General features: G+C 39.1%; 1 protein-coding gene and 1 pseudogene across 2 annotated transcripts; both read right to left on the bottom strand.

The window, feature by feature from the left end:
- Window positions 1–59,798: 59,798 nt before the first annotated feature.
- LOC129505463 (small integral membrane protein 8-like) lies at window positions 59,799–60,058 on the bottom strand (annotated as a pseudogene).
- Window positions 60,059–60,423: 365 nt separating this feature from the next.
- On the bottom strand, window positions 60,424–70,641 carry MED21 (mediator complex subunit 21). 2 transcript variants are annotated; one of them, XM_055318958.1, is made up of 4 exons: window positions 70,586–70,641; window positions 65,876–65,990; window positions 65,307–65,407; window positions 60,424–64,096 (listed from the first exon to the last, which is right to left on the bottom strand). In XM_055318958.1, the coding sequence occupies exons 1-4, from the start codon at window positions 70,625–70,627 to the stop codon at window positions 63,920–63,922; spliced, it is 435 nt and encodes a 144-aa protein (XP_055174933.1). In that variant the 5' UTR covers window positions 70,628–70,641; the 3' UTR covers window positions 60,424–63,919. The 2 variants fall into 2 exon arrangements, with proteins under 2 accessions (XP_055174933.1, XP_055174934.1); XM_055318959.1 differs by lacking the exon at window positions 60,424–64,096 and having other exon boundaries at window positions 65,312–65,423.
- Window positions 70,642–72,089: the final 1,448 nt, after the last annotated feature.

Raw genomic sequence — 72,089 nt, 5'->3', positions numbered from 1 at the left:
TAAAGCTATCCCTCTCTGGAGGCCACCACAGGCAGATATGTGAGCTAATGTAGACCCAAAGTTCTTAGTAGTCTCCAGATGAACCCCTACGAACTGCTTCAGAACTGTTGGCTGCTGAAACTGCCTTCATGGTGCTGCAGCTGTGATGGCTTGTGGGAGCTTCCCACACGTTCTTGACTTTAAAAGTAGCTTTTAAGGGAGCCTTTGAGAACTACCCACTTTGTGCTATAGGCTGAAATCATTGACAATAGCATCCTTACCTGTGCTGGCCCTTACAAAATCTGCATGCCTCAAATTCCCTGTATTAAAACCATCCACTCTTGGAGCACACAGATGGTGTCAGTTTTCCAACTGTTGCATAGGGTTGGCTCCTTTTTATTCGCCAAGAGCTTTTTAAACTTTAAAGATTAGGGGCAGCCCGGGTGGCTCAGCAGTTTAGCGCCAGGTAAAAGCTGCTTGCATCCCATCAATATTGGTTTTTTATTTGTTTTAACTTGACAAATGGTAATCTTGATTGTGAACTGGCAACAAGGATGGTTTGGAAGCTTATTTCAGCCTGGCCCATATCAGGCTGAGCAGGCATGAGGCTTGTGATACTGCACTGACTAGGGGGCTCAGGCACAGAGTATGTGAAGTTCCTGCAACAAACAGCCAGCAGGGAAGAAGAGTAAGCCATATGGCTTCTTCAGTCTGGGAAGGAAGAAAGTGGCCCAGTATAATCTGGAAGTCAGGTGAGAGATTGATCAATTATCTTTGCTCTTATATAACAGACTTACCACCTGTGAACAGAGAGTTTTGGGAGCAGGATCCAACTCCAGAAAAGATGGGCTGGAAGGTGCCAATGTGGGTACCAAATTCCTAGTCGCAAAGGAGCATTTAGGTACTAGTCAGGTTAACTTAGGAGGAGAAATTAAGGCAAAGCTGAGGAGCAAATATCAGGCTTGGGAAATGCTGCAATGAAGAAATCTGAGGGGTACAACTGTAGGTGACTAGTACTGGTGCCACCAGATTCTGGGCCCCAGAAGTATGACTTTATTTCAAGCCACTCTGGTGAGGCAACAGCTGCTGAGATAGGTCCTTATTAAGGGCCAGACTAATTCTAGAGTGGACATCCAATCATGAGGCTCTGGGAAAGGCAAAGACAGAAAACAAGGTGTGGGCACATAACTGTGTATCAGACTTTGTTCTAAATGTTCCTATTCCCTCCTAATGTTCTTTTGTCTTTGTTCATTTTCTTATAAGGCTCCTCTTGGCTGCAGTCCCTTTCCCTTTCTCCAGGTGAAGAGATCCTGTCTTCTACCTTCTTTAAACCAGAAATATTTGGCGCTATGTAATAAATCCCATTTCATGTCATATTCTGGTTATTTGTTTACAGATTTCCTCCACTGTACCAGACTTTGGACCATGTGTTTTACAGCCTTATATCTCCCCACAATATACAACATCGTGCCAGTAGGTCCTTTTCATTAAATGCTCATAACCCTTTTCCTTTCCTTTTCTCTTTGTTCAGGTTTCAGCAACCTATAGTCTACATGCTAAATCCAGCCCTCTACCTGTTTTTGTAAATAAAGTTTTATTGGGACACAGCCTTGTTCATCATTTACTTATTGCCTATGGCAACTTTTGCCCTAACAGAGGAGTGTTGAGTAGTCGTGACAGAATTCTCACAGCCTGGAAAGCCAAGAATATTTATTACCTGGCCCTTCACCCAAAAAACCCCAAAGCTTGCTAATCCTTGCTCATTTTTAGTAAGAAAAGAGATTTTTGCCTTTTGAACTTGATCCATCAAGCCACTCACTACATTCCCTCTCATCTTATAAAATCCTCAAGCATTAGAATTATGAAGTATTTGAGAAATATTCATCATAAAATAGAATCTCAGTTAAGGAAGCATCAGGGGTTACTTAAGGGCCCTGTAATAAGCTCATGTACAATCGAAGAAGCATCTAGAAACCTGTCAGACATAATTATCATTGCAAAGCAATGAACTAACATTCTCAGATTTGTAGATAGTTTTCCCTGAGCTTGGGTAATATAAATCTGCCATTTGTGTCCCAACCCAGCTGGAATCATTCTCTCTTCCTTCAATGCTTCCAGAATACTTGATTCTCTTTGTTACAGTGTCTACTTCAATTGGCCTTGCCTTAATTTCTTTGCAGGAGTATACATACAGACTAAGGTTATAAACACTCTGTGGGAAGGAATTCTTTTCTCCAGCTCTGTGGCCTCCATAGAGTTTTCTCAAGATCAGTGGTGACTGAATGGGTATCATTAATGCAAACATGAAAAATAGGTTTACAATAACATTGATCTCATGAAACCATGAACAGAATTTCAGTAGAGATTCTTCATACTGTGCTTTACACATATGCATGTTCAATCCTGTTTATTCTACTCATACCCCTCTTTAGTTTTCTCACATGTGTGTACAGAAAGAAAATCATCTCAAGAATGTCTACCATACAATAGCACTCTGTTGTTTAAAAAAGGGAGAGAGAGAGACAAAACAATTCTCTTGAAAAAGTAAATGCCTTGTCTGGGGTCAAACAGTTTTCTCAGGAAATCAGCATTATTGTGAAACGGAAAACCCTCTGGACTTGATTTCCTTCACTATTCACTTCACTGTTAAACTTCAGCCTGGTAATGAATCCTATTTAACAATCCAAATGACAGATGATCCAATAGACCTCTTAGTTTTCATCTGTGTGAAGTAATATTTATAGTCCAGGCCCCATGGAGTCTAACTAGAAAAACAAACTAGGGTACTTTATTTGCCTTTGTGTAAGTAAAGCTCTTGGTTGTAAGGTGGACAGAAACACAACTTGAATTTGCCTAAGCAAAAGGGATGGAGAGCAAGAGGTACTGGTTCACCAAATCCTAGAAGGAGGTAAATAATCAAATAATGGGGAAAATTGGGAGGCAGATGAGCCTCTGGGACAGAGAATGGAAAGCTTCCAGAACTCTCTCCTTCTCTATTTTGGATCTCCACTTCTCTCTCTAGGCTACCGTCATTCTCTATGTAGATCATCTATCTCTATCAGGAGGAAAACTAGCTATACGCAATTTTTTTTCTTTTTAAAATCTTAGAGCTTTATTCTTAGAGATGAACAGTCCCTCTCAATTTTAATTGGAAAAAAAACAGGGAAAACCTTTGTGCCCAGGTTGGGTCAAACCTAACAAGATATATTATATATGGAAATGATATTCCTGACTTAACCATGAGGATAAGAGAAGAGGGAGGGAGGTTGAAGGAGAGAGAGTTCCTAGAAGAAGGGTATGAGGTTGACAATTCCATAGATGTCCTTTACCCTTTTTCATGGCATGGGCTGTCCTTTCATAAATCTCTAAGCTTCTGGAAAGACAAGAAAGAGGGCTAATAAAGAACAATACACTGGATACTTCATCTCAGAGAATAGACTTTCATCATAGCAGAACAGGTATCCCTCAGCTAAAGGCAAGGAGAGGTAAAATGTTCACATTCATTCAAAGTACAAAAGTATAGTCAGTGACAATAGGCTTCCTGTCAGAGGGCAGGGAGAGAAACTGATAAGCACCTAAAGCATGTAGTATCTGAAATGAACCCTGCCAGTAACTACTATAAGGGATTTAATCTATTTTCTTATTGCAAAAGGCTATAACTCCAAGCTACCTTACAGTTACACCAAGCCCTACCCCAGTACCACTGACAGCCCAAACAGAGGCTTTGTACAAATTTGAAAGGTGCACATTCCTTGAGGCAGACCCAGTACCCACTGACCTTTCTAGCAGCATGCCAGGCCTTCTGTGTTGAGTGCCGAATTTCAGCCTTCACCTACCTTCAGCCAGGCCTCCTTACACAGGGTCCGACACAGTGTCTGTGGCAACCCTAGCCTGCCAAAGGGAGGTAGGGTAGGCAGGCTACCCCTTCTCAGAGCAAGGACTTCCAGCATCCACAAAAGTGAGGCTTATGTGGTAGGTTGGGCTTGGTGACAGAAGACAGTAGCAGTAATGGCAACAGCTACTGAATTCAAAGCACTCTAGGGATGGATAGCCCACTGCTGGGTCCTGGAGCTGTAGGAAAATCTCTGGGAATAGAGAGACCAGCACTCACTGAGCATAAGCAGCTTCTGAGGGTGATGGAAAGAGTCAAGACGCAGCCATGATGAGGGGGCACGCATGCTTGTCTTGCCTAATTAAAAACAGCGTTGCTGGGATTTTTTTTTTAAATCAAGAATTTATGCTAAGCAGAATGCTTTGAGAGAGATTAAACTTTTTTGTCTCCTTTCTTTTTACCTCCAAAACTCTAAAAATAACTCCTCTTTGAAGAGGATGGTTGTAGAAGGATTTAAGAAAGCTATCCTTAGTCACCCTGAACCTGGGGGATCAGGGCACAGTTCTACTGCAAGTGGGCATCATGCCAGCACCTAAAGCAATGGCTAGAAAAGAGAAGCTATCATCCCAGTACCCAGTCCAGGGAATAAGATCTAGGCAGTCTGCCACTGTGCTGTTAGATGCCCATTTATTTTTGTGCTTCGAAGGAGCCGCCCATGAATGTTCCAGTCACTGTGTGAGTCAGAGTCCTGTTCCCCAAGAGCTGCTGCAACACTGCCTCCCTTCTACCCTCTCCCCCTCCTTCCTGGACTCAGACTGAGGTGGCGCTCACCAGTGCCCCTGGCTGTGCCTAACCTGAGGGTTGGGCTTGGTCTCATACTCTGACAATATGATGGAGCTGCAGCTTACAGAGAGTAGGGAAATGGGAAATAACTGGGTGCTAGTAAAATATTGACAAGAATTGACATTCAAATCACCAAAGAAAATAAGGAATCATTCAAAAATGTTGGGAAAATTGATCAGTAATTAGGGAGAAAGTATTAGATTGTTACCTCTCTACAACTTAATTATAGACAGGCCAAATATTTTTTTTGGCCAAATATTTAAATGTAAACATTTTTAAACATAAAAGTAATAGGAAATAGGAAAAAGTAAGACAAATGTTGAGAACAAACAACTGAAAACTTTTTGTGCGGCAAAAAAAAAATCACAGATAAGGTTGAGAGACAAAGAACAAACTAAGGAAAATAATAATAATAATGTGAGGCAAATGGCTACTATCCATAATATTAAAAGAATTTGTACAAATTAAGAAAAATTTAAACTATAGAAAAAATGGGCAAAAAGACATAAACAGGTAATTAAAATACCAATGGTCAGTAAGTATATGAAAAAAATGTTCAACTTCACTAATATAAAAAGAGGAAAATTAAAACAGTATTGAGATGACTTTTACCTATCAGCTTGGCAAAGATTTTTTTTTAATTTCTCAAACTCACACATTGACAAGGTTGGAAGAGACATGAACTCCTGCTTTTTCTGTGGACATGCAAAATGTACCTGTTTTCCAGAGGGTAATCTGACAAGAAATAATAAAACATAAGATATATATACTCTTTGGTGACAATTCTACTTGTAGACCTTTACTCCAAGGAAATAATTACACAAATATGAAAATATGTATTCACACTTTGTTTATAGTTTTGAGAAATAGGAAATAATCTAAGTGCCCCTCAGTAAGAGCTGGCTAGGTAATTATGGTACAGCATCCACAGAATACTATACAGCCCTTTAAAAGAATGATATAAATTTATATCAATACAGAAAGATGGCTTTGGTTATTGATTCTTTGAAGCCTCACCATTTACTTGAATCAATCACTTCCTGTCCTCACCAGCAGAGTTTCCACAATTCTAATTCTTCTCTTATTAATCACAGGTTTGGCACCTGGCATATAGTCTTCCAAACGACTATCGTCCAAGTTGACTTAAATGTCCATGTGGACAAATCATCCCATTTCCATTCTTAGGAATTCTCAAATTCCTCATCTACAATAAAATACAGTCAATTAATACTCTATAGTCATGTACTATCATGGTTGCAAATCTATGTCTAAATTTACTAAAACAGGTGTTTCCCACCCTTTGTAGTTTATTTAGATTATCTGCATTTTTTTCCATCCCTTGGCTATCAAACAATGTTAGAGTATCACAACCTGGCAGCTAGGCACCACTACAAATTAATATTCACTAATTTATCTGGGCCCTTATCTCAGATTTAGTTCCCACAAAGGCAGAGTTTGAGACAGAGATTGGAATACACATGGTTTATTTGGAGATAATCCTGAATAGAGGAATAAAACAAGGAGAGAGAAGAGGAAGTAAAGGGAGAGAAAAACAGGGTAGAGTGAGAGGAACCCACCCAGGGTATGTTGATGAGCAGATTGCCACTGTGGGTGACTGGAGCTCAGTTCCACTGGGACTTTGGAGAGACTATGTAGAACCCATCTTTGAGTCATCCCTCCCCATTCTGCTCTGTGGTTGGTTGAGGACTATTCTCAGGGGCATTAACAGTCCCTGTCTGCAGCAGAGAGGAAGAACTTTCTTAATCCAGTACCATTTTTAGGAATCTCTCACATCACACCACATGGCCAGTTACCCTTTCCACCTATCTGATGTCTGCTCTGCCTCACTCCATCAGCACTCCCCTGTGGTTCCTGGAAGAGCCTGGAAGACAGTCCTGACCTCAGCTTGTCTGCTGCTCAGCTAGTGGGTGGGGCATGTTTGTCTCAAGGTAAGTGGTCAGTCTCAGGACATGATTTCAAAATTCTGCTGAATTTTTTTAAGGTTTTATTTATTTATTCATGAGAAACACAAAAAGAGAGAGGCAGAGATACAGGCAGAGGGAGAGCAGTCTCCATGCAGGGAGCCCAATGTGGGACTTAATTCTGGAACTCTGGGATCACACCGTTAGCTGAAGGCAGATGCTTAACCACTGAGCCACCCAGGCGTCCCAAAATTCTGCTGAAATATAATTTCTCTTGACAGATAGGTAATATTTCTCTTTGCTCAGTAAGTATGATAGTCCACAAGAGTACTCTGAAGCTAGGAAGAGAGGCAAAGTATGGAAGAAAACAACTAAAGAAACTGCACAATTACATGTACACTCATAGCTACACACCCCCCCACACACAGAGAGAACCTCTGTGTGTGTGTGTGTGTGTGTGTGCATGCATGTGTGAGTGCGCCACCAAATTACTATTCCTATTTGAAGGAGAGATAAAAGAGTATTTACCCAACAATGATAAAACCTATTATAATAGGTTTTAATCAGAGCAAAAGTAAAATTTGCATTCCCTTAAATAGCATGGTTAAAGCCTCCGAAATGAAAACCCTCACTTGGAATCTTTGTGTCAGCAATGAGCAATTTGTGTTGTCTAGTCTGAAAGTCTCGAGGGGCAATTATTTGATTTCCAAGCTCTAAACTCATTTATCAGTTGTAGTTTATAAACTTGGTGCAGAAATTTGTGAGCTGATGTCATGCTTCCAGCAGAGTGGTTTGGAAATGGTCCATATGGGGGATTCATTTTCAGTAGCAGAAGTGAGAGGCATGGAATTAAGGAAATACCTGGGCTCCTCATCTGGAGAAATGTGGGGGTTTGGAAGAATAGCGTGCCTTATACATTGTGTGGAGCATACATTTGATCTCACATCAGAGTGTGTTTGATATTAAAGATCTATATCGCAGAAAGCATGCACAGAATGGACATGGTTAAAAGGACAGGGATCTTGTTTTGTTCCCTGGTATTCCCTCAGCACTCAGAATAATGCCTGGTGCATGGCAGGCTCTCAGAAAATTACAATAGTCAATATTTATTCTATGTGAAAGGGAGAAAGAATAAATCAATAAATCAATAGGTATTAAATTGCCAACGAAACCAGGGCACATTGGGTAACAATGTTATAACTCAGACTTAGCCACAAAGCCTTCGGATCACAGCAAAATGAGAGAGAGGGGAGGGAGAAACCAGGAGTCAGAAAGGTAAGGACAAAAGGGACAAGCAGACCAGCTTTGGAAGCTCTCCATGGTCTAGGCCAGCTTGCGTTGGGTTTGGGCAGGTTGGTCTAGTCTGGAGAATGCGGCATGGCAGGAGGAGTCCAAGTGACAGTTTAGACTCAAGTCAGGTGGACAGAGGGCAGTCCAGCCCAAGCCAAGCCCAGTCAGTGGCTGAATATTCATGAGAAAGATTTGGTCTTAGATGGGAGGGACCTGGCAAGAACTAAGAAGGGTGACAGGATCTAAATACAAGCAAAGAATTAGAGTGTAGGACAATGGACCTGAAACCAAAGCTCAGGCTTCCAGGACTAATAACATGGTAGATGGCTGGGGAAGGCTGTAATCTGGTGGGCTGCATTGATGCCCAAAGCATCCAGCTTTCTAGGCCATCACTGGCAGGCCTAATGCTAGGAGTTCACTAACCAATGGGCAAAGGCTCATATAGGTAAGCCTGAACCTACAAGTGAAGGGGATCAGACTAACTCCCTCACTATGTGCTCCATGACATCATTAATATTTTTTTGGTTATCACTCATCACACTTGCAATAGCTCAAGACTTTTGTAGATTGCCGGTACCAGGGATTCTTCTTCCGTTGATTGTCACTGTATCCCCAGCATCAATACTTCCCACATAGTAGGCACATACTATGAATAAAATAAAGAACCAGGGCCTCCCTGTGGAAGAGGCTTAGGAAAGCAGAGGGACTCTGGAGCGGGCCAGACTTCATCTCAGAAGTACCCCTCCCCCCACCTGCTCTTACTTCCTTGCATTAGTCAGGAAGAGTGCTGGAGTCATGGTCCACCTCACAGAGCAAAGCTCACCAAGCCAGCTCTGCACCACTACCACTTTTTCCCTAAGCAGCCCCTGGTTTTCTGTTGCAATTATACATATCACTATTTGAACACTGTATTTTCATGCCAGTGTTTTCTTCTACATTAAGGAAGAGTAGTTCTCTTACTAGTTGTATGAGGTTCAAGGAAAGGTGAGGAGTAGAGAGAGGAAAGAAAGAAAGGAAAAGAAGAAAAGTAGGACATCCTACTACCACTTGCACCAGCCCCGCTGCCTAGTTACTGTCTTCATCTTGCCCACTGCTGACCCCAGGCTCCCAGGTGCTGCAGCAAACCACCCCCTCCGAGAGCCAGCCTGGAGACAGAGGGAACCCTGCGCACCACACGCCCCCACAGCAGCCACCTTGTTCTACTTCCCACTTCCATCCCGTGAACGTTAAAGTTCAGCTTTGCCATGCTTGCTGACCTCTTAGGGCTTTTTTTCTTTGTAACATGATCATCCCAATCAGTGGCACAGTGCTGGAAGGTCTTACATTTGAGAGTACCTCTGAGGCCAAAGCTCATAGCTGAAAGAAGGACAGATGTTGGGAGAGAAAGACAGACTCACTGTGTCTATGTGTTTATTTTTAAACAAGTAAGAAAAATATTGTAAATATAATTCCAACAGGACAAAATGCTATCCGATAGGAAAGTGTAAATTCTCCTAAGGAATACCAGAGAATGTAAACTGTCTGCAGAAAGGCCAATATATGATATTACGGCCTCTAAAAGGACTTGGTGTCTGAAGAAAAATAAACTGGCCCATGAGGCAAACAGATGATGGGAACATATCTGGAATGTGTGATTATGTGTCCCATATTTGTACAGCAAATAAGAACAAAGGGTTTCCAGCATAATTCTAAGGGGGGGGGACAAAATAAATAAACCAAATGGTTTGAAACTAGCAGAAGTAATTTCCAGAAAGACAGGCATTAGAGAACATGAAAAAGTTCAGGAATATCAGCATTTCATTCAGGGGTGCCTGGCTGACTCAGTTGCTAGAGCATATAACTCCTGACCCTGGGGCTGTGAGTTTGAGCCCCACACTGGGTGCAGAGATTACCCCAAAATAAAAAAAATCAGTATCTCATTCAGACATAAAAAGGAAGGGATTTTCAAAACCACAATGAGATACCGCCTCACAGCTGTCAAAATGGCTAAAATTAATAACTCAGGAAACAATAGATGTTGGTGAGGATGTGGAGAAAGGGAACTCTCTTGCACTATTTGTAGGAATGTAAACTGGTGCAGCCCCTCTGGAAAACAGTATGGAGGTTCCTCACAAAGTTCACAATAGAGCTATCCTACAGCCCAGCAATTACACTACTAAGTATTTATCCAAAGGATACATAGTGATTCCAAGAGGCACATGCACCCCAATGTGTATAGTATCACTATCAACAACATCCAAATTATGGAAGGAGCCCAAATGTCTATCAACTGATGAATGGATAAAGAAGACATGGGATATACATACACAATGGAATATTACTCGGTGATCAAAAAGAATGAAATCAGGCAACCCCTGTGGTGTAGTGGCTTAGCGCCGCCTGCAGCCTGGGGAGTGATCCTGGAGGCTTGGGATCGAGTCCTGCGTCAGGCTCCCTGCATGGAGCCTGCTTCTCCCTCTGCCTGTCTCTCTCTCTCTCTCTCTCTCTCTCTCTCTCTCTCTGGATAAATAAATAAACATCTATTTTTAAAGATTTTATGTATTTATTCATGAGAGACACAGAGAGAGGCAAAGACATAGGCAGAGGGAGAAGCAGTCTCACCGGGTGAGCCCAATGAGGGACTCGATCCCAGGATCCCAGGATCACAACCTGAACCAAAGGCAGATGTTCAACCACTGAACCACCCAGGTGTTAGTACCATACAGTATCAACACAAAATACAGTTTACTGGGGGAACCATACACGTGTAGAAGCAGCCAAGAGCAGAGTTCATACAATGCCCTGAATAATCTTCTCCCAGCATAGCACTTAGGCTGAGACCAGCCAGATCTATTCACAAGAAGAACTGCTATACAATGTTCTGCATACTTATAGAGAAAGGTAACTGTGAAATGACAGAAGCTTCCAAATCAAGTTGTTAGGAAAGAGAGCCATCCCTCATCTCTAAAGGAAAGATAATAATAGTATCTATCTCATAAAGCTATTGGGAAGATTAAGATAATCAATACATATAAAGGATATAGAATGCTAACACAAAGGAAACATTTTTTAAAATTTTATTAAAAATTATGTATCAAAAGAAAAAAAGGATGAAAAACTGCATATGCAAAATAACCTTATGTATGTAAAAATGTATGCAAAGATGGTTATCAAAAATATTGTGTTTTCCTCAAAAAAAAAACCAAAATTTTAAAAAAGCACGCATCAAGTGCCAACTATAAATCAAATGCTGTTTTAGGTGCTAAAAACACAATGGTGAACTTGGAGCATCCTATTCTAGTGGGTTTGGCAGATAATAAATCAATAAACAACACAGTATAAAAAACAAAGGCATGAAATAACAAGTACTCTAAAGAAAGTAATGAAAGTGCTTTTTCACATACGGTGGCACAATATTTGACAAAGATCTGAATGGAATGAGGATACGACTGATGAAGTTATCCGGAGGAAAGGGTATTCTAGGCAAAAGAACAGCACATTCAAAGTTTCTGAGGTGGGAACATGCTTGGAGTGATTCCCAAGGCAGCAAGATGACCAGTGTGGCTCAAGAGGTGTAAAGGAGAAATGGTGGTAAACGAGATCAGGAAAGTAGGCAGATCATACAGAACTGTGCAGGGCATGACAAAGACTTTGGATTTTGTTTAAGAATAGTGTAAGCCTATTGAAGAAGGTTGAACCATGAAGTGGCATTATCTGACTTATGTCGTAGGATGATGAGTGTAAGGAAGAGGGCAGGGATATTTGTTCGATGGTGATGCTCCAGATGTGAGAGGACAGCACTTAGGACTGCTGGTGTCAATAGAGGTAGCAAGAAGAAGTCAGATTTGAAGGGAGAAGTTAAAAATGTTAAGTCTTGTTGTCAGAGTGGATACAGGGTGTGAGAGACAGAAGAATCACTAAAGCATTGGTTCTGAGCAGCTTGGAGGAAAGGTTGTCACCATTCATTGAGATGAGCATCATTCAGGAAGGAGTCAGTGAGATGAAGGGTATTCACATGTATGGTCTTGAACATGTTAACTTAAAAATAAAAACTAGACACCCAAATCTAGTAGGCAGCAGGAATGAGATTTTATAGAACTTCAATCAAAATTGCAGCAAATGTTCCAAAACAGGTTTGAGAGCCTATACAGTTTGGAGTAGCAGAACAGAAGAATGGGAGCCACTCTGCAGGAGGGAAGCACTGAAGTAAAAGCGGTGGCACCATGGTTCAGAATGTGTGGAATGTTCTGGAATGTGGTAGAGACTGGCACTAGCAAGTAACAGTGGCAGCGTTTGGGCAGGTAGAGGAAGGGAATTTCTCTACAGGTTCCAAATAGCTCTGACATCTCACTTGTTTTCTCCTTGTCTGTAGATTCTGAGGTCAAGAATGTTAGGCAAAGATAAATCACCTAGTATTACTAAGCCTCTTGTTTTTATCTGTAAAGTAAGGAGGATAGACTGATAATACTCTTAAGAACTAATAATTTTTGAACATTTTTCTGTATGTTAGGCACCACGCTAATCACTTTACAAACATTGTCTCATTTACCCTTCACAATAACTCTGGCAGGCAGTTGTCATTTTACAGATGATATAACTGAGATTGAGAGAGGTAAGGAAATTTCCTGAGGTCACATAGCATGTAAGTGGTTCAGGGACAGAGACCAGGATTAAAATCCAGACAATGTGATTCTAGATCCTGCTAAACTGTTCTACTTCCAGCTCTCATGCCCTATTGTGTAGGTTAAAATGCCACCTCATGTATGTGTTAACATATTACAAAGCACTCTTGAGAAGCACTGGTGTGAATTCAGGGCACCTGATAATAGTAGCAGCTGGCCAGCATCAAATGGTAGAGTAGGCTGGATGATGCCCCCCTGCCCTAGTGTCCATGACCTAATTCTCTGAACCTGTGACTGTTACATTATATGGCCAGAGAGATTTTTCCAGATGTGATTAAGTTGGGTGTCTTGAGATGGGAAGATTGTCTTGGATTATCCAAGCGGGCCCAAGGCAATCACAAGGGTTCTTCTAAGAGAAAAAGTAATGTGAAGATGGAAGTAGAGCAAGCTTAAGATCTGACAATGCTATGATGCTGGCTTTGAAAATGAAAAAAAATGGCCCATGAGCCAAGAAATCCAAGAAATACAGTGCTAGAAGCTAGAAAAAGCAAGGAAACAGATTCTCCCCTACAGCCTTCAGGAGGAAGCAGCCCCTGCAGACACCTTGGCTAAGCCCAATAAGGGCAATTTTGGAACTTCTCACCTCCAGAACTAAGAGAAGAAATCTGTCTCTTATTTTTTAAAAGATTTATTTATTTATTTTAGAAACAGGAGAGAGAGAGAGAGAGTCACAAGCAGACTCCACATTGATTGAGGAGCCCAAGGAGGGGCTTGATCTCACAACCCCAAGATCATGACCTGAGCTGAAACTAAGAGTTGGATGCTTGACCAACTGCACCACCCAGGCACCCCGTCTCATTTTTAAGCAGTCACATTTGTGGTAATTTGTTATAGCAGCAATAGGAAATAAATACAAGCAGGGTAGTGTGGCAAGCATGACCACTACTGAACAAGGATCTGAGGGACATCTAGAATTGGTGAGGTGGTGAAAGCCCTGGACATCCTCAGGGGTAGGATCATCTGTGAGAAAAGGCTAAGAAGTGGCCACAAGCTGAGGATGGCAATAATTTCTAACATAGTTCATAGAAGGCCATGCTTCCCAAAGGTCAGGACCTTACCCCTCACTATTAAAAGGCACGTAGAATCAAAGCAACTTCTCACCAGGCTTTCTTCAAGGGTGAGTACTGCCACATTTCCACCAGGGGAAACTGGATCCCAGGCATTTTGAGGATGAAGGAATGGCACCCAGCACAGTGCATTGTACATAATGATGCTCCAGCAAAGTTTGTCTCTCATTTCCTCCTAGATGGGGTGACTTGGAAACAAGAAACATCCACATGTCTACCCACATATAAATATACCTCAGAATTCTAGATTTCTTTTTTTTTATAAATTAATTTTTATTGGTGTTCAATTTACCAACATACAGAATAACACCCAGTGCTCATCCCGTCAAGTGTCCCCCTCAGTGCCCGTCACCCATTCACCCCCACCCCCCGTCCTCCTCCCCTTCCACCACCCCTAGTTCATTTCCCAGAGTTAGAAGTCTTTATGTTCTCCCTTTCTGATATTTCCCACACATTTCTTCTCCCTTCCCTTATATTCCCCTTCACTATTATTCATATTCCCCAAATGAGTGAGAACATTTCTAAATAAAATAAAGCCATAGGAAAAAAATTTCTACCCAAACGTAAAGAATTAAGGAAAGTAATCAGACAAAGGGAGAAGTTCTGATTCTAAGGAAAGTTATGCCATTTTTATAGATATCCAGACTCATGAGCAGTCTGCCCACAAAAGGAAAAAATGTCAGCATCAGCAATAACGTCACCACTGCACCTGATTTAACACCAGCTCTGGGACAAATGCAAACATCTGCCATAATAACTCAGTTTTAATAAACTATTTAGCTAGGTGAAATACCAGTACTCTACTTTTTTTTAAAGATTTATTTATTTCTGGGGATCCCTGGGTGGCTCAGCAGTTTGGCACCTGCCTTTGGCCCAGGGCGCGATCCTGGAGTCCCGGAATCGAGTCCCGCGTCGGGCTCCCGGCATGGAGCCTGCTTTTCCCTCTGCCTGTGTCTCTGCCTCTCTCTCTCTCTCTCTCTCTCTCTCTCTCTCTCTCTCATGAATAAATAAATATAAATAAATTAAATAAAATAAATCTTTAAAAGATTTATTTATTTCTTTTAGAGAGACAGAGAACACAAGCAGGAGGGACAGGGAGACGGAGAAAGAATCTCAAGCAGGCTCCTCACTGAGCAGAGCTGGATGCTGGGCTGGATCTCATGACTCTGAGATCACTATCTGAGCTGAAACCAAGAGTTGGTCACTCAACTGACTACACCACCAAGGCACCCCAGTACCCTACCTTTTTTATTTTTTTTATTGGAGTTCAATTTGCCAACATACAGCATATCACCCAGTGCTCAGCCCTACCATTTTTAAATGGGATAATCTAAATTTCCTAAAGTCATACCTTGTAAAGGCCACTTGCCCAAAACCAAAAAGACAAAAAGACAAAAAACAACAACAAAACAAACAAACAAACAAAACCAGCAAAAACCAACAAAACAAAACAAAAACTGGGATTATTGCTTGATCTCCTCCCAAGGAAAGCATTATTCACAGAACAACATTATATTACTTCAGATTTCTGAGGGTTTTTAGAGAGCTTCAAATACCCTGGGTTTGAGTGACATCGAGTCAGAATGTACTGGGTTTTGGCACAGAGTCAACAGAATTTACAAATCAAACGCCAGATACAATGTATCTTTATTATTAACTTTTTTTATTATTAAAAACAATGCATTGTCATCTTAGAAAATTTAGTAATGTGGAAAAATGAACGAGATGAAAATATAAATTACCCACAGTAGAATTAACTGGATATAGAACTATTTGCATCTTACTGCCTTTTTAGATGTATTTTATTTACAGACCATTTATACACACACACACACACACACACGTGTTTTTTTTAATTCAGATAATTCTGAAAAACTACAGCCTGAATTATTATTATATCACATTCTCCCAAGCTATTAAATATTCTTGAAAAATCTGAGTTTACTAGCTGTATCATATGGATTTACCATATGTATTAATGGTTTTATTATTGGATACGTAGGTTGTTTTTCTGATATCCAATAAAGAGTCTTATACTTAAATGTGAAAACCTATAATTATTTCACTAAATTCATAGAATTAGACTCACTGTGTTATAAGATAGTAATTTTAAAGGTTCTGATTCAAGGGTGCTTGGTTTGCTCAGTCAGTAGAGCATGTGACTTGATCTCAGGGGTGTGAGTTCAATCCCCATGTTGGGGGTAGAGTTTCCCTGAAAAATAAATAAATAAAGGTTCTAATACAGAAAGGTTATAACAGTTTACATTCCCACCAAACTTATACCCATTCTGAATATTATTTTAAAAACTAAGACTCAGGAACAAGCAGAAAGACTCCAATAGTTACAAACACATATCAGACCAAAAGTAGTTGAACTTTCTTGAATAGACAACTGGAATTTCTGCCATGGACTTTCTGGTAGAGTTTCACATGTATAAACAGTTCTTAAAAAGCAGTTTTTCTCCTCTTATTCCTTTTCTGATGTGTGTGTGTATGTATGTTTCCAATGAGCATCTATAACTTTTACAATCAGGAAAACAAATTATCAGTTAGGAACATGAGGATATGTCTTTAACTCAATAGTTCTGCAGATATGGGCACCCCTGGTGGCCCAGTGGTTTAGCGCCACCTTCAGCCTGGGGTGTAGTCCTGGAGACCCGGGATTGAGTCCCATGTCAGGCTCCCCGCATGGAGCCTGCTTCTCCCTCTGCCTGTGTCTCTGCCTCTCTCTCTCTGTCATGAATAAATAAATAAAATCTTTTTAAAAAATAGTTCTGCAGATAAAGTCTTGCTAAACTAGTATTCCTATCTATATCCATCACTCAAAATAAAATATAATAGAACACAATCAGAATATTTGCTTTTTTTACGTGTCCAATAGGTCAATGAAGGACTCTATTCTGTGTGTTTGTTTTCATTTATTTAGTTTGCACAAAATATTTTTTAAAGATTTTTATTTACTCGTTCATGAGAGACAGAGAGAGAGAGAGAGGCGGAGATATAGGCAGAGGGAGAAGCATGCTCCATGCAGGAAGCCTGATGTGGGACTCGATCCCAGGACTCCAGGATCATGCCCTGGGCTAAAGGCAGAGGCTCAACCACTGAGCCATCCAGGAGTCCCACAGTTTGCATAAAATATTCTTAATAGGAAAAACAAAACAATGCACCAGAATAGTCTAAGAGGCAGTCTTAGGTAGGGCTGCTTGAGCTTCCTTGCTCAAAATGGAACAGAAAACAATCTTTTTCTCTCAAAAATGTGTCGAAACCCCCAAAACCTTCCTTTGACCCTATACTTTCCCAATCTCTTCCACCATCTGTCTCCTCCTCTACCCACCCAGACTTTTGAAAGTAGTCTACACCTGCTGGAAACCCTCACTTCTGCACTTCCCATTCAGTTCATAGTTGCAAGCCTTGCTCCATCCCAGCCATTCCAGTAAAACAGTTTGTCAGAGCAATCAGTGACCTATTGAGACATCCAGTGATGACTTTTTGTCCTTATTTTAGTGAATTGTTCAGCTGAGGATAATGCTGTGGATTATTTCTTGCTTCCTGAAATCCTCAACCCTTGGCTTTAGTGACACCATACTTTCCTGAGGTTTCTTAAACCTTTCTAACTCTTTCTTGGCCACATTCCTAAGCAGCTCTTCCACTGCCCACTCCATAAGTCTTGATGTTCTCCCATTTTCTCACTAGCCCTCTTCTCTTTTGGCTTTATGTGTCCTCCCTCGTAGGTCTTATACACATTCCCAGTTGTAGCATCTATGTGAATGCTGCGTCTCCCAAACCTACACCTCCATCTAAGGCCTCAGACTCACAAATCTGTTCAAATATCCATCACAATCTATCACCGCAGACACTCCAAGTTAACGTGTCCCAGACTTCCCCCTCAACATGTTTCTCCTCCTCCATTCTCTGTTGGGGACACTACTTAAGGTTCTAAATTGAACACTGGAAATATTTCTTGATTCCCTCGCACGTCTTGATTCCCCCACACGTGAGTTATAAGTTGCAAAACATCAAGCCACCCGCAGTTGAATTCAAACACAATCGTAGGGAACCCTGGGTGGTGCAGCGGTTTAGCGCCTGCCTTTGGCCCAGGGCGCGATCCTGGAGACCCCGGATCGAATCCCACATTGGGCTCCCGGTGCATGGAGCCTGCTTCTCCCTCTGCCTGTGTCTCTGCCTCTCTCTCTCTGTGTGACTAGCATAAATAAATAAAAATTTAAAAAAAATTAAAAAAAAACAAACACAATCGTAGTCCAAGAAACATTAGTCTGACAAGACAAAATAAAAAAACAACTCAACTCCTTTAGGGTTCTTTTAAAGAACACCAATTCAGGGGAATCCATATCTAGCCAAACTTCTTATTTGCCCAGTCTATCTTCACGGACTCACATAACAGATGGTGCCTGATGCCTGACAGCTGCTGTCCGCTCTAACCACTCATTGTGCTCTCTCTAAAGTCCCCCACATTTCCCTGATACCATTTGTCCTTGGAAACTCATCCTCCCCTTCTCTCTCTCTTTCTCATTTTTTGTTATTGTGCATATTAACCTCAGTGTTCTGGCTGTCATGGCCTATTTCTGCTTTGTCCCCTATGCATGGAAGTCCTAGGTCTGATCCAGGAAGAAGGCTAGAAAGGGAAGATAATTTAATTTAAAATCTAGTATCCTTTCCTTTTGTGCATTTCACGTAACACTCTGCATATCATAACCATAAATATCCTAAATATCTCTTTAATCTGTCCTTTCCTCTCCAAGCAATGATCCTTTGTCCAGGTTCAGTTTCTCACTATCTCTCATCTGGGCCCCCCCACCAGGCCCCAGCTTTCCTTCCCGATTCCAGTATTGTTCTCTTCAAATCCATTATTTAGGGGGGCCTGGGTGGCTCAGTCAGTTGGGTGTCCAACTCTTGGTTTCAGCTTGGGTCATAATCTCAGGGTCATGAGATCGGCTCTGTACTCAGCACGGAGTCCACTTGGGGTTCTCTCTCCCTCTACCCCTTCCCACTCTCCCCAGCCCTACTCTCTCTCTCTCTCTCTCTCTCAAATAAATAAATCTTGATTTGTATTTCCCTAATGGCAAGTGATGTGGAGCATTTTCTCATGTGCTTGTTGGCCATGTCTATGTCTTCTTTGGTGAAATTTCTATTCATCTCTTTTGCCCATTTCATGATTGGATTGGATTGTTTCTTTGTAGTTGAGTTTAATAAGTTCTTTATAGATCTTGGATACTAGCCCTTTATCTGATATGTCATTTACAAATATCTTCTCCCATTCTGTAGGTTGTCTTTTAGTTTTGTTGACTGTTTCTTTTGCTGTGCAGAAGTTTTTTTTATCTTGATTAAGTCCCAATAGTTCATTTTTGCTTTTGTTTCCCTTGCCTTCATATATGTATCTTACAAGAAGTTGCTGTGGCCAAGTTCAAAAAGGGTGTTGCCTGTGTTCTCCTCTAGGATTTTGATGGATTATTGTCTCACATTTAGATCTTTCATCCATTTTGAGTTTATCTTTGTGTATGGTATAAGACAGTGGTGTAGTTTCATACTTCTGCATGTGGCTGCCCAATTTTCCCAGAACCATTTATTGAAAAGACTGTACTTTTTCCAGTGGATAATCTTTCCTGCTTTGTCAAATATTAGTTGACCATAGAGTTGAGGGCCCATTTCTGGATTCTCTATTCTGTTCCATTGATCTATGTGTCTGTTTTTGGGCCAGTACCACACTGTCTTGATAATCACAGCTTTGTAGTACAACTTGAAATCCAGCATTGTGATGCCCCTGACTCTGGTTTTCTTTTTCAATATTCTCCTGCTATTTGGGGTCTTTTCTGATTCCATACAAATCTCAAGATTATTTGTTCCAACTTTCTGAAGAAAGTCCATAGTATTTTGATAGGGATTGCACTGAATGACTCCTAACTCTGGGAAATGAACAACGGGTAGTCGAAGGGGAGGTGGGCAGGGGGATGGGGTGACTGGGTGATGGGCACTGAGGGGGGCACTTGACGGGATGAGCACAGGGTGTTATACTATATGTTGGCAAATCGAACTCCAATTTTAAAAATATACAAAAATAAATAAATAAATCTTTAAAACAAATCCATTCTCCACTAACTACCCAGTGCTCTAATTCAACAGTCTAACTTTGTGCCCCTCCATTCTAACACACACATACACACACACACACACACACACACACACACACACCATATGGCTACCACTGACATTCAGTACCAACTTGCCAGCCATGGGAATGAACTGACTTTAAAGTGGGTCTTCTATCCTCCAATAGCAGCTGAGCCACCCAGATGACAGAGATGAGCTGTGCCCACCAAGTTCTGACCAAATGACAAAGTTATAAACAAATAAATAAGAGCAATTGCTATAAGCCACAAAGTTTTAGGATGGTTTGTTATTTGGCATTAGATAACAAACAGCGTGGTTATATTAACTAAAACCAGAGTCTTTGTGACTTTTCCTCTTTTGTCAATCATATTGCTTTCTTTCACGTAACTTATACTTTGCTTTCCTGTTGTTCAATTTTTGATAATATGCCTGGGCTATTAAAATGATTCTCAACATTATCAAGTGCTATAGAAAAATACACATATTTGACATATGTTGTTTCCTGCTCTTCAGCAATACTATAATCATTTTTCATTAGAAGATATACTTTTTCAATGACTTGTCCAAAAACATATCAGCATGCCTTATGGTGCAATAAGCAGGAATTTATTAGAGAGAAATATAAAGGCATGTGAGAGCTTATGTACCTCTGACCAATGTACCTTATTCAGGACAGGTGGAGATTGGTTGTATTTTTGGGCAAATGGACTTTATGAGAAGCATCCACTTAATGCACCCAGCCATATCAACTAGGAGTGCCAACCATCCTACTTCTCTCTTTTTGAAGCATTCCAGCATACAGAACTCTAACATGCTGTAAGACCGAGTAGGATAAAAACTTCCCTTTATTCAGAATTGCTTTTAAAATTCTGACCTGCAAGGGCACCTCGGTGGCTCAGTTGGTTAAGCAGTTGCCTTTGGCTCAGGTCATAATCCCAGCATCCTGGGATAGAGACCCACATCTAGGCCCACATCCAGCCCTGCATCCAGCTCTCCGTTCAGCAAGGAGTCTGTTTCTCTGTCTCCTTCTGCCCCTCCCTCCCCAACTCTTGCTTGCACTCACACTCACGCTTTCTCTCTTTCATTCTCAGTCTCTCTCAAATAAATAAATAAAATCTTTTTTTAAAAATTTTGACCTGCAAAAAAAAAGAAGAAAAAATCATGGACAAAAGTTAGTAAATTCATCAGATCTGAAAGTTAATAATTCATTTTAATTTGATTTTAATTATCTTCATATATTTAGCACATGATTTGACAACTTTCCCATGTCTGCTCTTTTAGAGAACAATAAGCTTTGAACTAAATATCCTTTTGTCTTAAGGCCAAGACAAGATTCAATGTCTGTCGGTCTACTCTTCACTTTCAGGAGTAAGGAGATTCTTTATAATCAGCTCTGTCCATGTCTGTAGTAAGCAATCTTTTCTAGTCTTCCTTTCATAGCCTATTAACCTATTCATTCCCCACTCTGATTATTTCCTCCTTCTAGGAGAGATGCAGAGTCTCTTGAGTGAACATCTCCACTTTATGTATTTGGCAATGTTATTCATTCAGTAAGTCAGTACTTTTTCTGAATATTTACTATGTTTCAGGCATTGTTCTGGGAACTTTAGATTTAGCTGTGAACCAAAGAGATAAGGTCTGCTCTCATGGACCTTAAATTTTAGAGGTAGGGGGTGATTCAGTCAATAAAAAGTGATTGAACAAGATAATTTCAGGTATTGCAATGAAGAATATTTAACCCAGTTACCTGCTAAAGAGTGGCTGGGGAGCTACTTCAGATTTGATGCCAAGAGAAGCCCACAAGGTGAGCCTACAAAGGTAAGTCTTGTCAGTTATGTAATATGCTAAAAGTCTTCTTCAGTGGCAGTAGGAAAAGGAAATAATCTTAGGGGGATTCTTTTAATGTGAATTTTTTTTCTTTTTTTCCCATTTTTTCTGGTTGGAGTCAGCAGAGATGTCAGAGCTCTGGATTTCAGGAAGCAGGCACCGTGTGTTAGTTGCCTAAGGCTACCATAATAATTACTACAAACTGGGTGGCTTGAGACAACGAAACATATTCTGTCACAGTTCTGGAGGCCTAAAGTCCAAAATCAAGTTATTAGTAGGGCCGAGTTCCTTCTGAAGACCCTAGGGAAGCATATTTCTTTGCCTCTTCATAGCTTCTGGTGGTTTGGCAGCAATTCTCGGTGTTCTTTGGTTTGTGACAGTATAACTTTAATCTCTTCACATGGCTTTCTTTCCTGTGTCTCCTCTGTATCTCTGTGTCCAAATTTCTCTCTTTATATAAAGACACTAGTGTTTAGATTTAGGATCTACCCTAATCCAGCATGACCTCATCGTAACTTGATTATATCTGCAAAACCCCATTCCAGATAACGTCACATTCTCACAGGTTCTGGGTAAATATGAATTGGAGGGGGACATTATTCAATCCACAATAGACAGAGTCAACTAGAACTCTCATGAATGGGAGGAAATACACTTCAGCAACATGATGGGGCTCAAGAGGAAAGCAAAGTGTGGGGACCTCTTGAGAGGCATAGTTTGTGGAGTCGAGGAGCACTATTATTTGCCATACAATTTTTAGTTTGCTTCCAATGTTATCAATCCCTTATGCTATCCTTAAGAGTTAAGTTAAATTTGTTAGGCCTCCTAGGAAGTGCTTCAGGAAAGACAGAGAGCAGTTGGGTCCCTGATTTTAAAAAGTGTGTGAAGAGATCACAACAACCGAGAGAAGCAATTGCTACATAGCCAAGATTGATCAGCAGCCTCCATCTGAGATGACAATGGAAACCAGGACCAGCTGGGTGTCCCCAGAAATACTTGGAGACAGATTCTTTAATGATGCAGCCTTCATTCACTCATCCAACAACATTCACCCAACACCTGCTATATGCCAAGTATCTTGTTAGTATTAGTGATAAAATGCTGAGCAAAAAGAGACGAGACTGGCCTCTGCTCTTGAGAATTTCATTGGCATTAAGGAGAATGAGAGTTTGAAGAGTGTTCATTTGGATATAAAGGAAACTGTGACCCCATAATGCTGAGTTAAGGATGCATGACTTGCATTGATTACAAAGTGATTGATAGTGCAACAAATATTTGTTGACTGCCTCCCACATGTCAGGCTCTGTGCTAGGTACTGGCATTCAGAAGCAGCATTCCTCTTGCTCCCCTCCCAGAACTTCCCCTTCACTGTTCCATTGAATCATTAGACACAACAGACCTACAAGACATTAATGTCCCTACGACCTCCCCAAAATAATTTCTTTGATTGGTATGCTTCATTTGGAAATAGCTCCATAATAGTATCACATATAATATGCTTGATTACTCAATATTCCAACCTGAAAAACCCCAGATCAATGCCTCAATGTCCTCCTCCTTAACTCCTATTGAAAACCTTATACCACTGCATAGAAACACATAGCACAGTGTGTTGGACAACGCAGACATTCATTCATTTTCACATCTACTGAGCAACTGCCATGTACCAGGTAGTGGGATAGACACTAATTAAATGTTAGTTTCCTTTTCTTTCCTAAATAAGGATGGCACATTTGCTTGCTGGTTGTAGAAATGAGTTTCATAGAAAAAATATAAAATTCTGAAAAGTGATCTTATTATAATTTTGTCAAGGAAAGAATCACTATTGTTTAGAAAAGTTATGCCTCTTCAAGATCTTATAAGAACCCATCTCCAGCTTTCCTTTAATTTTGAATTTCCCTGCAAACATAGTCTTTTTGCCTTCTCTGATCTTCCATTGAAGACAGCCACTCACTATTAAGTTTAGTCAACACACATCATTTGCAATATTATCTCCAAATAAAAGCTAGATGAGTAATTTGCATCTATGTTGTAAAAGCTTCCAGAAATGAATGTCTAGGCCATCACTCATGAACACACCTGATAGGACTTGATCCAGTTTTTTTTTTAATAGTTACAGACACCATGATATTTTGGGTTTTTTATTTTTTTATTTTTTTTTAATTTTTGTATTTATTTATGATAGTCACAGAGAGAGAGAGAGAGAGGCAGCGACACAGGCAGAGGGAGAAGCAGGCTCCATGCACCGGGAGCCCGATGTGGGATTCGATCCCAGGTCTCCAGGATCACGCCCTGGGCCAAAGGCAGGTGCTAAACCGCTGCGCCACCCAGGGTTCCCTATTTTGGGGTTTTTTAAAAAAGATTTTATTCATTTATTCATGAGAGACACTGAGAGAGAGAGAGAGAGGCAGAGACACGGGCAGAGGGAGAAGCAGGCTCCGCGCAGGGAGCCCGATATGGAACTCGATCCTGGGACTCCAGGATCACGCCCTGGGCCTAAAGCAGGCACTAAACCACTGAGCCACCCAGGAATCCCCAACACCATGATATTTTGAAGAGAGCATAGTGTGGCAAGAGTCCAGGAGCATGGGGTCAGGTATGGCTTTGAATCTCTACTCTTTCGTTTGCTACCTGAGTGAATGAGTGAACCTAGGCAGTTAAGTTTTTTTTACAGCCTAAGTTTTTTTTTTTTTCACGGCTACATTTTGGGGCTACAGTGAGAATTAGAGACAATCTATGAAAATTGTCTGGCACTTAATTAATTGAAGCTCTTACTATTATTCTAGTCATGCCCAGTAATCCATTTAATCTCTCAGATCTATTTATGGTTGCTTCTGATATTTCCACTTTTACCTTTTTGTTTATCAGCTATGAATGGATTTGTAAATATAACCTAGCATCTTCCAAATGCAAAGAGGAAAAATACTAATTGAGATCACATTGCACAAAAGTGAATGTGCTAGAACTCAAGCTGTGAGATATTAAACAGACTAACTACCATGGGCTGCTGGTGAGGTCATAAGCCTAAAATAATTTGGCAGAGCTAAACTAGACTAGCACAAACAGACTTCTGAATTGGCACATAGCACAAAAGGTAGTTCTCCTTATGCCCAAATATAGATGTTGACTCACACAGTCTGGGTGAGACAGCTGAGGAACAAAGTGATATCATCCGAGGAGGCAGGATGACATCATTCTGCAAATGTTTTTCGTCTGTCTGGTTTTTGGCATTAGACGTTTTTGGCTCCTATTTCTCATGATTTCCATCAGTTGCTCTTAAATACTACCCTCCTTGAGGGAGGCAGCATCAGCTCCTGCCTATCTGTAAGTTTCCTGTATGTTATAAATATTTTTCCATATCTGACACAGTATCTGGTTTCCCCTCCGTTCATTCTATTGAAACTGGTCTCAAAAGGGCCACTAAAAATAGGCTAGTTGCCCAATCCACCAGATTTCTTCTTTGTTTCCTTCCCGCTGGAACTGTGTGCAACGAAGGACACTGCTGATCAACTCCTCTTCCTTGCCTTACTCTTTCTCGCTTCCTTAGGTTTACCTTGGGGTTTTCATTCTAAAGATCACTCCTTAGGAGCCAACTTCACTTGTCTCTCTTCCGTGTCTCCCCTGAGATGCTCTCCTGAGTGATCATTCTGGCCTCTTCTTTGCCCACAAGCAGCCCTGGCATGTTTATCTCCCTGCTTTCCCATTCTCAAGGACCACTTCTTCAATGACCTTCCCCAAACCAAACCTGTTCAGGTCACTGCCCCAACTAAGAATCTTTAATTTTTACCATTGCCTTCAGGATAAAGCCCACACACCCTAGGAAGACTGCCAACCTATTCATAACCTGGTCTTAGAAATCTTCTGAACTTTGTCTCCCCCCACGGACCTTCTCTGCTCTTGCTCAGGCTATTTCTTTATCTCTCTACTCCAACTCCAAAAAATCTTGCAGACCCTCTGAGATACAGTTCAAATGTCCCTTCCGTGAGGTTTTTCTTAACTCTTTCCTCCCTGCCAACCTGGTAGAATTAGTGGCTTCCTCACAGTCCCCATGACAGTTTTTGCATACTGCTAGTGTAGCATTTACCACTTATTACTGTCTGTTCCTCATTTATTTGTCTATTCCCTTACCTGGTGACTTCTGGAGAACAGTGATATCACCTTCTGTGTCTTAGTATTCACACCACCAGCTCAGTGCCTTGCAGATAATTACATCCTCAATAAACAGTTCTCAATTTCAACTGAACCTGTTTTCCAAAGATCAGACTTCTAATCAGGTCTAGTTACTCTGCTACTTTAAATGAGAGAAAGAGACACAGAAAGAGAGAGAGAGATAATATCTCTGCCATGAATTAAATGTATTTTAGGCCATATTTAGGCTTTCATGGCAAAATTCTCTTTCATTCTTTCTGCATAATTAAACTGTGGGCAAAAGAAAGGCATTCCATGTTTTGTTTTGTTTTTTTTATATACACGATCAACTTCCAGGTCAGCTAGATTCCAATGTATAATCACCAGAAAGAACAAGAATGCCTAATCTACCCTTGGTGAATAAAGGGCCTACTCAATTGAGTAAACTCTTCTAAGACACCAGGGTATCATTTAGTACATTTCTTCCTCCAAGGAGATTAAATAGGGCCTGGATGTGTGTTATAACAGATGCACATAAGCTCTAATTTTGTTTTGCAAAATAAATGGTTACTTAAAACTAAGCCTGGATCAACTCAAATATATCACATAGCCAACTCAGACAGAAATAAAACTCATTACAGTGATTGTGAAGAGAACCATTTTTCTTTCACCTGCTCTATTCAGTCAAGATCTTCTTCAACAATGATCTCTGTATAGGAATATCGAGTAGAGTTCTTCAGCTCAGTATATCATAAGAGCAATAGCAAAATCTCTCATGGCAAATGAATTTGCACTGTTTAAGTGCACATACAGGGACGCCTGGGGGGCTCAATGGTTTAGTGTTTGCCTTCGGCTCAGGTCATGACCCCAGGGTCCTGGGATCAAGTCCCACAGTGGGGTCCCAATAGGAGCTTGCTTCTCCCTCTGTCTCTCATGAATAAACAAACAAAATCTTTAAAAAAGAGGGATATGTACAATTTAGAATATGTGTCTCCATAAAAATGAATAATATATATTGAGCAATAGCATGTACATGTCATGCACCGCCTCTATATCTCATGTAGATTATCTCATTTCCTCAAAATAGCTCTCTGAGGTTGAAACTATTACCATCTCTATTTTATAGATGAGGAAACTGAAGGTCAAAAAGTCTGGTAACTTCCTTCTGTTGCAGGGCCACTGAGCAGTGATCTGGGGGTCAGAGACTGAGTCTGACTGCAGTGAACTCAAGGAGCCATACAGATACTTTTGATGGCAATTGCTTGCACCTGCTTACACAGGGAATGGTGACAACCCATAAACACTATGGATAAGGAAAGGTGGCCAGTTAGGTCTGAATCATTATGCATAGTCTAAAGAACTGAGCCTCCATCACTTCTATGTACAGAAGACTTTACATTCTTTTTGAAGTAAAAAAAGAGAGTGGGCAAGGTAGAGATGCTGGGAGAGTTAAATTATATAAATGCACAGTTTCCTGCTCAAACCTCAGCTTATAAGTATGTGCAAATAAGTGGAGGCCATGCTCAGACCCCTCAGGTTCTTTATAGTGGGTCTAAGTGCATGTTAGTGGAAACAATTCTGCCTTTGCCTGGATCTGTCCTCCACTTCCCAGAGGAGCTGTAGCATGGAGCCCAGGGGATGCTAGTACAGGATTGTCAAGCACTGCCAATCAATCACTTTATTTATATGGACATTCCTTTTGTAAACTGACACTTCCCTTTCACTTTTGTCTACTGGAAAAATGATCTAGGGTAGCCCCGGTGGCCCAGTGGTTTAGTGCCGCCTTCAGCCCGGGGTGTGATCCTGGAGACCCAGGATCAAGTCCCACGTCAGGCTCCCTGCATGGAGCCTGCTTCTCCCTCTGCCTGTGTCTCTGCCTCTGTGTGTGTGTGTGTGTCTCATGAATAAATAAATAAAACCTTTAAAAAAATTTTAAAAAGAAAAATGATCTAAAGGGTCTACTGGAAAAATTATCCGTTTCAGCCATTGAAGTAGAAGAGGCAAAATATTAATGTTTATTTAATCTATTCCATTTTCAGCAGAATTCTTGAAAACAGTGCTGTGCCCTTCAACTTCCAAGATAGGCTACCTGCAAATATTTCTTTTTAATCACCAGTTTTTATGTTCCTGGCATGATCAGATTGTTTCTGAAAAAGATGGCTTCCCACATTGTATCTCCAAGAATAAATGTTACCTTCTCTTGAACAAATCACTTTGAAGCTATCATTTAAAATGGAATTTAATAATTATTAAATGCAAAAATTAGTGCATTTTATTAGCTAAAGTTGAATTTTTAAAAATCTTAGATGAATTACTAACAATCAGTAACAATGATGAAATGACAAAACACAAAACATATACTATATATGCTGAGGGTATAGGAAAACAGAAATCCTCATTATTGCTGGTAGAAGTATCAAGTGGTAAAACTTCACAGAGAGCAATTTGGCAATATCTGTTGAAATTACAAATGCATTTACAGATGATTCATAGGTGATTCACTGCAGCATTGTTTTGTAACAGCAAAAGATTGTAGTCTATCCATCAATAAGGTACATACAACACAAACTTAAAAAAATTTGAGAAAGTCCCATCAGTATGGAATGGTATCTAAACTACATGTGTTAATGTATGTGTGAGGATATGCATGTGTATGTATTATGGTGTGCTGGTTGATTTTCAACCACCAGTTCCCTAAGTGTGGTTCTGTGAATGTTGATTGACAAGTAGATGAAAGTCAAATAATGAAGATGTATTCTGGAGCTTTACTGGTTTATCAATGAAGTGAGTGACTTCTTTGCCAAATCGGATAATAATTTTAAATACAGAAAGAATATTTCTTCAATTATTTGTTACGTTCACAAGGACAAATTTTTAGGTTTAATTTGTAACATTTTACCATCATTTTCTTAATTCCAGACAATCAATGAAAAAAAAATTAAGTCCTGATTTGTATCATTAGCTGATTTCTATCTGGGGGGAGTACTCCCCCAATGGCCAACTTCAGGCTAGCAATGTGACCTCCTGAATACACAGTGGGAAAGGATGAACATACCTACAGGAACAACATTATATAGTATTTCTTCCATATAGATACAGTAGGTGCAAATAATCTCATAACACACATATAACAGTGTAATATAATAAAATAACTAGGAAGTGATTTTTAGTATTTGTTACCTTTTTTGTTAATAACTAGGAAGTGATTTTTAGTATTTGTTACCTTTTTATTGCTACCAATAACTTAATTGGAAGTTTACTTATTTTTTAATATTGATTGTATTTGGTAATCTGCTCCCAAAATTCCTGAAAAATGTAACAACTGGCTCTTGTTTACTTATGAGATGGCACCATACCAGTTGTGCATATAAATGGATACAATTAGACTGTCCCACCAGGAAGCAAAAACACATTTGGATGAAACTCTGAAGAAAACTCAATGTAGGGACTTCTTAAAAGGTATGATCAAGGCTAAGAAAACACAAAGAGATGCTGAGAAATCTGTGAATGTACCAAAAGATGTTGAATTTTACACTTCAAGTGGGTGAAGTGCATGGTATGTAAATTATATCTCAATAAAACTGTTTTATAAAAAAGAGAGAGATTCTGAGGCTCCCAAGGACTAGAGGTAGCAGAAAGCCATTACCATCCCTATTTTTATGGGGCAAAAGAAGGGAATAGTTTTACCAGAGCACTGTGAGAGATAGGGACCCAGAGGGCTTCCAGCAAGAGCTCATTACAGAGGGACTCATTCACCACCACAATTGTAGTTTGAAAACAGGAAATTGGGGATGGACTAGGCCAGACTTTCCACTCTCCTGTTTTTCAGTCTCCTATTGGTGCCTCACATTGGCCAAACTGTTAAGTCAGAGGGCTAGGGAAGATGGCTGCTATATTCATAGAAGTCAACTCCTAGGGCCCAGAGCAGATCCATAAGGGTTAGATAATGGATCTGTGTGAAAAGACACATGCACACCTGCACATGCATGCATATATTTGCTAATAAAGTATGTGTATAGTATATTTCTGGAAGAAACACAAGGAAGTTATTAATATTGTTTGGCTTCAGGGAAGGAGAAATATAGAAAGACATAGACTTTTCACTCTGTAATATTTGTAGCTTTTGAATTTTGAGCCACATGAATATATTACCTATTTCAAAAAAGACATAAAATTTAAATTTAAAAACAAAAATAAACCAAAAAACAAGTAAATCTCTGGTCGTCTTAAGTCAGTTCACAAATCACTTGATACTTCTCTGCTTCTGAGCACATGACAGGATTGTAGTTCCCTATCCCTGCTGGAGGTGGGTGTGGCTACGGGCTTTATTTGAGAAATGCAATATAAGCAAATCTAATGTGTGTCACAGGAGCCTGTGTACGTATGGTCACCTTCTCTCTTTCCTGCCTCATAGGTCATGGAAGCATCTACCAAGATGGAACTGCCGTTAGCCAGATCCACAATTTATAAGGAGTAGACACCTTCCTTTGTGCCATCATTACACTAACATTGGACAGGAAGCATGAGTGAGAAATAACCTTTGTTGGTTTAAATTATAAGATTATGGGGTGTTTGTTGCCACAGCATAAACTAATCTATCCTTGTTGACACAAGAGGGAACCAGATGGCTCCTGGAATTATTTGTAAATCAAAAATATGTGATTTTTAAAAATAGTTATGTTTAGGTGCACTAGAGTGGTTCAGTTGGTTGGGGGTCTGCCTCCAGCTTAGGTCATGATCCCAGGGTCCTGGGATCAAGGCCTACATGGGCTTTCTGCTCCAGGGGTGAACCTACTGCTCCTTCTCCCTCTGCCTGCTGTTCCCCCTGCTTGTGCTCTCTTTCTCAGTCAAATGGATAAATAAAATCCTTTAAATAAATAAATAAATAAATAAATAAATAAATAAATAAATAAATAAAAATTTAAAAATAAATAAAAATAAAAATAGTTACATTTAGCCTCTTACATTTAAAACAATACACATATTTACACCCATGGAAATATCAGTTTTCAATGACAGTATGTATATTGATTTGTGAATATTAATACCAAGCTTACATTTGGTGGTTTATATATCAAAACCTCAAAAATGTTTACCATTAGGCTAAAAAAATATACTTTTATGAATTAATGCTAATGGAATAATAATAATGGCTAAATTTTATTGAGCAGCTATTATGCACCAGACACTATTCTAAGTACTTCACTTAAATTAATTTAGAATACTCATGGCAATCCTTTGATATATGACCTGTTATTACTACTACACTTTTACACAAGAAGACTGAGGCTTGGAGAAGTTGAAAAACTTGTTAAAAATTATATAACTAATAGGAAGAGTATCCAGAATTTAAACTATCAGCCTAACTCAAGAGACTGTGTTTTCAACCATTATGATATACTGCTACTTCTTACTTTTTTTTTAACTTCTTACTTTTTTAAAAATTTAATTTTCACCTTTATTTCTTCTTGATCTACACATTTCTTAATTTCCAAATGTATGTCTTTTTCTAGTAATCTTTTTTCCAACTTTATTGAGGAATAACTGACAAATACAGTTGTACATATTTAAAGCGTACAACATGATTTGACATATGTACACACATCATAGAATGATTGCCAAGATTGAGATAATTAACACTTTCCATCACTTCACACAGTTAATACGTGTTTTTTTTAATGGTGTGAATGCTTAAGATCTACGCTCAGCAACTTTCAAGTATAGATCATTGTCAACTTATAATAGGGTTAAATCCTGATAGACCCATTGTGAGTTGAAAATATCACAACTCAAAACTGCATTTAATACACCTAACCCACTGAACATCACAACTAGCTTCACCTACCTTAAATGTGCCCAGAACACTTAACATTAGCCTACAGTTGTGCTAATCATCTAAACACAAAGACTTTTATGATCAAGTGTTGAATATCCCATGTAATATATTGAATACTATACTGAAAGTGAAAAACAGAATGAATGTACAGATGTGCAATGGTTGTAAGTCTATTGGCTGCCACTGCCCAGCATCATGAAAGAGGATCATACTGCATACTCCCTGGGGAAAGGGTAAAGATCCAAACTTACAATCTGAACTATGGTTTCTACCAACTGTGTATTGCCTTTGCACCATCATAAAGTCAAAAAATTGAAAGTCTAACAATCGTATGTTGGGGACCATCTGTACAAAATACATGGTGACATGTAGTCACCATGCTGTACACTAGACCTTCAGAAGTTCATGGTCTTATTACTGAAAGTTTGTCCCCTTTGACCTACTCTTTCTATTTTCCCCTGTCCCCTACCCCTGGCAAACTGTTTCTATGAAATCAGGTTTTTTCTTTAGAGTCCACATACAAACAATACCATACCTATTGCTACTTCTTAAATAGCTTTAGGATATAAATTATTGCACTGCTTCAGAATAACAAAATGGAGAAACAACTCTAATGTCTAAATGGCAAGAGAATATTGAATCAATTGTGGTAGCACTGTATGATAGAATACCATGCCCATGCAGTCATTTTTTAAAGATCATGAAGAATATGAAAAGATATCTGTAATATAAAAAAATGAGAATAAAAAAATAAATAAATAAAAAACTAAAATGAGAATAAGTTTTAAAAACCTGGTTCCATTTTTTAAAAAAGTATATGCATAAGACAACAGCCTAGAGAGCTTGGTAGTAGATCTGGGTAGTAGATCTTATAGGAGTTTTTCCAAGTGCTTACATGTATTGTCTGATTTTCCAAAACAAGCCAATAAATCTAACATTAAAAGTGCCTCACTGTAGATCCTGAAACAAGAGCTTGCATGCAGTTACTCTAGTTAGTAAAGCCCCCCCCCACCGCCCCGGGAATAGGAGTGGGGATATGCAAGAGGGAACTGGTATAGAAGGAAACCCAATTCGAAGATGTGGGTGTGTCATAATGCTGCTCACCACTGTGGGAAACTAAGGTGTTTTCTCTAGAAACCTCTCTAAAGAGCCAGGTAGAATGGACCTCATCATTGTCTGCCTGAGGGACATAAGGCAGGAAGATTTATCCATGGCTCTCTTCCCCATTCGTCAAGGGCACCAAATTCCTCCTATTTCTGGTCTGCACCTTTGCCAGAAGGACTAAGAATGTTGCTGCAGGCATCCTGCAGGTCACAGCAAAGAAGCCTGGGGCAGAGAGCCAGTGCTAAGCCCAAACACTGAGGGAGGTACTGGAAGACAACTAAAGATTGGAAAAAAGGTGAATTGAGAGGATGAGCACTGGGGCAAAAAAGACAGGGACCTCACCAACCTTTGTATAAAATTTAAAGTTGAAAAAAAATTAAAAAAATAAAATTTAGAGATTGAAATACCAGCTTCAAGTCATGACTCTTCTAACTTTAGAATGTGGTAAAGGACGCTGGGTGGCTCAGTGGTTGAGCGTCTGCCTTCAGCTCAGGGCATGATCCCAGGGTCCTGGGGTGGAGTCCCACATCAGGCTCCCCACAAGGAGCCTGCTTCTTCCTCTGCCTATGTCTCTGCCTTTCTCTGTGCGTCTCTCATGAATAAATAAGTACAATGTTTAAAAAAATTAGAACGTGGTGAAATGGGGCACCTGGGTGGCTCAGTTGGTTAAGCATCTGCCTTCAGCTTAGGCCATGATCCTGGGGTCCTGGGATCAAGTCCTGCATTGGGCTCCCTGCTCAGCGAGAAACCTACTTCTCTCTCTCTTCTTTTGTGACTTTCTCCTGCTCCTGCTCTCTCTCTCTCTCTCTCTCTCTCTCAAATAAAGAAATACAATCTTTAAAAAAAAAGAATGTGGTAAAACCCAAGTTTTATTTTCTTTTTCTTTTAGAATAAGAGCTATTGTAGTAGGAAAGGCTAAGTAGAAGGCCCTGAAACTATCCATGTCCCCATCCAGTCAAGACAGTAAATAAAATATTGTATCACATCTCAGAGGGGCATGGCAGAGATTAAAGATTAAAGATTAAATCAAAGATTTAAAAAATGCAGGAGTGTTGTTCTCATTAAACACCATCCTGGCATCTACAAAAACCAGATTGTAAATGATTCTACACTACTTGAATTTGATAAAGGAGAAGTCCCATGCACAGCTCCTAGGCTGGATGTGGTGTCTTTGCTAGGGCAGATTAACACAGCCTCAGGCATGCATGCAGCATGGTGTTATTGATCTGGTGAGTGCATTTCTTTCTATATCAATCAAAAAGCAGGATGAAAAGCAGTATATACAATAGTATACATTCCCAGGCTTGCCCCAAGTCTCCTGTTTTCTGTCATAGGGGGCTGTACTTTACGTACATTCTATAAAAAATTACATTGGTCCACTCTTTTGAGGATACACATTAATAAGCAAGATGTATAATGTACTCTTGATGCCCTAATAAAACATATATAATCCAGAGGGTGAGAAATCAACCCTCTGAAGATCTAAAGCCCTGCCAGATGACTGCAGGACATGCAGAAATATTCCCTCCAAAGTAAAGGGCAGGTTACCGCATCATTCACTTCCCACGTGTAAGAAAGAAGCACACCACTTTTTAGGCCACTTTAGGTTTTGCTTGAAGAGTATTCCACACTGAGGGACACTTGATTCAAGCCACCTATAATGTGACTTGGAAGGTTTCTAGCTTTAGTAGAGTCCAGAACAAGACAGGGCTCTGCCGCAGGCCGTTTTCAGTAGAAGAAGCCTTGCTGTTTGGGTCTTATGAGCCAGCAGATCCCCTGGGAGCAGGGGTACCTGTGAAGAAGAGAGGTCATGTGAGCTCTTTGGCAACTCCCAATGGCAGAACTGCAGTAGAGATATCTAGGGTTCCCAAAGCAATGCTGTGTTATTTGCTCCAGAGAACTATATATCACAGAAAGTTCAGCTCCTGAAAGGCTACTGGGCCAGGCCTGATACAGCTCGATACCTCACTCAGGAAATCAAGTGACCATGTGGCCAGAAGTGTTCATCATGAGCTGGATGCTCTCAACAACCCAAGTTACAGGGTGAGGTGGGCCTAGTAACAATATATTGTAAGAGAGCTGGAGATTATGCTTGAGAAAGTACAGAAAGCACAAACAAGCTGCATGAGAGATAACCCAAGGCCTCAGGATCCCCCATGCTGTGCACTGTCTGACATCTCTGCCTCATAACAGTTTCCCTCTGACCACCTAGCAAAGTAAGAAAAATCCATGCTTGTTCACAAATGAATCAGCTTGGTGAAGTGGTATATGTTGACAGTGGTCTGCTGCCGATGACATTTCCATCCAGGGGTGGCCTTGAAAGACAGGGTAGAGGCAAATACTCCAAATGGGCAGAACATGTTTTTTTAAAAAAAGTGATTAAATTGTCTTTATACACATTCACATATTAATTCATAAATGTGCTACTTCTACCCACAAGATTTATATAGGGCTTAAAGTAACATTTGTATCATTTGTTTAAGTTACCTGGATTTAAATTGCATCACCAATAATGAAAACAAAGTATTTACATTACAGGTTGCCCCCACTATTCAAAAGTAATGCATTCCTATGAAACCTTTCATAAGCTGAAAAGGCAGAAAGCAAAGAAGCAATTATCACTAACATACCTGAAACATTTTTGAGCATTCTCAGACCCCTCTCAAAAAAAACCCTTATACTTTTCTGATATCTTAAGACACATCTTGCTAACCAAATGAATAGAGATAAAATTCATGCTCACAGACACAGTTCAAAGTTATGGCAGCTTGATACTGAGATGCGAAGTTCTCCTGAGAAGGAGCTTGGTGGTGTCACTCTGGCTGCCTTTCAAACAGCTGGCTGAAAAAAAAATGCTATTTTGCTTTTTGCCTTTTCTCATAAAAGCAAAACTCATCCTCAGCTTTCTTTCCATTAGCAAAATCAGGTACCAGTGCAGGTCTTTCAAAAAAGTGAAGTGACATAGTACAAACTTGCAAAAAGCGAGGGATACCTATATAAACAGTGTTAATAAGAGAGAATGGAAGGGGAAGGATTCTAAGACCATACAGAGAACATGCATAGGAATCTCTCTGAGAATTCTATCATTATTGTCTCAGCAGTGGGAGATTTGGTGAGCCTCAGCAAAAGAACAAGGCGGCGAATTGAAATAGCAGAGGGATAATGGGATTTCAGAACCAGACTAATGTAGCTTTGAGTCAAAGCTCCACCAGTTACTAACAAAGATGTTGGGTAAGTTATTTAATCTCTCTGAACCTCAGTTTTCTTCTTTGTGAAATGAGGTTGATAATACTTTAACTAGGTTTTTTTTTAAGATTTTATTTATTTATTTGACACAGAGAGAGACAGCAAGCAGGGGGAGGCAGGCAGAGGAAGAAGCAGACCCCCCACTGAGCAGGGAGCCGATGTGGGGCTCCATCCCAGGATCATGACCTGAGCTGAAGGCAGACACTTAACTGACTGAGCCACCCAGGTGCCCCAATGCTAACTAGTTTTTAACTACGTTTCTGCTGAGTGCAGTTGTGCAACCTGTGAACTGCACAAGTACCTAGGGAAGAAATTAAAAGGGTCTGACATCCCTCTTAGACTCAGGTCAGTGGAACATCCCATGCACAGGTATTTGTATTTCTAATTCGCACATCGCCCCTGTAGGCGACCCCATTCCTGCCTGTTGTCAGGATTTAAATGAGATAACATATGTAAAACATCTAGTAAGTAGTAATAAATGATAGCTGTTATTGTATTCTGTTGTCTCCAAGTCCGTCAGTTACCAAAAGCCTAAGCTAAAAATAGAATTCAGAAAATAAGCCCTGCATGATAAAGATGGTCACAAAAGGAAGGGCACAAAAACAGACACCAAGATCAATGGAACAGAACAGAGAACCCAGACATGGACCCTCAACTCTGTGGCCAACTAATCTTTGACAAAGTAGAAAAGAATATCCAATGGAAAAAAGTCTCCTCAACAAATGGTGTTGGGAAAATTGGACAGCCACATGCAGAAGAATGAAACTAGACTATTTTCTTACACTATACACAAAAATAGACTAGAAATGGATGAAAGACCTAAATGTGAGACAGGAATCCATCAAAATCCTAGAGGAGAACACAGCCAGCAATCTCATGACCTTGGCCACAGGAACGTCTTGTTAGATATGTCTCTGAAGGCAAGGGAAACCAAAGCAAGAATGAACTGTTGGGACTTCATCAAGATAAAAAACTTTTGCACAGGAAAGGAAACAGACAGAACCAAAAGACAATCAACAGAATTGGTGAAGATGTTTGCAAAAGCCTTATCAGATAAAGGACAAGTATCTAAGATCTATAAAGAACTTATCAACTTATCAGGGGCACCTGGGTGGCTCAGTTAAGCATCTGCCTTCAGCTCAGGACATGATCCTGGGGTCCTGGGATCCAGTGCATGTCAGGTTTCCTGCTCAGTGGGGAGTCTACTTCTCCCTATCCTTTCCACTTGTGCTCTCTCTTGCAATTTCTGTCACTGTATCTGTCTCAGTCTTTCTCTTCAAATGATTTTTAAAAATTCCATAAAAAGAAAAAGAACTTATCAAACTCAACAACCAAAGAACATATAGTCCAATCAAGAAATGGCCAGAAGACACTGACATTTCTCCAAGGAAGACATACAAATGGCTAGCAGACACTCATGCTCAATATCACTCAGCATTAGGGAAACCACAATGAGATACCACTCACACCTCTCAGAATGATAAAATTAACAAGTCAGGAAACGTTGGCAAGGATGTGGAGAAAGGAGAACCCTCTTGAACTATTGGTGGAAATGCAAACTGGTGCAGCCACTTTGGAGGACAGTATGGAGGTTCTTTAAAAAGTTAAAAATAGAGCTACCCTATGACCCAGCAATTGCACTACTAGGTATTTACCCCAAAGATACAAACGTAGTGATCTGAAGGGGCACCTGCACCCCAATATTTATAGCAGCAATGTCCTCAATAGCCAAACTATGGGAAGAACCCAGATGTCCATTGACAGACGGACAGAGAAGATGTGATATATATCTACAATGGAATACTAATCAGCGTTCAAAAAAATGAAATCTTGCCATTTGCAATGATGTGGATGGAACTAGAGGGTATTATACTAAGCGAAATAAATCAATCAGAGAAAGACAATTGTCATGTGATCTCACCCATATGTGGAATTTAAGAAACAAAACAGAATCATAGGGGAAGGAAGGGAAAAATAAAACAAGGCAAAATAAGAGAGTGAAACAAACCACAAGAGACTCATAATCATGAACAAACTGAGAGTAAATGGAGAGGGTGGGAGGGATGGGGTACCTGGGTGATGGGCATTAAGGAGGGCACATGGTGTGATGAGCACTGGGTATAAGACTGATGTATTACTGAACTCTACCTCTGAAACTAACAATACACAATATGTTAATTAATTGAATTTAAATTTTAACCCCCCCCCCGCCCCCGAAAAAAAAAGGAAGAGCATGTCTCTAACAGAACCTACTTCCTCCAATAGATTCTAAAAGCCTCAGGGGCTGGGACCTGCCTTACTCACTTTTGGATGTTCCTGGCACTTAATATCAGCTAACAAATATTTGAATGAATGATTGACTGAATGAATAAAGTGACAATTTCATCTTTTTTAAAAAAAAAAGTAAGAGCAACAAAGACATCTTTGAGAAGATTTGCTTGGAACCGTCCTAGAGTATTTTCCAATACATGGGTTTCAGTTTGCCAGTTCTCACCCTGTGTTTTCTCTCAGTTTTGAGGCCATGTACAGAATAATCTAGGTTGATAATGAAAATGTCAAACCAGGGATCCCTGGGTGGCTCAGCGGTTTAGCGCCTGCCTTCGGCCCAGGGCGCAATCCTGGAGTCCCGGGATCGAGTCCCACCTCAGGCTCCGGCATGGAGCCTGCTTCTCCCTCCTCCTGTGTCTCTGCCTCTCTCTCTCTCTCTCTCTCTCTCTCTCTCAATCTCTCTCTCTCTCTATGTCTATCATAAAATAAATAAAACTTAAAAAAAAAGACTAATAGTCTTGAAAAAAATTAAAAAAAAAAAGAAAGAAAATGTCAAACCATTGATAGGATATGGTAAGCCTGGCTAAAAGAGAAAGGGCAAGAGCAAAGTGGCTTACCACCCCAACTCCAGTGAAATGACAACAGGAGAAAAAAATATAAGGAAACTGGGTACAGAAAAGCCTCTTTCTGGGTGTACAGCATGAGTTCAGCATAAGAGAATAAGAAGAAACCCAAGCTACATTTAATATCAAAAGCAGTAGTCAATTTGAGAAAAAATAGAGGAATAGAGAAGATTTCAATTCAAAGAAATCTGCACACTTGATAGCATACAAGGAAAGGCTATATATGACTGTAAAAAGTTTATAAAGTTGCCTGGAACACTACAACAAAAATACATTCTTCTCAGGGGCACCTGAGTGGCTCAGTCGGTTAAGCATTTGCTTTTGGCTGAGGTCATGTTATCAGGGTCCTGGATCATCCCCACCCGGAGCTCCGCCTGGAGTTTCCTGCACAGTGCGAAGTCAGCTTCTCCCTCTGTTCCTCCTCCTTGCTTGTGCTCTAATAATAAATAAAATCTTTTAAAAAATACATTCTTTTCACCTCCAGTTAAATGATGGAAGATTGATTGCTAGCGTTGGGTGCACTAGCCTACATGGCACCTGTGTGCAAATTAGAAGACAATTCTACACCAGGCTGACACAGGTCCACACAGAGGCTTAGTGCTTGGCAAGGACAACACTCATCCTCTCACTCATCCTCTTAGCCAGGTATGTATCCCTGTGCACTGATCACAGTGGAGTCTGCTGGAACTCTACAAACCAAAATTCAGCTTTGCCAGGGGGCTCTTTGTTAAGTTCCAACAACAGGGAAGGGACTTGCTCCTTCCTGTGTGCTTCCTGTTTTGATTCTTGTTTTATGAACACTTTCTCACCATAGCAGCAGTTAGATCTAGTTTGTGGTTTTCCCAACGCTTGAAGAACTAGTTGCATTGTGCCCCCTTAAGGACACCAGGCACCAGATTCTTCCTCAGAGGTGGGTCCCAACTCAATGAGGCACTTCCTCCAAACTCAGAGACACCAGCACCACTGAGCAGTACCTGCCTCCTCACGCAGCTGAGTTTCTGCTCCCAGGACCCCTCCTCTAAGTTTCTGCATTTTATTAATTCCAGCCTCTTGACTTTGTTCCCTCAACTAGAGGTAATTAATAGTTTCTTGAAGTTGCTACCACTATGATACATTAGGCTTTTCTATTTACCTTTGTAGTTACTAAGTTGACAATTTTATACCTAGTTGATAGTTCTTTTCGTCAGGAAGATGAATTAGAGCAATAAAATGTCACAATCCACATATATGATGTTTTTCAGGTATTCCATGAATTGTCCTAAGAGTCAAAGTGCTCAAAAATGGGGAAAACTTTACATCAACTTCTCAAATTAGGGATTATTGCCAGAATTAAAGCTATAACACAATAAAGAACTAGTTTAGTTGACAGGCTCTCCTCAGGGACTCCTGCTTGGAGAGTGATAAAACCCACCCTACATCTTTTGGAAGGGAATATATTCCACTCTATGTTTACCCAACGAATATGAGAAACACTAATTTGAAAAGGTACATGCATTCTTTGGATTTTGAGACATTATTTATAATAGCCAAATTATGGAAACAGCCCAAATATCCATCAATAAATGAATGGATAAAGAAGAGGTGGGGTGTGTGTGTGTGTGTCTGTCATGAAATATTATTCAGCCATAAAGAATGAAATCTTGCCATTTACAACAGCATGATTGGATCTAGAGAGTATGATGCTAAGAAAAAGAAGTCTTCCAGAGAAAGATAAATACCATATGATTTCACTCATGTGGAATTTAAGAATGAAAACAAAGGGGGAAAAAGAGATAAACCAAAAAACACACTCTTAAATATAGATAATAACAACAACAAGGAAAAAATAACAACAACAAGAGAAAATAGAGAATAAACAGATGGTTACCAGAGGGGGTGGGAAGATGGGTGAAATAGGCAAAGGGGATTAAGAGTACACTAGTCTTGATGAGCACTGAGTAGTATATAAAATTGTTAAACCACTATATTGTACACCTGAAACTAATAGAACACTGTTAACTATATTGGAATTAAATTTTTAAAATAAAAAAATAAAAATAAATTTAAAAATTAAAAAATAAAGGGGATATATTAATCATAAATAGGTTATTCTGGAATAACAAACAACTCTCCAATTAACACTGGCTTACAACGATAAATCTTTACCTGTCTTGGAAGTTTTCTGGCAGCTGCAAAATTTACCAGATTCCACTGCAGCTCTGTTTTATGGTGCTCCTCCAAATGTCTTCTTCATTTGGGTTCAAAGGCCAAAAGTGTTGCCCCTACCCTTGTCTCTTGGTAGAGGGAAGAAGGTAAAAGTGGAACAATGCAATGGCTCATAAGGCTTCTGCTTGGAAAGGGCAAGAGTCACCCCACTTAAATTCTATAGGCCAGGCAAGTTATAGGATCAAACCCACTCTCAGGTGTGGCAATTTGGATAAAAGGTTAACAAGACATTTTCTCTACTGCTAAAGAATTTGACCTTTATTTATCTCATTAGCTTTGTTTCCCCTGAAATCCCAGGTTAGAGTTCCGTATTAGCAATATTCCTCTGCAACAATGCTTATAATAAAAATGGTCTCTGACTGGGAGGAACTATAAATGCCCTATAGTTACCCACTGGAGGCTATGTAGCTTTTAGCTTCCCTGAATGTGGTGAGTGTTTAACTGGGCATGTCCTTGAGGGGATTTAGAAGCTCTGTTTCTTAAGTTATTGCAAGAAATATTGACTCCTCTGGGGAACGAGACTCTAAGTCAGAGTGATTTCTGCACCTGCCCCAGATGGATCTTATCTTCCTGCATTTGAGTTATTCCTAGGCAGCTGTGTGATTTGATTTACCATGAAAGAGGGACAACTGATGCTGCCCTGCTGGCAAACTGTGGTTCCTGTCCTATTTTTTTCTGAGTGAATCTGATGCCAAAGTGGCTATGGTAGTTTTGTGCATCAATTCTGAGTTGAGCCTAAGAATACTCCATAGTGGGCTTCATAGACAGAAATGCATATTCACACGCAGTGAAGCTACAAGGATTTATATTCTTACTGAGACAGGAGCAAATAAGTAGGAACAATCATAAAATCTACATAGGGGATTATCCTATAGGACCCTGGTACCTTTCAGCAGATGATAAATTGAGAAATACTGATCAACAGAGGCAAACGGAAAGAATGGGTGTGTGGCTCAGATGCCTGAATCTGCTGTTTACTTCTTATAAATTAATGAGCACCAGAATCCTCATCTATGAATTTATTATTTTTCAAGCCTTTTTATTGAAAAGAAAAACCCAACTGGAACTCAAGAAAAAAAAGGGGGGGGTTTATTCATGTAATTGAAAAGGGCAGGGATCGTGCTATAATCTAATGGACTTGAGTCTCCAGAACTCTCTCCTAGTCCTTATCTCTAATTTTTTCAGCTTCTTGGCTTCATTCTGACCTACTCCAGGAAGGACTTTTTCATATGACAGAGCTGATGATGGCTCTGGCTCACATTCTTACAATGAGCATCTATCTTCTTTTTATTATTGATTTCATTTAAAAATGCAATGGGGTGCTCTTGTTATCTTATTTGTCTTAATTGGACTGAGCTTTCTCTTTAGGCTGATTGTTCTTCCCTGCACAGATTGAAGACAATCCTTGCTAGAGAAGCTGAAGAAAAAATAGAAATTGAGCAAACTGATAATCATAAAGTTCTACATATGGTAGGGACCATGGTGATTATGGAGTCCATGAGTTCTGCCTTCATCTAACATTATACTGTCTTTCCCAAAAAAATGAGCCTATCCTTTACTTATTCAGACTGTGATTTAAAAGTCTATTTTTACTAAGAATAATGGAGCACTTGGGTGGCTCAGTTGGTTGAGCATCCAACTCTTGATTTTGATTCAGGCCATGATCTCAGGGTAGTGACACTGAGCCCAGTGAGGGCTCCACAACTCAGAGCAGAGTCTGCTTGAGATTCTCTCTCTCCCTCTCTGCTCCTCCTCCCACTCATGCTGTGTCTCTAAATAAACACGTAAGTAAAATATTTAAAAAATAAAGAATATTCATAAACTTATGTTTATTCTAGACTTTAATCTCTGCTTTACATTGGATTCCCTAGAAATAGTTTCTGAGGAGTTTCCTACAGGAAATTGCTGAAGAGTGATCTCAGGAGATAAACCTGTAAGGAAATGAGGAAGGCAGGATTGGGCAGTGGGAGAAGTGGTCATGAATGAGGCCTCAGATTTTTATAGACTGCACTAGAATTATCCCAAATTAGGAAAGTGGTTTTTTTTTTTTTTTTTTGCCTTTTTTTATTCCTGCATAAGCCACATCTGGGAGAGCTGTCAACTGAGGTCAGGTCAGCCCCCTGCAGCCTAGAGCAATTTCAAATGAGGGATGCACCTGTGAGCCAGCAACAGCTCATATTCCCAGCAGCTTGGAAAGGAGTACATTGGCCCTGAAGATGGGGTCCTGGAGAGGAACCTAATACCTACATTCTTCTTACAGACACATTTGTGTGGGACAGATTCCTTTCTTTTCATTCTCTTACACACTCTTCTACATCAGAGAGCATCTTATCACAGTCATGCTTTTATATGTCTCTCCTGCTTTTTTAAAATTACTCACATTTATACAACTATTATTTTTGAATTTTTTTTCTTTTACATATGACGTTTGAATCTTTGTAAACCTGCTTTGCTAATAGAAATACAATTCTTTCCAAAGCTTTCTCCCACAGAACCAATCTTTCCTTTCTCAGAAACAAGTTAGAATGTAAGTTTTCCCTTTGATTTTCTCTTTCAAATAATAGTTCAGAGTTCTTGGCTGCAAACAAAGAGAATAAATCTAATCCAGTTAAGGAGAAAACTAATTCTTGGAAGTGTTAAAGGTCACACATTAGGCTAGAAAGCTGAAAAGACAGACTTGGGCAGGAATGGAAGTGGACAAAGCACAGCCGAGATGCTGTTAAGAATCATCTGCATTGGATGTTCTACTGGCACTGACCTGCTGGAGAGTCACAGCTGTGCTGCTGGCATCTGCTGCTTCTGGACACTCATTCTCCTCCCTTTAACTCATGGCCCCTCTGTAGATACAGTAACTATACTGACGTAACCAGAATTAACTACTAACCAGAAAGACTGTCATTTACTTTCAGCTTCCATGTAATGCATCAGAGCCCTCCATTCCTTATTTCTTCCTTGTGATTCTCCCTACCTAAAAAAGATGTTCAAGTACTGAGTTCCCCAAACAGTAAATGACTGATAGAAAAATATCCAAGTAATGTCAGGATTAACATGAGACTCTTAACTCTGGGAAACGAACAAGGGGTAGTGGAAGGGGGAGGTAGGTGAGGGGATGGGGTGACGGGCACTGAAGGGATACTTGACAGGATGAGTACTGGGCTTTATACTATATGTTGGCAAATCGAACTCCAATAAAAATATACAAAAAAAAAAGAAATGTAAGGATTTGTCAGTGTTATTCCTTTAGCACAACTGGTTTTTAGAATGTTGGTATATTTGGATTCTTACCTTACCACTCTAACTTGTCCCTCTGCAGTGTTTATAGTTTATGTTAGGAAAGCATCTTTTATGTAATCTTCCTGCCTATGTCCTTATTACACTTCAACAATAGTATTTTTGCTCTTGTCCCTGTTTTCTATCCTCCTCTGAGGTCCTAGTTTGAGATGTGAAAACTGTGTTCTGTTGGGGGTAAAACAGGTCTTTAGTCGTGTAAAATGAAGAAGCACTGGAAACTAGAACTCCCTTTTGAAAAATCTCAAAGCACAGTAGCCTATTAAAGGTTTTGGGAAATTCTTTTTTTTTTAAGATTTTATTTATTTATGTTTTGGGAAATTCTTTTTTTTAAGATTTTATTTATTTATTTATGTTTTGGGAAATTCTTTTTTTTTTAAGATTTTATTTATTTATTTATTTATTTATTTATTTATTTATGAGAGAAAGTGAGAGAGAGAGCAGGAGCAGGGCAGGGGGAGAGAGAAAAGCAGACTCCCTGGTGAGCAAAAAAGCCTGATGCAGAGCTGGAGATCCCAGGACCCCAGGATCCTGACCTGAGCCAAAGGTGCTGCTAAACTGACTGAGTCACCCAGGTGCCCTTGGAAAATTCTGAAGTAGAGAAATGGATTTCATTTTAACTCAGCTTTGACCATCCTTAATAGAGTATTGTTCTAGTTATTTGTTGGCTCAACTCCAAGCCATCCTCCCATCTATACCTTGGGACCTGGAAGCCTAATGCTCCATTTCCCAGACTGTCTCATCAGCTGGTTCCTGATCAGGTGCTGGCACTGGAGGCCCTGGCCAGAGGTTAAAAAGCAGGAAAAGGAGAGGAGCTCTTGTTTCCCTTCTTCTGCTCTGGCTTGGGCAGTGGCAATGGCAGACCATTCCAGGCAACTGCAGATTGCTGTAATAGTGGCGCAGTTGCAGCAACAGCAGCAAGAGCAGCAGCCAGGCTGTCAGCACAGATGGGACTGTCGCTTCCAGCATCCTGAACCATCCATGGGACTCCTGGGTTCCTGCAGGGCAGCAGCTGCAGTGGTTGCATCACAGCACTGGCAGCAGTGGTGCTCCAGAAGCCTCAGCAGCACTCATGGGATCTGAGCGACACCCCTTTCCCTTCTGCTCCTCCAGCCTCAGGGGCTGGCATCTTCCTGGGGTTATTGTTATCCAGGTAGCATCCTTTCACCTCTGCCCTTTCAGCCCTTCTAACACTTTGGCAAGTGTGTTAATACAAGTCTCTGTATTCAAGGTTAAAGGTTGGAAATATCTGGGGTTGTTTCTATTATTCTGACAACACATAGAAAGAAAGAAACATGGCATCTTCCTCCCAGGAAACGTAACAACTTTTATGACTACAGTATTCTCCCTGAAGTTGTTTAGGCAATGCAAACAGCCCAAATCCTCTCCAACTTCCTTCTATTTTCTAGTCGTTGCTTCTTCTGTAAATAAGTACTTTGTTAATGCTATTATTCCTTACAATGTATTATATATTTTTGACCTAAGTATTACTTAAATTCCATATTCCTTTTTTTTAAAGATTTTATATATTTATTCATAGAGACAGAGAGAGAGAGGGGGGCAGAGGGAGAAGCAGGCTCCATGCAGGGAGCCCTATGTGGGACTCAATCCCGGGTCTCCAGGATCACACCCCAGGCTGCAGGCGGCGCCAAACCGCTGCGCCACCGGGGCTGCCCTAAATTCCATACTCCATTCACATGTTCCATCTAAGAATTCTTATTGATACCTTTAAGATCAAATGTCAAGTTTATTTTGTTCACCATCATTCTGTGTACTGATACAGAGATACAACTCTCAACCAACTTATTTATTTACTTTTGAGGTAACTTACATGTAATTAAGTGCACAAATCTTAAATATGCAGCTTGATGAAGGTTTACACATCTTTATGTAACATACATGTAGTATACATATCACACATCAGTTCTTCTTGTTTTGAACTTCATATAAATGGTATTATATAATAATACTCCTTTATGTCTGCTTCTTTTAGTATTTTGTATGCGAATTTCATCCATGCTATTTAATGGAATAGTGGCTTACTCATTTTTATTGGCATATTATTATTATCATACCACTTTATCATTCATTCATAACTTATTTATCTATTCAACTCATAGTGGACATGGTTGGCTGGAGCTATTACAAATAATGCCACTATGAACATAGCTTTTGATGGTTATGAGCACTCATGTCTGTTGGTGTCATATTCAAAAGTGAAGCTGCTGGGTCATAAGGTATATGCACTTTGGCTTTAGTAAATACTGCTAAAAGAATTTTTCAAAGTGGTTGTACAAATTTGCATTGCCATGAGCAATGTATGAGAGTTCCGTTTTGCTCCACATTCTCATCAAACCTTGGTGTTAACATTCAGGTATTTCACCCTTGGTATTCCATTATGGTTTATATTTGCTTTCTTGATATTTAAGCATAATGAGCACCCGTTATACTTACTATGTGGACATCTTCTTTCTGTGAGGCATAAATTTTGCTCATTATTAAATATTGGGTTGTTTGGGTTTTTTTTAATCAGTGTGGGAGTTTTTATGATCCACGATGAATCCTTTGTCAGATACATTTACCAAAAATATCTTCTTCCAGTCTATTGTTTATATTTCTACTCAATTGATTCCATCTTTTGATAAATATAAGTTTTTAACATTAATGAAGTATAATTTGTCAGTCTTCTCTATTATGGACAGCTTAAGATATTTTTGTCTACACCAAGGTCATGAGGACATTTTCCTTTGTTTTCTTCACTTAAGCTTAGCCAAAAGGACGAGAAATGATTTTTTCCTTTGTTTTCTTGAAAAGCTTTATTTGGGATGCATTCAGATCTTTGATCATCTCAAAGGAACTTTTTAGGCAGAGATAAGGGTTAATTTTTTCCATATAGGTATTCAGTTGATTTGGCACCATTTATTGAAATGACCACCCTTTCCCCTGCTGAATTCCAATGGGCTCTTGCCTGTAAACCATGTGACTATATATACTTTGACCTAGTCTAAATTCAGCATTCTCTTTGCCTATTTTTGCCCCAATATTACAGTTTTATTGTAGCTTTAAAGTTATTCTTGATATATGATAATATAAAGTTCCAATCTCTTACTTCCATGATTGTCTCCTTCGTTCTTGGTCCTTGCATTTCCATATTCCTTTTTTTCAGAGCATCTTAGTCCAAATTAATGTAATTACTGAAATGCTTGGGTTTAACTGTACCGTTTCCACCAGTTTGTTTTATTTGTCCATCAGTTTTTATTCCTTTATTTCTCCTTTCTTGCCTTGTCTTGTACCACACTATTATCATTCCATTTTCCTCCTTCTGTTAGCTTTTTAAACAACTTCATTGACATACAATTTACTTACTATACAGTTCACCTACTGAAAGTATACAATCCAATGGCTGTTAATATACTCAAAAAGGTGGGTGTCTGTCACTACAATCAATCTTACATTTTCATTGCCTCAAAAAAAATCTCATAACCCTCAGCCATCACTTTCCAATCCCCCATATCTCCAGCCCTAGATAATCACTAATCTACTTTCTGTCTTAATAGATTGGCCTGTTCCAGACGTTTCATATAAATGGGAACATGCACTCAGTGGTTATCAATGTGGTATTATCTGAGTGTGTGTGTGTGTGTGTGTGTGTGTGTGTATCTGTATACGTGTTTGTGGGTGGGTAAGAGAGAAGGAAAAAGGAGTTGTGAATAATGCATTGAGTGAGGAGAAAATAGGGAGAAATTAAAAATGAGGATAGAGTAAAATTTTACATTTTTTGAGCATGGATAATCATGTGTGCTTAAAGATCAGATTTATAAATACAGATACTGAATTTCACATCTTTGGTGAAGTTCACGAAGAGAAACTAACATTTCATAGATAAAGCAATGCTCCTAGAGTGTAAAAGTTTTGGTTCTCAAATATCTGCTGATGAAAGACTATACATATTTTAGCACTGTAGTAAGAGTCAACAAGCTGAAACAAGTTTTTCCCTTCAAAGTACTTCAAAGGAAAGGTGTAGCTCAGCCACTCCTATCCTTTTTTCTAGAAGGTAAATAAAAATGACTAATGCAGCTGGCAATCCAAAGCCTGTATTTTTCTTCAATGGACAAAAAAGACCTCTTAAGAATTTTGAGTTTCATCATGAAAATGTTACATGTATTATTCATATCAACCACATAATTCTGTAAGGTAGGTCATTATTGTCCTTAGTTTATAGATAGAGTATCTGAGACAGAGTAGTAATGTACCTTAACCAAGGTCTCACGGCTGGTAAGTGGTATAGTCAGGGTTCAAACCCACAGCCTATGAACAAAGTCATTATGTCTTCTGTCTTCCAGATATTAAAGGGCTGTTAAAAGGTGATGTGTCAATAATCTTTCAACCAAGAAGTTCTTGCAGCAATAATCAGGAGACTGCCTAGTAAGATTCTACCTTTCCTAAGCTCAGCTTATATACATTGAACTTAAAGCCAGTGCTTCTGATATTTTTCAATGGCTCCATCTAATTTCCAGCTAAACTATGGGAGTAAAATTCAATGCTCAGTCACCATATATAAAGTCCTGCACTCTGCATGGTATGCTTTAGTTGGCAACTATTCATTCCTTTGTTTTGATTTGGCCAACCTGAAAAAAAGGCTGACATTAAACTTGCATCTCAAACCCGAAAAAGTCTTTCTGAATTCCTGTGTATCAACCATTGTTAGAAAGAATAAGTACAAATGAAGGGAATTAAGCGTAAGCCATCTAATAAATAAGAGAGCCTCAGCCAGGGTTAGGAAGAAATCTCTCCCAGCAGGGCTCTTAGGAAGGATAGAAATTTACTGTACTGTTCTGCATTATTTGCTGAAGCACTGAGAATAACCCACCATCTAAAAGGGCATCCTATGTCAGGGTGGAACTTAACTCTCTTCCAAAATTAAAGTGCATATTCAATCTCTTATTGGATTTTTTTTTAAAGACTTGTCTTCAGTAAGCAATTTCTTCACCATGGGCTGAGAACAATAATTTCAAGATCATAGGTCAGCCTGGGTGGTTCAGCAGTTAAGCACCACCTTAAGCCCAAGGTGTGATCCTGGAGACCTGGAATTGAGTCCCATGTCAAGCTCCCTGCATGGAGCCTGCTTCTCCCTCTGCCTGTGTCTCTCATGAATAAATAAATAAAATCTTTAAAAAAAAAATTCAAGATCATAGATATGACCATAGTATCTACAGATTTTCTTAAATTTTGAATTGTGGGAAAAGAAAATTATAATTTAAGAAGAATTTTCCAAGTTTAGCCAGTTCTGGATCTGAAACATAAACATGATGAATGTAAATAGTCTGTATAACTGACAAGCAAATGCTCCACTTTCACCCTCAACAGGGTTATGTGACTTAGGAGGCTCATCCATATTGTCAGAATGCTTCCTGCTATGATAAGACAATTAACATAAAATACCAAGCCATATGGGATCCCTGGGTGGCGCAGCGGTTTGGCGCCTGCCTTTGGCCCAGGGCGCGATCCTGGAGACCCGGGATCGAATCCCACGTCGGGCTCCCGGTGCATGGAGCCTGCTTCTCCCTCTGCCTGTGTCTCTGCCTCTCTCTCTCTCTGTGCTATCATAAATAAATAAAAATTTAAAAAAAAAAAGAGTTTAAAAAAAAAAAAATACCAAGCCATAACAGACATCAACTACAGGAGAAGAGAGTAAAAGGAAAAATGTAACCACTTTTAGGATGTATCTATCCTATCACTATTTGATGTAAGCATCTTCTCCTTTTACCTACGCTTAACCAATCTTAGCAAAGTAAAGGGATCATCCTGTCTTATCTTTCTTTTGAGACAGCAGTTCTCAAACCTTTTGGTCTCAAGACCCCTTTATTGATCTTAAAAATTATTGAGGATTCCAAAGAACTCTTGGTCATGTGGATTGTATCCATTAAAATTGAGAAACAAGTATTCATTTATTTTACAATAAGAATAATAAATCCATTATATATAAATACATTAATATAGTTTTTATGGAAATTAACTGCATTTTCCACAACAAAAAAGTAATTAGTGAGAACAGAAAGATTTTGCAAATTCTGAGTTGCCATATCTGCTTCTGCATCTAAACTATTCTAACATGTTGTTTTGGTTGAAGTATGTAAAGAAAATCTGGATATGCAATTTGAACAGGGAAGAGTAAACTGCTTTTTCAGATAGTATGAATATTCTTTCTTGATACTGCACTAAGAATCAACAAGTGGCAATTTATTAAAAGTAAGTTTCCATGTGGAATCCAAAAGCATTATCAATGAACTTTCTTAACTACATTACATTAAAATCCATTGCATCTGAATGGATATTTTACCCACAGATTACTTTGTAACATCAAACTTTTGCCAATTGGGGGAAATTTGGTTTGCTGAGCCACTCAGATTTTCTACATATTAACACATTTCATTAAACAATATTTTAAAAATCATAATTGTTAATATCACCACTGATCTCATCAGAAAGATATTGGAAAAGTGGTTAAGTATTGGGAAGCTGTCATGCTCATGCAGAAGATACAAGTTTTCCAGAATTCTAATTTTCACTTGAAAACTCAAATTTTATCACTGGTAATAAATACTGTCAATTGTGTTCCTTGAAGTGGCAGGATTACTTGATTCATTTTTGAGACATCTCAAGTCACGTAAGTCTGCAAGTCAAGTTTGTCTCTCAGTCACTAGTAACTGAAGTTCCCTGGAAAAAGCAGCTAGTAGCTAGTAGAGCTCACAAGTCAAAAAAAATGTGTAAGTTCTTTTTCCTTGACACAACTATAATACCTGGATATGCAGCAGCAGTGCTTCCTATGCTTCATATTTTTTGTCTTAACAGTATAATAAAAAGATGTACACTCGAGGGTCAAGATTTAATTAACAAAATTAATTTTTACTGCTTCATCAAGGGCATTCTTCTGAGATAGGTTTGTTGTTGTCCCTGTGAGTGTATGACAATAAAGAATATCATGATCAGTTTGGTTCCAGGGTCATAATTCACGCTAAGGCTCCAGCAGTTATATTCACCATTTGTTTTGCTCCATCAGCACAAATGCCAACAGAGTAAAAAAGTTAAGTAATGTCAGCATCGTTATGAAAATAGTTTTGACTTCACAAACCCAGGGGTCCATGGGCCACACTTTTAAAAACTGTTCTCTAGGGTACCTGGGTGGCTCAGTGGTTGAGCATTTGCCTTTTGCTCAGGTTGTGATCCTAGGTCCTGGGATGAAGTCCCACATCGGGGTTCCACAGGGAGCATGCTTCTCCCTCTGCCTATGTCTCTGCCTCTCTCTGTGTGTCTCTTATGAATAAATAAATAAAATCTTTTTTAAAAAACCTGTTCTCTAATAACAATATAGTACATTAATATCTGAATTAAAAGTACCACTTTTAGGTTTTTTTTCTTGAGAGGAGGACCGCCCTAGAAAAATATTTTGACTAAATGTTGCCATTGAGATGACCTGATATTTACTTAGGTATATGGGTTGTTTTGTTATCATATAGGCCTATGATCCCTGAACTTTTTCATTGGACACCCCATCTAAGTAATGTTGAGCTGATATCCCTGATATATGTATATTTACCTCTTTATAAACTACACAGGTAGTGCTATAGTAATATATTTTATACATTTTAAGCCACATCTCCAAAGATAGAAATTTTAAAAGGATGAGATAGAAATAAAAACACTATTCTTATAAAGTAGCTTATTTTATTATAAATAAAACATTTCTTTGCCGTCACCAAAGAAGTGTTGGTGAGAGAAATGTAATTGAATAGTTTGTTTCTGTAAAATTTGGTTTGGTACCATGGGATAAAATGATATGAAGTTCTGGCTACAAATTTAGTTTATTTCAGTATTTGGTATTAATGGCTCTCACAGCTAAAAAATATCTTGCAAAGAATTATGAATTCAAGTTGAAGGGTTAGCTTCATTTACTAAATCAATCCATCTACCTATTAAATAAAAATATTTTTGACATTATGTAGTAAATTTCTATCTTCCCAAATATCAATAAGCTGTGTTTGCAAACACTAAAAGGTTTTGCATTTTCATATTTTAAACAAAGGGGTTCAAAACTAACCTTTTTTGGAAGATTTAGAAACAGATTAGATAGTTTTATTTTCAATATATTTTAAGTGTTTAGATAGTAAAATTTTATAGATGACATAAATCACTTTTGGCAAAAAAAAAATCCCACAATGATGGAAATATTTTCAAACATCTGTTATCAAAGTGTCTTCTGTGTTTGTACAGTGTCTTAACGTATACAAATGTTTTTTACAGAGGAGTTTCTTTCAAAATGCAGATGGATATTCTCACTCATTGTTAAGTGTCCTTTCCATTGAAATGACAGGTTAAATGTGTTTTTTTTGTATGTTTATTTTGTTTCTCATTCTTATTTCCATGCAACCACTTTGAAAGCAGTTTTGCATATTCTTTTAAAAAGTTCAGTATACCCTTATTATATGATCCAGTCATTCTATTCCTAGATGTTTACCCAGGAGAAATGAAAGCATATGTCTATACAAATACTTGCACATAAGTCTTCATAGCACTGTTTGTGTTGAACAAAAATTAGAAAAAATCTAAATGTCCATCACAGATGAGTCAGTAAATTGCGGTATATCCATACAATGGAATAATACCTAATGGTAAAAAGGAATGAACTATTGATACATGCTGCAACATGAATGTATCTCACAATAATTATGCTAAGTGAAAGAAATTGTACAAAATACATACTGTATGATTCCATTTATATAAAATTCTAGAAAATACAAACTAATCTACAGTGACAAAAAATTGTTTCTTGTCTTAGGGACAAGAAACAATTACAAGGAGAGGATAAAAGAAGTTTGAAGGGGCATGAGGAAAATGTTGGAAGTTACTACTACACATCTACCAGCATGGCTAAAGTTAAAAGATTTCACTAAGTGTGGGTGAAGGTGTGGAGCAACTGGAACTCTCATACACTGCCGATGAGAAAGTAAAAGGTACAACTTTGAAAAATAGTTTGGCAGTTTCTTAAGAAGTAAGATATATACCTAACAAATACTCTAGCCATTCCACTCCTAGATATTTATTCAAGAAAAATTGAAATGTCCATACAAAGACTTGTATATAGCAGCTGTATTCATAAAAACTAAACCTATAAACAGCCCAAATATTCATCAGTAGATAGGAGGATAAGCACATTTTGTATATTCATTAAATGGAATACTATTCAATAATGATTGAATAGATAAAAAAAAGAATGGATTACTGATAAACTCAACAATCTATACAAATCTCATAATCATTATTGTTAATGAAAGATTACATACTGTATGATTCCATTTATTTAAAACTCTAGAAAATACAAACTAACTTATAGTGACAAAAAAAAAAAACAGATCAAAAGTTACCTGAGGATGGAGGTAAAAAGATAAATAAATTAAAAAGACTCAGGAGGAAACTTTTGGGATTGATGGAAACGTTATCTTGACTTTGATAATGGTTTCATGAGTGTATGTATATGTCAAAACTTATCATCCCCCACCCACATGTATAGTTTATTATTATCAATTGTACCTGAAAAATTTTTTTAAAAATAGCCAGAGGGGGGCACTGGAATATGATGGTTGTTGCTAAGTGCTATCACTCAATGCACTGGGGGGAAAAATGAAAGGCTAAAAGTATTAATCACCAATTTAAGGCAAAGTATAAAAGCCAGAAGTCTTCCTTGGTAGAAGACACTCAGCTCTTGTGGTCTAAAGGCAGAAAAAGATGAGAAACAAATTTATCCCTTAATTATAATTGAAGCTCTAGAAATATTTTATTCTCCACCCAGGCAAGTCAGCTTCACCAAGGTCAGGGCATTGATTAGAAAGGATTGGGCTTAAAAAAGAAAGAAAGAAAGAAAGAAAGAAAGAAAGAAAGAAAGAAAGAAAGAAAGAAAGAAAGAAAGAAAGAAAGGATTGGCCTTAAGACTTAGAATGGGGACTTTGTGGCTTAAAGCACTCAAAAATCTTAAATCAAGTTCCTCTGGGCCTGCACAAGCATCCTACTCCTCCCCATCGAAGGCTTGCTCTACCTACCCCCTGGAAGATGATACAGAATCTCAGCTTTGCAAGACAAATGCAATCTCCATCCTTTGTCCAGGATATAACCACACCTCATATTCCAGCTACCAGATAATAACCTAAGGTCAATCACAATCTAACACAGTTGAAGAAACGTTTGGTTTGCTGAAGAATAAAAGGTGCTATAGGACCTAATGAAGGTGTACTGGCAGGAGCCAAGAAAATATGTATGGGACTGAGACATGACAGGAGGATACAGAATCAAAAAGATAGAACATAAAGTTGGACAAGTAAGGGTTTATCAGTATAGGATCATTCTCCTGTCCTATAGTATTTAACATCTCCCATTTAACAACTGGCACAAAAAATTCCTAAAATGTAACAATTGGCTCTTGTAAGAGCTGGTAAGAGCTAGCACACCAGTGGCCAAGGCTGATGGCAGGAGACATTGGTACCAGACTGGGTAACATGATAGAATAGGAATGATAAAGTCCCTAAAAAGTAGGGGCCATGTGGCCTAACTATCAGAAGCACAGTGGGCTCAATTACCAAAATGAGGGCAAAGTCAGGGTGGATGGTAATAGGGACCCTGACTCAGAGAGCTATGGAGATTGTTAAGAGAGCACAGGTCTTTAAGGGCGAAATAGATGATCAGCATTGCTCAATCAATACAATCAAATGAAACCAAAGATGGATGATTAAACTCCTGAGAGCACCTGCCTCAATAGAAGGTCATGGTCTCTTCCCTATTTCCAAACCTGACCCCCCTTTCAGGTTCAAAACCCACTGATTTTATGTAGATCTCCCATAAGAAAACCAAATGTACCATAACAAAGTATATGATAATTCTCTCAGACCTAACCCCAAAGGGACCTATGGGCTTTTACTCAGGTCACTGTGTACAAGGCAAAGAGAAATACCAAGGCATTTTGAGGAGTGCTGGTTCAAGGATCTGATTTGACATTAATACCTGAGAATCCGAAGGATAATCATGGTCCCCTGTTGCGGAAGTTAATAATAAATAATAAATGGTGTCCTGACCAAGATCTCACACATAGTAGGTTCATCAGTTCCATGACTCATCCAATGATCATTTTCCACATCACTAAGCTTTATAGTTAGCAGAACTTCCACTTTAGTTTTTCAGCCCATAGCATAAGAGCTATGGAAGTGGAAAAAGCCAAATAAAAGCTCTGAAACTGTCCCTCCCACTCTACCTTGGCCAAGACAGTAAGTTAAAAACAATATTATAAATAAAAATATATATTGTAAACATTTGAAAATATTATAAAATGTCATTAAAATATTATAAACAAAAAACAATATTTCCTGGAACTATGGGAGAAATTAAAGCCACCCTTAAAGACATGAAAGATATAGGGACTATGATCCCCACTACATCCTTATATATAATTTACTAGTCTAGCTCCTACAAAAACCATACATGTCCTAGAGGATGATGCTGGACTATTGCACATATATAAATTCATTTACCCTTGATAACAATCCCATGAGGTTATTAGTAAGATTATCCCTGTTTTACAGTTGCTAAGACACAGCTAACTTGCCCAAGCTCACACAGCTAATAAGTGGCAGTGCTTAAGCAGTTTTCACATTACTTTTATTACATAGGGCTGCCCTTCAGCTAGAATGTAGCTGATTTCTGATATGTGGCCTCTTTCTCTTACACACACACACACCACACACACACACACGCACGCACGCACACACGCACATGCACATGTGGCTGCTGCTACCAAACTAGCTAGCTAATCCTTAAGTATCTCTCAGGGTCACAAAATACCCTATCCAACTACTGCCTCAATAAAACCAAAATTTAGGGTCAAACTGCCCTCTGGTGGTGAAAGGTTGCTATCGGCTTGGTCTCAGAAGTTCCAACCCGCAGCATCAGTGCCTTCATGGAGATTTCCTACTATTCTCAGGTCTCCCTTTGACAATCTGGAAAGAAAAAAAAGAAAGAGAGAACCCTAAATAGGCAGAGACAGGATGAGGAGTAGGGTCATGGTAATAGGAAGTTCATCTTTCTAAATTCTACCTATTGTTGAACTTTTGAGGAGTGTGGCGGACAGAATGAATGGAAGAAGATTGAAAAGCCTCTCCCAGCAGTGTCTATAACAGCTAAGAGCAAGCCACTTTTGCCTAAATTCAAACTTAGATGAAACAACGTATCATGCTGCTTAAAACTGTGCTGCTTTATACCTTATTATTGAAAGCATGACTTTTAGATACAGCTTGCATTAGGAGCACCTGGGTGACTCAGTCGGTTAAACATCCAACTCTTGATTTCAGCTCAGCTCGTGATCTTAGGGTAGTGAGATGACAGTGTGTGGGCTCCCACTGGGCGTGAAGCCTGCTTAAGATTCTCTCCCTCTGCCCCTCCCCACCCGCTCGCACTTGTTCTCTCACTCTCTTTCTCTAAAATAAAGAAAATATAGTTTGCATTAGTTTTTTAAAATACATACCTCTTGGTTCAAGAATATTTTTACATTACCTTAAAAGTTCTGCTGTGCTCTTCCCTAATGGCATCCCTTTCCCCACCAGAGTAATAACTGACCTAAATTTTGTCCTTGGAATCGCCTTTTGAGTTATATAAACATATGTTTCATAGGCCTGTCCTGAACATATGTAGCCTGGTCAAGAATGCATGGAAACTCATGGACCACATATCCAAATGTATAAAATTTAAATCAAGCTAGCAAAGTGTTAAATTAAAAAGTATGCTGTCTTCCTGCCTAGAAAAGCTTAATTTCCTAAAGACCTAGAAAGCCAGATTAAAATTTCTAATTACCAGGATGCCTAGGTGGCTCAGTGGTTGAGCACTTGCCTTCCGCTCAGGTCAGGTCGAGTCTGGGGATCGAGTCCGGCATCCGGCTCCCCACAGGGAGCCTGTTTCTCCCTCTGCCTATGTCTCTGCCCCTCTCTCTGTGTCTCTTATGAATAAATAAAATCTTTTCAAAAAATTTTCTGATTGCCAAAGGGGTGGAGCATTTTTTTTCTTTATCGGCTATTTCTCTACTATGAAATGGCTGTTTTGCAATTTTTCTACTGGATTATTCATCTTTTTCCTATTGATTCTTATTAATTCATAGAAGAGCTTTACATATTCTAGATACTAACCCTTTGTGCAGTTACAAGTATTGCAAATAACTGCTTCCTGAGTTTGCATCTTCACTCTTTATGGAACCTTCTAATGAACAGAAGGTCTAAATTTAATGCAGTTGAATTTAACCTTTTCTAAATTGGTTAATATATGTAAGTTTGAAAGTGTCTGACACATATTGCTTATTATAATTTTTATTTTTCCTTTATGATGTGAACTTTTTGTATCTATTTTTAAAAATTCTTTCCTGTCCTATCCTGAGTCTCTGTTCTCTTCCATGGGTCTGTCTATCCCTGTACTAATATATGCTGTGTTAATTACTATTAAAGCAAGCTCTGTCATTATGTTTTCCTCATGAGTATCTTGAGATCTATTGCCATTTGGGACTTCCAATAAATTTTAGAAATAACTTGTCAATTTCCAGAGAAATCTCAGTTGGAAACCTAGTTAAAATCGTATTAAATCTATGAATCTGTGAGGAAAACTGACATTTTAATGACTCTTCTGTTCCATATAGTATTACTATTTCAGTCTAAAATGTTTTAAAATTAAGTTTTAGAATTTTTCCTTAATTTTTGTCTTATATTTGAGTTGTACTTATTCCTTGAAATATTTTTGATGGTATGAAAAAATGTTTTTGATATTTCATTTATCGAGAAAGAGAGAATGAATAGGAGGGGCAGAGGGAGAGAATCTCAAGTAGACTCTGCGCTGAGCCCAGAGTCCGACACAGGCTCCATCTCATGACCTGAATTGAAACCAAGAGTTAGATATTTAACCAACTATGCCACCCAGGTGCCCCCAGAAAAATTTTTTTTTTAAGTATTTTCCTTCCATTTGTGGCCGGTGTGTTGTGCATTGTGGTTACATCCAACAACCATTCCAAAATATATCCATGGAATCCTCTTTATTTCCTCGCTGGGTTATTATTTCATCCTTATATAATAAGAATCGTTTCCTTTCTTTGATAATTTTTATGTCCTTTTCATGGCTAGATGTATTGCTTACGACTATCAGCACAAAGATGAGTAGATATGTTTACAGCAATCATCCTTGTCTTCTCAAACTGAAAATACACTTGACCTTTTAATATGATGTTCACCATATTTTGTAGTTCATATTTTAAAAATGCTTTTGTTTCTCCCTTGCCAAGTTTTTTCGTAAATAGATGTTGAATTTTATCAACAAGTTACATGATCATATGATTCTGATTTTGGCCTAATGTGACAAATTACTATTTTTAACCAAAGATCCCACCAATTATAAAACGTACCATTCTATGTTCCAATAAGGAAGCAAAAAACCACCACCCATTGAATATTCCAATTTAAGATATAATTAAGAAAAAAAAATGGTGGGCATCTTAGAATTCATAAAAATACAAAATAACTTACAAAGATAAAACTTCCATGTATCCCTGGGATTAAACATAAATTTGTGATAGTCAATTTTTAATACATACCTAATGGCTTTTAATTTGCTACTATTTTTGCATATTCATGAGAGGGATTGGTTTCAATTTTTACTTCTGTACTGTCCGTGAAATTTTAATAATGAGCTTTATGTGAAATTAGAGTTTTTCTCTCTGAATGTTTAACAAAACTATAAAACTCTCTAGACTTAATGTTTTCTTTGTGGAGACTTCTGACTGAATTTTTTTAAAGGCTGTATGACCATAATTTCTATTTGCTACATTTTCTAGGAATACATCTTTTTACCAAAAATTTTCAAATTTATTGGCATAACATTACTCAAATTTTCTAGTATTTTAAGATCAATGCATATGACCTCTTCTTATTGTTTATTTACATCATTTTTTTTCTTGACCAAACTTGCCTAAATTGTCAATTCTATTACTTCTTTTGAAGCCCAACTTTGGGCTTTTCCTTATTTTCTCGTGGCATGGTTGTTTGCTTATTTCTTGTTATTATTTCCTTCCTTCTTTCAGTTGGAACCTTAGCTCACGAATTTTCAGCCTCTTTTTTCCTAATATAACCACAGAAGGTAATACTTACATTTTTTTCCTACTTAGAATGCCACAAGTTTTTAACATCACTGGGTACTTAATAACTTAATAATTAACTTAATAATTAACAAAAATGACTTCCATTCCCATAGCACTTTTATTCAAAGACTTAATAAAAGAAAAATATTGAGAAGCTCTTGCTGTGGAGACTGACAGAAGGGCTGCAGCTCTGTGACAATGAAATTTACTCTAGTGGTCTGGTTGCAACTGCTACCTTCTTTCATCATCAATGCATTCCAGAACAAGAAGCATGAGACTGCAGTTTTTCATCTGATGATTTCAGAGCCCTCAATAAAGCTCCATCTGCAGTATCCAGCACTATTAATCCTATCTAGATGTTTTCCTCCTCAAAGAACCGTGTCCCTATTGATAGCTTCAGAAAGGTTCTTTGTATTCTCGTGTTGCATGTAGATAACCAATGCAAGCCACGTGAATCCAAAAGTCATTACAGGTTAGGTTTAATGAAGAGCTCTGGATTCACAACTGGAAATAAGGTTGCTGTACAGACCCCTGAGCCCTGGGTTTCCAAAGTCTGCCTCTTTGTGCGGTTCCTTTTTAAAGCCAGGAGGCACAGGTGCTGAAGACATCTTGACTAATGAGGATTTATTACCTGCCTCGAGGTCACCTCCCTTGCGTGCCTGCTGCACTCCAAGTCTCTATGTGTAATATTTTCATTAAGTTTTGAATTATGTCCTAATCTCTGTTATAATTTCCTCTTTCAACTCTGAGTTATTTACATCTCATAGGGTTGGGTTTTTAATATTAATATTCTCTTTATGAATCTTATCCTAAATGTACACATAAGATGTTCTGAGAGACAGATTTCTTATTACTTCACAGTGAATGAGTGCCTCAGCGCCCTTTGCCCCAATCTTAGCCCCTGGGGCTATGTGATGAGAGAAGAGGAGGTTTCTTTTTACACAAGTGGTGTCAAGTAAAAACAAATCCAGACTTGAATACAGAAAAACTTTATTGGAAAATGTTGTTGCAATGAGAATGCACTGACCATAGGATCTCCAATTGTCTCAAATATCAGGTGGAAAAGAACTATCTTTAATAGGAAGGAGTATGTAAACAATGATATAAAAATCTGAGTGTAAGGGAGTGAGATGAGCAGTTGATATGAGACAGTTGATCGAGGAAAGTCTTTTTTTTTTAATGATCAGTTAATTTTCAGGAGGTGTCACTGAGATACTATTCCACATTCCAGTGCAGGTTCAGACTGAGGGTAAAGTTCAGGAGTTTTTGAGGGGAGAAGACTAAAGTTTGATCCAGTTGTAACAGGGCATTCTGTCCAGATTGATCGATGGGGACAAACAGTTCAAATAACCCTTTATGAGACAAAGAATGGGAATTTGGAGGTCTGGGTCTAGCTTTGTCACACGTAAACAAAATCAGAGGGATAAAGGTAGTTCTTTGCAGGAAGCCATTTGACAGAAATACAATAGGATGGAGGAACTTCACTGTTTTCCAGGAACACAGTGTTCAACTGTCATTGGCCAGGCACTCCATAGGCAAAGGACAGAAAGATTGGTTGGAAACTGTTTTACATGTCACACACAAGACTACCTCTCTACTTTTAGCATGTCCTGAATGGGAGTATCTTCTCTGGCATTTATGTGGGGAATTATAAGTGTACATGAAGTCTATTCCAATAATACATTCACAGAAGCTATAACCACAGTGTTATCAGGTCAGCCTAAGTCATATTTAGCAATAAAGTTATATTTAACTTCCTCACTGGTTACTTTGCTTAGACCCAAAGTTGAATTTGCATGTTCTCTCTCCCACTAGGCCAAGTATGATAGTAACCTGGGTGTCCATATCCAACAAAGCCATGAAGGTTTGTGTCCCTCCTTTCCTTAATCCCCAGAAAATTCCAACAGGGACATAGGGTCTATGGTCCTTTGCAAAGAGAAAGACCATTGCCCCATCTTTAAGGATTTTTCTCCTTAAAACAACTTAGATCTGGGTAGAAGGGGAGGAATTGCAAGATGAAAGACATAGATATCCATTGTTTTTTGTCCTCCCAAAGCTGTGTACCAGGCAGCAAAATCATCACTGCCCATACCATTTCAGCTTTAAGGACTTCCTCATCCAACAGCCATGTACACAAAATGATGGCTAAGAGAAGCTACTGTATACAGTCTTTATGACTTATCTTATAAAATCTTTATGAATATTTCAGAATATGTATTACCCTTTTTCTAGAACACCTTAAACCAGAAAAAAAACAGGTAATTTCAAATATAAAAATCTCAGGTAAGGATAACAGTAGTCTACCAGCTTAATGCTATATAACTTTTTACACTTTTTTCTAGCAGCTAATTGTATTATTCAGTACTTTGAATATTACTTTGTCAGTTCCTTATCTTCTACCTCATGCTAGTGTTTAAAAATTCATTTTATTATTATTTTTTAAAGATTTATTTATTTATTCATGATAGAGAGTGAGAGAGAGAGAGAGAGGCAGAGACACAGGCAGAGGGAGAAGCAGGCTCCATGCCGGGAGCCCGACACGGGACTCGATCCTGGGACTCCAAGATCGCACCCTGGGCCAAAGGCAGTTGCTAAACCACTGAGCCACCCAGGTGTCTGATAAAATTCTGATAAATTTTAAAGGGACACCTATCTCAATCAGGAGAGTATGTACTTCATGATCTTGGGGTTCGAGCCCCATGTTGGGTATAAAGAGTACTTAAATAAGTAAAACTTAATGGAGTGCCTGGGTGGTTCAGTCAGTTAAGAGTCTGCCTTCAGCTCAGGTCATGATCTTGGGGTCCTGGGATGAGTCCTGCATCGGGCTCCCTGCTCAGCAGGGTATCTGCTTTTCCTCCTCCCTCTCCTCCCTGCTCTCCTCCCTGCTCTGCTCATTCTCTCTCTCTCTCTCTCTCTCTCTCCCTCAAAAAAAATTAAAAAACAAAAAACAAAAAACTAAAACAAAAAACCTTAAAGGAAGAAAAAGAGAAAGCAGAAAGCAAGCAAGCAAGCAAGATTACTCATGGGGCACCTGGCTGGCTCAGTCAGTAGAGCACGTACTCTTCAAGGTTGTAAGCTCAAGCCCAAAAGATTACTTAAAAATAAAAATTAAAAAAAACTTAAGTAAAACGCATTTTAAGTGATATCAGAGAGAATAAGCAAACATTTTAATATCTATTGGTATGGTAACATTTAATATAACTTTAAAAATTAATGATTCTATAAATTGTATTTTGGAGTTAAAATGTGCCTCTAAACAATATTTTTCAAGAACTATGGAAGAGCTGGATTATGATGGGAGTAACAGAATCTCAGACTATTGTTCTTGCACTTTCTTAAACTCTGGGTAGTACTAGATTGCAGTAAATGTAGCTGAGCATATTCTGAAAACTGTAGCCTCAGGAGACAGAACAAGTTACAATATGGAATACATTTCAACTCCAGCATTCTAGTGGAAATAATCAGTGGATTCAAGAATAAAAAGCTGGCTGCACAATCATATTTGATGATACTGATACAAATGTAAGCAATAATAAACTAAGGTAGAATGCAGAAAATGAATTAAAGTAACTGATGTAGCAGAATTATGTTCTGGTCAGATTAGAATGCAGGAATAAAGACTAAAAGGTTAACAAGATCAGATGACGGAACCTTCAGATAGAGAAAAAGGATGAGAAGGAATCAGTAACTCTGGGAACATATGTTATTATGCAAATTAAGAATGAAAAAAGCAGGTCAAAAGATATGTGAAAGGATAGTTCAGGATGAAGAAAAATCCTCTCATAATAGCATTGCAATTCTATGATAGGAAAGACGATCATATTGTAACTTGTTCTGTCTCCTGAGGCTTTTCTCAGTAGAAACACATATGGGAGATGAAACAAAATGGGTATGAGGTTCTGGAAAAAGAGGAATGTTTCCATAAAAGTGATCTAATCTCTCACCGAACTACACTAACCCTAAGTTTCTTAAAAGCAATATGGTTTCAGAAACCTTCCTTGCTCAAACTCCAAATTTATATAATGTGAAGAGGCAGAAGGATATCAGCCTATATTGAAATGTCCCATATCTCTACATTTACCATTTCTCCTTTGGCTTGAGGGATATTTGATTTGCAAAAAAGACTGTAGAAATTTGATAAAAATAAAAATAGAAATGTCACAACAGAATTTTAAAGTACATCTGTTTAATAATAATATAACCATTAATGCAATATCTGCCTCAATAATTTCATTCCGATAATAAAAAAATGATGATATGATGGTTTAAAACTGGTTCAATCGCATTTTAGAGGCTTATGTATCAAGAGTGAAAATAGAAGACTATTAAAAAATAGCTAAAAAGGTAACATGTGTCATAGTGCTTAATGTTTCTTTAACTGTTGGTAAGGCTTACATCTAAATTTGATGCAGAACTCTTAATGGCACTGAAATAGTTCTTTTCTCACCCACATGGTAGAGATACCGGTACTATGAGTCTGGAAGAGACTGGCTATGGGTACCACTCCTTGTCTTCAGTTGTGACTGTGCAATATCAGCAAGTGCACTTTGTATCTTTTCCAGAAGCATGTCCCCTCGGTAAACAACATCCTCCAGACATGTAGCAGCTTCATGGTTTTCTTCTTCCAGCTTATACAAGCTAGCAGCCTTTGTAAGACACAAATTTAAAAATCTTTTGAGAAATGAAAAACTTGGAGATTAGTTAAGAGTTGAGAAGAAAAAAAAACTGCAGAAGTATTTACTTTTAAATCTGGATGATTCTGCAACCATTATGATAGATTTTTCAGTGTCAGAAATTCTAAAATCAGGGGATGCCTGGGTGGCTCAGCAGTTGAGTATATGCCTTTGGCTCAGGGCGTGATCCTGGAGTCCAGGGATCGAGTCCCACATCGGGCTTCCTACATGGAGCCTGCTTCTCCCTCTGCCTATGTCTCTGCCTCTCTCTTTCTCTGTCTCTCATGATTAAATAAATAAATAAATAAATCTTTAAAAAAAAAAAAGAAACTCTAAAATCAGGTAACTTTTAAGGAGCTTTCCCTGTATGAATTATTTAAAAGAATGAATTTTCAATTAGAGATCTCTGTCTAGATGTGACACTCTAGATGTGACACTGCTTTTGGACACTACTATTCTACTCCACACCCAGAATGCCACCCTCCTTTCATTCTTTGCTAGGAAAAGAGCCAAACTGAGAAGACTAAGAAGTTTCCTTATAGCTCAAAATTGGACAACCATATATATTCAGCATGATCTTTAATAGACTACAGTAGTTTACAATTAACAAAACTTCCATTTTAAAACTTAATCTTGGGATGCCTGGCTGGCTCAGTCAGTGGAGCATGTGACTCTTGATCTCGGGGTTGTGAGTTCGGTCCCCATGTTGGATGTAGAGATTACTTAAAAATAAAATCTTTCAAAAATAAATAAATGAAACTTAATCTTAAGGAAACTTTGAATATTGTAACAAAAGGTATTAAATCTTTGGGGCAATGACTGGCTCAGTCAGAGGAGTGTTGTGACTCTTGGATCTTGGGGTCATGAGTTCAAGCCCTCATGGGTTCAGTGTAGAGATAACTTAAAAAAAAAAATCTCCTGGGCAGCCTGGGTGGCTCAGTGGTTTAGTGCCACCTTCAGCCCAGGGCATGACCCTGGAGACTGGGGATCGAGTCCCATGTCGGGCTCCCTGCAAGGAGCCTGCTTCTTCCTCTGCCTGTGTCTCTGCCTCTCTTTCTCTCAGTGTTACACACTCTCATGAATAAATAAAATCTTAAAAAAAAAAACAAAACAAAAAAAAAAAACACCTCCTTTAATCAAAATACTCTACTAGCAAATTTCTCAAAGGAAAAGACATTTTTACCTGTAAAGCAGCTGTAGATTCTTCACTGGGTAATGAATCTATCAAAACATCAATGTCTTTTGCTGTTCGTGCAATTAGTGCTGCAAAAAGCTGGGCATATTCTAAAGAAAGATATTACTCATTTAGAGTATTAGGAAATGTCAAGTTTTCAGAAGTAGAAATTAAATTTGAACCTAATGAAACCAGAGAAGGTCATAAACTTTTTCTGTACTATGCTTTGAATGATTAAAATGTAATTCTAACACACCAACCCTATCACATGTTTTTTTAGGACAGTATGTCAGTCATTTGAATAAAGGAATATGTAAATGGAATGCCTTCCTTATTAAGGCCCCTCAAGTGAAATTCTGCTAAATTCATGTAAAGTCAGCTCTAAAGGAATAACAATCTGCTTTTTGTCATGAACAGAATTACGAGATGTAGAATGACTAATGAAATCATCTTTTATAACAAAACTTACAGTAATATTCTCAAACCATAAGTAAGCTGTATTTCTCAATAAATTTAATATTAAAAGATTATAAAGATTATAAGGGTCAAATGAAGAGAAGTCAAGAAAATCTATTTACCTTCTGTAGGATTAGCTGGCTGATCTTTGTTAATTGCTGTCTGAATATTACTGAAAGAAGCAGGAGGACCACACTGCTGCAACACTCCAATGGCATTACAAAACTGATCTGCAAGCTTGAAGCCAAAGAAAACGTGTCAGAGTTAGAAAGGACTGATCAGTTTTAAGGATTTTACCAGTAATAGCAACAAAAATAAGTCTCTATAATAACAATATCTAAGCAAGGGAATAAAACAGGAAGAATCTGGGATAAAATTAGCTAGTTATTACTAACAATGATTAAATGTTTAATCATGCAAGGAAACTAGGTTTGGTATCAACATAGTTGAAACAGTTAAAAGGAAATACAAGATAATCTTTGTTTTCTTCCCAAGGTAACAGAATGAGAAGACAAATATATGCCAACACTTGTTACAAGCATAAGTAGGGATTTTTGGGGGGTAGCGGTGGAAGAAAGCAAATCTGACTGGCAAATATGTAAGTATGGCCTTAGGATAAATTTTAAAATATGTAATTTATATACAAAGTATTTGATACCTTTTTTGAGACTAAAGTAGTTACAACTATAAAAAAATAGTGGGGAAAAGACTCCACCTGAAGAAATTATAAGGCCATGATGCGTGAATGAAAAAAGAAACTGTGGTACACACACACAGGCACATCATTCAGCCATTAAAGAAAAACGGGGGAAATCTTGCCATTGCAACAAGAATAGACCTTGCGGGCATTATGCTAAATGAAATAAGTCAGAGAAAGACAAATATTACATGATTTCACTTATATGAGTAATCTAAACAAAAACTGAGCTCACATACAAAGGATAGACTCCTGGTTATCAGAGGTGAGGTGGGGCTTATGGTGGGCAAAAAGGGTGAAGGGAGTCAAAAAGTACAACCTTCCTATCCCCTTAAGTCATGGGGATATAACGTACAGTATGGTGACTATGGTTAATACTGTTTGTATATTTTAAAATTGCTAAGAGAGTTATCTTAGAAGTTCTCATCAAAAGAAAAAAATGAACTTTATAACTACAGTGCAGTGACATGTTAACTAGACTTATTGTGACTTCACAATATATGCAAATAGTGAACCATTATGTTGTACACCTGAAACTAATGTTCTGTCAATTATATCTCAATTAAAAAAAAAAAAAAAAAAAACTCTACCTTAAGTACTTGGAAATGTTTTCCTCTGTGACTCAAGCTGTAAACTCCCAGTGCTCTAACAGTATTCCTTAAGCAGTTTTGAAGACAAGAGAATACCAGTTCCTTACAGTTGGCAAAGTTAAAACTCCTATCCTCCCCACCAGCTTCCCTCAATAGTCCTGACCTTTTGAATCTCACTTATTTCCAATCAGTAACTATTTCCACTAAGTTTCTCTGCCATTTTTTAAATGACAGAACTCAAAGTCAACTGTTTACTTTAATATCTAATCTTATTGAGAATCTCCTAGTTATAAACCAGTCTAACTTCACTCTTAATCTCCTTTCATCTTCAAATAGTTCTATTTTCTTTTCATTCTATCATCATTGTAACAGCAGGAGTTCAATTATCTCACAACAGAACTGTTACAATAGTCTCCTTCTAGTTTTCTAGTTCTCTACTTATTTTACCCTGCTTAAAAATTCTGAGCTCAGGGGCATCTGGGTGGTATAGTTGGTTAATTGTCCAACTCCTGGTTTCAGCTCAGGTAGTGATCTCAGGGTTATGAGATCAGGCCCTGTGTAGGGCTCCACTCTCAGCAAGGAGTCTGCTCAATATTCTCTCCCTCCCCCTTTGCCCCTCCCACTTGTGTTCTCTCTCTCAAATATTTTTTTTTAAGCTTTTATTTATTCATGAGAATACACAGAGAAGAGATAGAGAGGCAGAGACACAGGCAGAGGGAGAAGCAGGCTCCATGCAGGGAGCCCAATGCAGGACTCGATCCTGGAACTCCAGGATCACGCCCTGGGCTGAAGGCGGCACTAAACTGCTGAGCCATCCGGGCTGCCCTCAAATAAATCTTTAAAAAAAAAAAATTTTTTTTTTTTTTTTAATTTGAGCTCACCCCAACATGGCCTTTAAGATTAATCTCCAGCCCTTCAGGCTATTTCAAAGCTTTTGATAATCTAAGTCAACTCTACTTCTTCATTTTCTACTAATTCCTTCATATATACCTAACTAGTGATAAATTCATTCCAGACTACACTGTGTTGCTCACGTTTTGCTACTTGTAATGGCACAGTATTAAGTGCTTTAGAAGCTGTACAAATGTGGATTCCAATTCTGGTTCTAGTAACCTGAGTACAGTTTTTAATTTTTAAACTGGGAACATTTTCACATTACACCACTGTTCTGAGGAATAAAGAAAACACACAAGCATAAATATTCAACACAGTGGCTATCTGTTGTGTTCTTCAAAAGCTCTCTCAAGATCCATTTATTCAATAAATATTAAAAAAATCAACTCTATGACAAGCATTGTAATAAACATTATAATGAAACAATGAACAAAGGCACAGCTTCTGCCCTCATGGAGTTCTCAGGGGGTAAAACAAATAACTTTAATAATTTTACAAATAATTACAATTCAGATCAATGCTTAGAAGATTTCCTTTACTTCAGTTCATATCACTCTCTATTCCAATTTACCTCAGCACTTACATTTGAAGGCGCTTGATTCATTATAACCACCTAACCAAATCCTACTTTTGAATTATTTAAATGTCTTGAGTATATGACATCATTCCAATTAGACTGTAAACTCCTCAAGGAGTATTTTTCTGTAAACATGAGAGTGCTTACATACACATTAGGCATTCATACTAGTTAACCTAGAGATTTCTCTCCAAAATCCAATTATCAGCATGCTTACCCTGGAGTCAAGGCCATATTCACTGTCTCCTATTATCTCTTTGGTTACAAGACATGTATGAATATGCAACATTTCTCCTAAAATAACATTTCTGCCCAGCAGCATCGTTACAATTTGATTCTGAAGAGCCTCAAAGGAATATCTCCCAGAAGAAAGTTGGCTGGTAGCCAATGCATGTCACCATAAAGTAGAATTTATCTTATTGACTTCATCAACCTTTAGGGGCTAGCCCATTCAGTCCTAAAAGGTCTTATTTTATTTACGGAGTAAGTCAGTTTTTTTTTTTTTTTAAAGACTATTCATTCATGAGAGAGAGAGAGGGATGGAGGGGCAGAGACACAAGCCCACTCCATGCAGGGAGCCTGAGGTGGGACTCGATCCTCGGTCTCCAGGATCGCACCCCGGGCTGAAGGTGGCGCTAAACCGCTAAGCCACCGGGGCTGCCCGGAGTAAATCAGTTTTTCACAAGTCGATTCCCCCCTCACTTGAAGTGAACAAAGATGAATGCAACAAGAATCCTAACTTCTTATCTTCCGGTGTGAAAAAAACTGGCAAGGGACCAGATACTTCGATTTTCCAGTCAACATACTCTCTCTACAGACATTTGACCTGGGATATCAAATTATAAACAAATTGACAGGCAGCCCGGGTGGCTCAGCGGTTTAGCGCCGCCTTCCGCCCAGGGTGTGATCCTGGGGACCCCAGATCGAGTCCCGCGTCGGGCTCCCTGCATGGAGCCTACTTCTCTTTCTCATGAATAAATAAATAAAACCTTTAAAAAAAAAAAAAAAAACAAAAACCAGGGGATCCCTGGGTGGCGCAGCGGTTTAGCGCCTGCCTTTGGCCCAGGGCGCGATCCTGGAGACCCGGGATCGAATCCCACGTCGGGCTCCCGGTGCCTGGAGCCTGCTTCTCCCTCTGCCTATGTCTCTGCCTCTCTATCTCTCTGTGACTATCATAAATAAATAAAAATTAAAAAAAAATTTAAAAAAAACCAGATTGACAATGAGAAATATAACTAATGGCAAACTGTTGAGCTCTTTATGGTCATGAGCACATGAATCCTCTGGTTCGCATGTACTTTCCAGTCAGGCATAACAGGAAAAAATAATAAGGATCAAAGTAAGGGGGTCGGCTTACAAGATCTGACCCTTAACAGAAAGTAGACTTTTTGCGACACATTAAAGACTTAAACAAATGGGAACATGTGCAAGGATTAGAAGATTCACTCTCCTAAAGATGTCAGTTTTCCCCAAAACTGACTGATGCCAGGGAGCGCCAAGAGATGGAACGAGACCCTTTGTCTCTGGGAACCAACGAAGAGGAAACAGAATTTCTCACCTCACCATCACTCGAGGCTCAACCTGCAAAGTCCTGACGCAGGAATACTCTCGGCTGACATTTAACAAAAAAAAAAAAAAAATATATCCAATCGTCAGGAGCACAGTTTCTCCTTCGCGGCTTAACACTGATAAGGGGAAAAAGGAGCTTCTGCCGCTTTTCCCCTTACCCCCCGAAAGAGAAGTGAGCCCAGAAGTACGACTGGCAGTAAAATAAAACTGTTCCCAGAGAACAGGGCAGGACCGTGACGCCTAAGTGTCCTGACAGAGAGATCCCCTACTTTTCCGGTGAAAGAGGCTGCTGCTCCCTCAGCTCTCCGCGAAGCCGGCAGCCGGCCTCAAACCTCCCAGGACGCCGCGCCGCCTCCCGCCGCCGCCAGCGCTTTCTGCGGAAGCCCTGCCTCAGTCCGCTCCCCACTTTCGTGTGTTTTTCCCGGGGCCCTTTGCCGCCACCCCCCACCCCCCGTTTTACCTTAAGAAAGGGGAAGACAGAGACCAACAGAGCAAAATTGCTCACCGAGTTCACCGCGTCCTGCAGCTGTGTGAGCCGGTCCGCCATGTTCCTCCTGCAAGCTCCGGAGGCTAAAGCAGCTGCTCGCTCGCTATTGGGCAGCTTCAGGACGCGTCGTAGCCAATCACAGCCCAGCGTTCTTGGAGGGGGTGGAGTCAGCGACCCTCCACGCCCCGCGAGTAGAGCGGGGGTGGGACTTTTGCGAGTCTGTATTTCGGCCGGCTCCGCCCGCTGAGGCGCCTCGCGGAGGTTATTTTGAGTGACTTTGGGGGGCGGGGGGGGGGGTTGTTCCGAGTTCCTTCGTTTTGGGTCCAGCAGACTCGTTCTCGAGGTTTTCGGGTGGTAGACAATTTTACGGAGATGGTTAGATGCTGCAGTTTTTAAAAGTGATTTTCCCCATCTTCCCGTGTATATTGGTTTTAACATTGCCTTGAATACTTAGGTTACGTTGGATTTCCAGGTGGATCACCAAATATATACACAGCAACCAACTCAAGAATACTTGGGGGTCGCGATCCCGATTTTAACTTCAACAAATCCAAATTAAAATTCACCAGGCAATCTTGGCTGTGTTAGGGTGTCTCCTCTGGGGGGGGGGGGGGGTGGGGGGTGGAGGGGGTGATGGGCTACCCAGGTGAAGACTGGGTGCGTGCTTTAATTCTGAATGTGGGTGTGCTGGGGAAGCTGACACACATGGGATGGAAAGCGTCCAAAACAACTAAGCACTAAATCGAGCTGTATTGACCGCGTAAGAAGAAAATGGTTGGGGGCAGCCTGGACGGCTCAGCGGCTTAGCGCCGCCTTCAGCCCAGGGCGTGATCCTGGAGACCCGGGATCGAGTCCTACGTTCCGGCTTCCTGCGTGGAGCCTGCTTCTTCCTCTGCCTGTGTCTCTGCCTCTCTCTAATAAATAAATAAAATCTTAAAAAAAAAAAAGTTGGAAAAGGAAGGTTTCTGTAGGCAAAGGTGAGTAGCAGAAGAGTGGCATCTGGAGTTCAGAGGTACGGTGTGAGTGCAGCTAACTAATAAAAATCTCGCTCCTCTGACAGCGAGGAACTCAGTAGGAAGAACAGAAGAAGGTTGGTGGAGAGGAGAGTGGAGGAGGTTCCTGGAAAATGAGCCTTATGTGTAGGTAAGGGCAGGGACAATTTTTAAACAGATAAGGTGTGCAATTTATAGTTAGCCGTGAGACCTACTGAGGATTTAGTGTGAAGGAAGATAATAGGAACTTGGTATCTGGAGCACCTGGCTGGTTCAGTGAGTGGAGCATGTGCACTTGATCTCCCGGTCCTATGTTCCACGTAGCCCCAGGTTGGATGTGTAGACTACTTAAAAAAATAAAAGAAGAAAAGAAAAAAGCAGAACTTGGTATCTAAGGAAAGTTATAGCTAGGGGATACTGTGACAAGAAATAAGCCTGGAATCAGCAAATGACTGGTTTGTGGACTTGGGATAGACTTATACACCCTCCCTATCTGGCTGATTATCCCTGAGTATCCTACTGGAGTTGGG

This window comes from Nyctereutes procyonoides, unplaced genomic scaffold (assembly GCF_905146905.1).
Source record: "Nyctereutes procyonoides isolate TBG_1078 unplaced genomic scaffold, NYPRO_anot_genome, whole genome shotgun sequence".
Lineage (NCBI taxonomy): Eukaryota > Metazoa > Chordata > Mammalia > Carnivora > Canidae > Nyctereutes > Nyctereutes procyonoides.
Note: the sequence above shows the minus strand (reverse complement) of the source record. Positions and strands in the feature narration are given on the sequence as shown.

What these genes read in the sequence shown, in the direction of transcription:
- MED21 (XM_055318958.1), bottom strand. Translation starts at nt 70,627, where the DNA reads ATGGCGGACCGGCTCACACAGCTGCAGGACGCGGTGAACTCG. An exon ending in GCCAGCTAATCCTACAGAAG is followed by an intron (nt 65,408 to 65,875) that starts GTAAATAGATTT and finishes ATCTTTCTTTAG; the next exon opens with AATATGCCCAGCTTTTTGCA. An exon ending in AATCTACAGCTGCTTTACAG is followed by an intron (nt 64,097 to 65,306) that starts GTAAAAATGTCT and finishes TGTCTTACAAAG; the next exon opens with GCTGCTAGCTTGTATAAGCT.